At 43.5% G+C, this 71,056-nt stretch overlaps 3 protein-coding genes across 11 annotated transcripts; 2 read left to right on the top strand and 1 right to left on the bottom strand.

Moving 5' to 3' along the window:
* Nucleotides 1–265: 265 nt before the first annotated feature.
* On the top strand, nt 266–45,130 carry atp8a2 (ATPase phospholipid transporting 8A2). Of its 7 annotated transcripts, none has more exons than XM_084565944.1 (36): nt 273–801; nt 7,584–7,761; nt 10,612–10,711; nt 11,174–11,272; nt 11,389–11,434; nt 11,652–11,692; nt 13,507–13,580; nt 14,121–14,190; nt 14,351–14,478; nt 14,720–14,831; nt 15,159–15,327; nt 15,438–15,565; nt 15,652–15,729; nt 15,818–15,906; nt 16,152–16,196; nt 16,349–16,424; nt 16,515–16,703; nt 16,773–16,822; nt 16,909–16,978; nt 17,068–17,152; nt 17,641–17,780; nt 19,072–19,210; nt 19,865–19,929; nt 26,902–27,074; nt 33,265–33,448; nt 33,901–34,011; nt 36,049–36,123; nt 36,521–36,643; nt 37,174–37,252; nt 37,332–37,393; nt 37,851–37,907; nt 39,244–39,351; nt 41,027–41,115; nt 41,301–41,405; nt 43,511–43,602; nt 43,996–45,130. In XM_084565944.1, exons 1-36 carry the CDS (start codon nt 759–761, stop codon nt 44,088–44,090), a joined length of 3,567 nt encoding a protein of 1,188 aa, XP_084422070.1. In that variant the 5' UTR covers nt 273–758; the 3' UTR covers nt 44,091–45,130. The 7 variants fall into 7 exon arrangements, with proteins under 7 accessions (XP_084422073.1, XP_084422070.1, XP_084422071.1 ...); XM_084565945.1 differs by having other exon boundaries at nt 274–801; nt 7,617–7,761; XM_084565950.1 differs by lacking the exon at nt 273–801 and adding an exon at nt 6,415–7,380 and having other exon boundaries at nt 7,617–7,761.
* A 2,506-nt stretch (nt 45,131–47,636) lies between these two features.
* shisa2b (shisa family member 2b) lies at nt 47,637–53,524 on the bottom strand (the record flags this gene model as incomplete). Its single annotated transcript, XM_084566701.1, has 2 exons — nt 52,466–53,524; nt 47,637–48,214 (listed from the first exon to the last, which is right to left on the bottom strand). The coding sequence occupies exons 1-2, from the start codon at nt 52,824–52,826 to the stop codon at nt 47,637–47,639; spliced, it is 939 nt and encodes a 312-aa protein (XP_084422827.1). The 5' UTR covers nt 52,827–53,524.
* Nucleotides 53,525–56,128: 2,604 nt separating this feature from the next.
* spice1 (spindle and centriole associated protein 1) lies at nt 56,129–62,244 on the top strand. Of its 3 annotated transcripts, XM_084565886.1 has the most exons (18): nt 56,129–56,230; nt 56,442–56,537; nt 57,486–57,533; nt 57,659–57,799; nt 57,889–57,991; nt 58,106–58,224; nt 58,313–58,401; nt 58,484–58,626; nt 58,744–58,869; nt 58,928–59,229; nt 59,560–59,691; nt 59,796–59,922; nt 60,023–60,136; nt 60,230–60,675; nt 60,898–61,084; nt 61,167–61,245; nt 61,335–61,398; nt 61,478–62,244. In XM_084565886.1, the coding sequence occupies exons 2-18, from the start codon at nt 56,442–56,444 to the stop codon at nt 61,532–61,534; spliced, it is 2,373 nt and encodes a 790-aa protein (XP_084422012.1). In that variant the 5' UTR covers nt 56,129–56,230; the 3' UTR covers nt 61,535–62,244. The 3 variants fall into 3 exon arrangements, with proteins under 3 accessions (XP_084422012.1, XP_084422010.1, XP_084422011.1); XM_084565884.1 differs by lacking the exon at nt 56,129–56,230 and having other exon boundaries at nt 56,271–56,537; XM_084565885.1 differs by lacking the exon at nt 56,129–56,230 and having other exon boundaries at nt 56,272–56,537; nt 58,955–59,229.
* Nucleotides 62,245–71,056: the final 8,812 nt, after the last annotated feature.

Raw genomic sequence — 71,056 nt, forward strand, 5'->3', positions numbered from 1 at the left:
GCTAAAATCTTGTTTCATTTCTTACCATGACCAATTTATACAGGTAATCCACAACCCCTCAAAAGTAATTTGTAATAAAGTAAATCCAATAAACTTGGCAATAAAGACGTCCATACAATTATCCTCATGGCTGCTGATTATTTTTATGTTATCTGACTTGATTAAGTTCTCTGTGATTAAGAACAAAACAAATTTGTCTCACATCAGAAGACTATACAGGTATTGAACAATGTGACTGAATTATAATAAGAATACATAGGCCTAATAGATGTATGGTCTGGTTATTTTATTTATTTGACTTATTATAAACACAAAACATATGCTGTACATCGATCAGTGTTTTAGAAATATTAATATTGGCTATTCTACCAAACAAGCCAAAATATGTTCATTTAATGAATTCTCATATTATGCTAGAAAATATTACATTTTGCTGTAATTTAAATCTACATATGACTAGACTGTGTAAATGAGGATCAGAACAGATCCCATCTGTTAATTAGGATGTGCTTTATTTTGAAAGCAGTGACCGGAAGTGCCACCGTCTTCGCCCTGTCTGATCTGACGACGACAGACGCTGCCCTCTACACCATTACATCCGCGGTCCCATCGAGAAATAATGATCCCCAAACAGCAGCAACGCCGGCGGCCGCGGCCCGTGTCCAGAGCAGCGTCCTGCTCTGTCGGTGAGCCATGAGCATGCCACCGCTCCGGCCTCCTCCTCCCAGCCACACTGACACTCGTTCACCACCAGCAAGATGTATTTCAACCGGAGAGCCAAGAAGATACACAGCGAGGGAGGTGAGCTTAAAAACCCCACCTAAATGAAGATTTTCTCGACGGGGGTCCAGGCGGCCCATACAATTGTGTCCTGTCAATGTAAATGCTAATCTCATTAACAGGCCTAGTGTCACTGCTGTGCATATAGCGGCCTGTAACATAACCGTGCGTATTTGTTATGTGCTTGGCATATTAACGGGGGGGCCGTGTTGTTCGGGACTGCGGCATGCATATGAAGTGACTTGACGTACCGGTATGTATCCTCCAGCCTCACTCATTTTTTTGGCACCGACTGGGGATGCAAGGGCAAGCAGACTGCAGGTGTCTACTTCAGGTAACACTGTTTGCCTTTTAAACAGCAAAGTGAACGGATCCGTCCCTGCGCCTGAACCAAAACGATGGCAGCATATGTATTCTTAATAGGGTGAATGTCGTGTGTGTGACCTTATCTCTATTTATGGGATGTTTTGAACGTCCTACTGCATCCTTATGATATTACATAATTTTGTTGCAGCACTGCGTGGCTGTTGACCTCTTGAATGGCATCATTTTGGATCTTTTCGCAAATATGACAATTTATTGACATGCTTTTATGGACGTTCGTGGCAAAATATTAAAAGTAAGTTTAAAAAAAAAAAAAAAAGAAAAGCTATTTTGCACTCCAAGCGCCCGAGGACAACCCAAGAACAGCCAATTACCTCTCCGACTTAACAACCACGTGACCGTTTAAAGCGTGCTCCTTATTCTGAGCCCTCCGGAAATGCATCTCATCTCATCTTAGGGCCGTCCACATTACTTAGTTAACCGCGCTTGTGTTGGGAAAAGGATGTTGCGCACACACACAGGGCCTGCATCTGTTGGATGTTACACGAATAAAGCGTAGGCTACTGTCATCAGATGGAGCTGTTCAAATCAGAGGCCACAGCAGATGATTTCACTCATGACAGGCAGACATTTGATTGGATTGTCCTGGAAGAGAGGAGCATGTGTTAGTCTCATCCAGTGGCTTTTAATAGTGACTGGCACATATTGTCAGGCTGCTTTTGCTGTTGTGTGTGTCTGTGTGGGTATGAATGTGGCTCTGACAGCTTCCAGAAATAGAAAGCAGGGCAAATTGTGAGCGGAGATGAACGCCAACTGGGCCATGCTGCCTTCAAGCCAAAGGTTCCCAGATATTTATTTGTTGTTTAAAAAAAAAAAAAAGAATGCAGCACATTTTTTGCCGAGAGCAATGTCAAGTGTTAAAAGCATCAGTTTCAGAAGGCAGCACCATATGTTTTTGACGGGAGGGCATAACTCGTGCAATTTAACCGTATTGGATTTTTTTTTGTGCGTCTAAATAGAAATGCGACAGCCAGACAATGTGATAAAATGGGCCAGTTAATGTTAGACTTTCTGTTTCATTCATTAGCAGAGGCTTTTTTTTTTTGGCTTCATGGGGTCTAAAAGTTGCATAGGATTTTTTTGTTTCTTTCACCACATCTATATTTGAAGCTCAAGAAGAAAACAGAATGGCACTCCGGTGTCAGTATTTGCATGTGTTCCCTCCTGAGTTCTTCATGTTGCCTTTACTGTAATCTCTTGGAGCCTGACCTCTTGATTCTTTGCTCCAATTAGTGAGCTGCCACATCCCTGGTGATTACGTCAGCGGCTAACAATCTGTCACAGTTATTCACGGACATTCACAAAGGCTTATAATTACATTTATAAAAAAACAAAACCACCATGTAGAACATTTGTAGTATTTTAGCATTATGTCACAATATAAGGCTAAACATGAAAGTCCACAGGATTTCTATTTAAATGTATGGGCACATTATGTAGCACTGCTGGCGTGCCTTGGTTATGTGAGTCATGCAGCTCAGCCAACTGTCAACAATGCATCTGTTTTGGGAAGATAATGACTGGTCGTCATGGCTGCCAAGCAGCTGAAGATGCCTTTTGGGAGATAGAGAAAGGCCTAATGAATTGAAACAAGGTATTTGCACGGGCTAACCACAGGGGGGCAATCTTAGACAAGCGGTTAAGTTCTGGTTTAGTCCATTTCTGTGGTCTGCTCTTGAAGCCCACATCTTTCATGCAGGCATGATCTCATCTCATTGGCACATGCAGACACATTTGCAGTTATTGACAGATGGATGTGTTGTGTGTGCAGTACAGTATGTGTATATTGACTCGCTGTCTTGTGTGTGTTGTTTCCTCCTGCCACGGCCTCTTTTGGCGCCCGCAGAGCAGTTAGTGTTGACCACCATTAGGCAAGAGGCTTCTGAACAGCAGGACCCAGGCCAGGGCGCCAGCGCCATGCGTGCCTGCCTCACAGACAGGTTTGACAAAAGTGAGTTTGCTCAAATTAGACTGGATGATGCCGCATTTGTGTCCGGAGTCAAAAAGGTGCATGTGCCATGTTCAGGGGCTGGGAGCAGGTGACTCCCAACCCCTGGCCCTCAAGAGCTACAATGTGGAGTCTCTCAGGTCTTTGGCTGAAAAGGTTAAGACATGTCACATCACTGCTGTGGACCCTATTATCTGTAGCTCCTTGGGGCCTGGAGTGACGAATGCTGACCAGGATTCACTCTCACTGCATGTGCTCATAGACAGTGGTGGCCACCTATACCGCGCCGTGCTGGTGAAGACAGATCAATATGCACTTTGGTCCTTGAGCAAAACGTTCAATATGAATACATTTGCATGCTATAGAACGCAACACATGCATGTATAGACATGGCATACCTTAGTAGAGCATGTACACTGCTTCATGCATGTGTGTCTGGGAGCTGGATTTAGAGAGTTAAAGGGAAGTAGCTGCATGTTGAGGCCTTTCATGCATTCTGGCATTAAATGATGTATATTCCGCTGTGTGTGTGTGTCCACAATGCAGTGTCAAAGTGTGTGTATATGTGCATATGCATACATTTGTGTTACACGTCTGTGTCGCAGACGCCCCTGCAGGATTATCATGTTATGGATTAGCAGCAGGTGAAGTTGCAGAGCAGACACAGAACGGATTATCATGCTCGCTCACTTGGCCTGTAAGAAGCTTTCTTGCCTTACTCGATACTCCGTTATGGTGGCAAATGGACCCGCTGGGAATGATAGCAACCAGGTCAACCAGGACCTGCAAATAGAGCCTGCAGGTCACCTCAGACACCAGGACAGCCATGGGGCGTAAGGGTCGCAAAGGAAGACGACGCTCTGTTGGTAATGTGTTCACAGCGTTATTGTGGGCTGGATGTAGGCGTGTGGAGGAAGATGGTTTACATTTTTTAAAATAAATATAATTAAGTTGTTGGTTGTCGTTTAGTGTTTATATCATGAAAACTTTGACGGAGCTTGTGGCTGTTTGAGGTTTCAAATTTTAAGATTTGCTGTTAACAGACAGTGAATTCAACAACTTTGCTGCCATGTTGCCAAGACAGAAGACACCGGATACGCTGGGATAAAATATGCATGCTCTGATTTGCCAAGTACATTCAGCTGCCACAGTTCAATTACGTCTAAATTGCTTTGACAGTTTTTCCAGATTATTAAAAACACAGAAATCGGCCAGAGTATCTGTCCCAAGTGTGGCTTGTGGGAGCGCCTCAAATAGAGCTTGCTATTCTACTACAGATGTATTGTTATGACTAGATACATTTGCCTTTTGGGCTCATTTAATCTCTGGGCTGGATGTTGGATAAAAGTGCTTCTTTATTAACTAGGCATGATTAGATTAAATGTTTTTAAATGTAGTTTAACAGATGCTTAAAGTAAAACTGCCAGTTGCAGAAGCGTCCGCTGAAGGGGGAGACCCCATTAATAGTGGCTGACTTGAGTGAAGGCTCGGCTGCAGCACCACGGCACCGTCTTGTGAAATATGCTCTGCCATAGTGGAAAATGTAGATGAATTATGCAGCCTGTCTCTATCCATTATTCAGTACCATAGCATTCTTTTTAACAGTGAAGTTTTGGTGCCAGGCCAGGTCAGCATGGGTTCAACGCAAAAGTTTACACATTGACATTCTGAGGACTGGGACAAGAAGACATTTTCACATGTATAGTGTCTGCATTTGTAGATTGTGTTGCTCTTGCTCGGCTTCCCGAAACAGGAAATTGTATCCGCCGACTGTGTTAAATGTGTTTATCAGGCTTCTATCGACTCAGATCTTCACAGTAGATATGTAGTAAACAGGCTGTTCTTCATCTCTCTATAACTGATGAAAATTAGGTTATCGTTGTTTTCAAGAAAAGGGGACGCTTTTTGTTTAAGGCTCTGCAACCAAATGGGTAGCTGTCTTGCAAGCAGGGCATGAGATCAGAGTGTTCGCTGAGTCAGTATCAGTCTAGTCTTACCTGTTCTGGCTGCAGGTTATCAGGCCTCCGGTACCTGTCTGGCCATCCTCACGTGTAATTGACCTGGCTGTGCTCTGCTCTGCTGGGGTTTGCTGCTGACTCATCAGTGGTGCATCAGTAAAGAGTTACGGAGGTGACTGCGCTTCTACTCCATCAGAGATGAGTAACCGAGGCATTGATCTCCTCTGAAATGAATTAGGGCTGAAGTGGGCTGCTGAGAAAGACGTTATTGATCTTCTGCAGGCCGAGTCTACGGGGGGGTTGTTAAAAAGTAGAAGTATGGACTGTAAACATTTCTGCAAGCACAGAAATGAAGGTATAGAATAAAGTAACACACAATGAAGAGAGGACGGTAGTTGCTTGAAGACGTTATAGTTCACATGCGTTGCCCTTCACTATCTTTAACCTTACATCTTCCTTCATCATTTCTGTGCAATCATTAGCTATCTCTTTTGACCCGAGTGCCATGTGCAGTGCTAAGCAGAGATTGTGACTTATAGCTCTGTATGGTTAAGAGGTAATAGCCTTGTCAGAGCTACAAGGATGAGAGATAGGCTGTTTATTATCACTTTGCTTTGAAAGACTTTGACCCTTGCTCTGTGCCTGGTGCAGACACTTTGTGGGTGGGTGTGGAACAGCACGTCACCAGTGTTAAAGCTCTTGTTTTGGAGGGGTAAAAAGTGGAGAGAGTATACTGGCTGATATGTACCTTGAATCAGTGCAAACAGAATACTTCAGACGACTCCCAGTGACGGTCGACAAAATGTAATAACTGTAGCTGTTTGCTGTAAACACACACGTCTGATGTGGCAGCCTGACTGGCCCACTTCGGTGTAATTTTCCAGTTTCTCGTCTACACCAGAACGGCGAGCTTGAGTGGAACATAAACCATGTTAACTGAATTTTGGTTATTGATGAGGGGAGAGAATGACCCGTCCATTGTGGGATCGTAGTGCTGCAGAAATAGAGTTTCAGGGCTGTGGAAATTCAATCTGCAGAACCCTGCCAGTGCTTATTCTTTTTTAAATTATTTATGCAATTAGCCTGTTGTTGTTGTTGTTTGCACTTACAGACTTACCCGCAGACGGAGGCACAATGCACAGATCCCAAGGAATGATACCGTTATCCCATGACATGATTACATAACAAATCTAAGGAGAAGTGCTTTGCTCTGTCATCTCCCTGCATGCATATTTACAACTGCAGACACACTCTAAGGTCTTGTGGGGAAGATTTGAGGGGTACCTACATGTGGCATACCAGATAAAAACATTCAAGATAACATATGCGTTTAGCGATACTACAAATGCAGCATGACAAATGGACTTTTATGCAAACCAGTGACAAAATGTGAAGAGGAGAAACCTGTAGGAAGCTGCTGCTCCGGAGGCTTCACAGTGGAAGGGAAGCGACATTAAGTGATCTCCTGACGGATGGCTCCTCCAATACGTATGTCATTTGACCCATCTGTGCCAGACCACAAGACCTTAAGGCGATATCAGGCTTCTGGCCCTTTAAAAGCGGAGCCCCGGCTTTGCCCCTCCGCAGCATTGAAGGAGCTCCATATGGCTTCCCCTCGTTGCCTGAGCCTGTGAGAGAGAGCGTCTCGATTGCTCATTGGAGGGAGGGGATTGTCTAAAACTCGCCGGAGAAAGGCTTCCCGTGGCGGCAGGTGGCTCGATGAAACGGCGGCGGAAACTTGGGGCCCAGAATCTTTCACCGGGATCGGGAGTTTCCTCTACAGCAGAGCCGAAGGAGTATTGAGGAGCCACGGGCGCGCTGCTGCATCTGTCCTCGGCAAGGTTCGCAATTGTTGTACCAGCTGAGTAAACCGTGGCGTCCAAACCTGTTTGCATTTCACTCACCCCTTCACTGTCCTTTCACGCTTGCTCTGCGTAACTGGACGCACTTGAGCATGAAAATCGCCCAGATCCTGGAGCTCATGCGGGGGTGAAACGAGCGGAGATCACGACGCTTTAAAATGGTTGGAGATGACAAAGCCAGGCGGGCGGAGAGGCAGGGAGTCTGCAGTAGGAGACGCGCGGTGCATCCTCTTCTGTCACTTTTCAGGATAATTTGTCTCTGTATTTCAGTTAACGTGCGCGGGTCTTCTCTGTGTTGCATATGAGCAAGTTGACGTGCGGATAAAACAGAGCAACCCGGTGTGTTTGTTCGCCATTGTGCATCCCTCAGCACATCCATTATACGCGGGGGGTCCCGTGGGCGTCGCGAATCGCGCGTGTGTGCACTGCCGGTACCTGAAAGACAAGGGTGGGTGTTCATAACGGGAAACGTCATTGAATCGACCCCCACCTGCTTCAGCAGACATCAGCATACAGTCGCATCCAGTACTAATTGGTCGCCTTCGCTTTTTGAACCGTAAACCACGTCTCCCTTCCATGTCTCCGTCTCTCTTCCCCCCTGCCTCCCTACTTCTATTTATCCCTGTCTCTCACTCGCACTCACTCACTCAGCCTCGCCTCTCTCCCATCAATCCAACGGTGCAGGACCTGCTTGCTCGTCCGCCGGTTACCGCAAGGCAGACGATGAGATGTCCGGGACCACTTCCCAGGCGGATCCCATAGACGCCACTGCGCGGACGGTGCTGCTCAACCGGCCACAGAATACCAAGTTCTGCGACAACCATGTCAGGTAGGTGATTTCTGACTTTTGTGTGCTGTGTGGTCTTGTGCACAGATTTTTGAGTTGAATATAGTCTTATTGGAGCTTCACGGAAGAGCTGAGAGAGTTTAATGCTGATCAAAACTAATTTAACTGTACATTTTCTTGAGATGTAAAGGGAACACATCACAACAACATACACAGGCTGCCTGCTGCTTTTTGATCATTATGAGTTTATACAAAGGTTCATGACACATCTCGACTAGGCCTACTTTAAAACAAATTTGTTTTTCCGCCTGGAGCCGCTTCCATTCATAGTTCAAAGTCAGTTTGTAGATGTCTTACTAAAGGACACTCCACTAATGTGGATGTTGACTCACTGTGGCTCTAAACACACATAACCGGGTTGAAGGACGGCCTCTTACAGACTGTATGTTTTCTGTTTCCCGGTATTCACTCTGAGACTTTGGACTTTTGAGAGTTTCTTTCTTTCTTTTGACCTTTCCTCTTCTTTTATTTTTTTACAACATTTAAATGGAAATGTTGCTTTATTTCTAAAACTACTCCCAACTTTACGCAAGAAATCTGTTGATAAGGGCAGTTTAATAACTCACCAATTACATGATTGTTTGCAGCTTTGCAGCCGTCCCAATGAGTGAAGCAAACGCATGTCTCTGCCTGAAAGCAAGTTGAGAATCTCTTTTTGAAAAGGGCTTGGCTTAACAACTTTACGTGACCGTGTTGCTTAATCAATACTTCCTCATGAATACTGAAGGTGAAAGCAACTACACGTACATGTCTGCATTACGTTTCTGTGTAAATTGCATAAGCTAACATTGCTGTGTACGTTTGTGTTCTGAGTTTAAGAAATAGGGAGGAACCATTGTGGCACGATAGTCCCAGGACTTCACTGAGAATAAAACTGTCTGGGCTTAGACCTACAAGGCTGTGGTTGAAATTCTCTTAGACATTACCCTCTAGATCTGAAAGCGGACTACAAATCTGAGACCATGCTTTATTATTTCACATATTGTGACGGTGTCTAGCTGCCCGTCTGGTTCAGCAGTCAACATTAGAGTGAATTTGCTGGTAGTATGTGATTATCTGTCATGGGCAGAACCAGACAACATGTTGTGGAGGGGAGAATCTCTTTTATCAATAAGTGCCCAGCTGTCACCAGAATATTTTATGGGCTTGGCTGTGGTAATAAATAGCAAGTCATGCAAACAGCATTAGAGTTTGATTCAGACAGACGCCAATGTAATTTGTCTCCTGTCTTTACCTGTTATTATTCCTCTTTGTATGTACTAACTGTGCTTGGCGCCACATGGAGAGCTGGACTGTCATTTGACATTCAGCGGTTTTACCATTACTGTCAGGAGATTCGATTTCTCTTTTAAAAGAGCCATTTTCAGCTCACAAATAAGATTAAGCTGGGTGCTCCGCGGCTCATCTGATTGGATCATGTGTGGTGTTCTGCCTCCGCTGCACGCTGATTGGAGAGGCACGAGCACTCTGCCACTAGAGGCGTGCCCTTTGACATCCCTGTGTTCCGGTAACTCTTTACCTTGTGTTTTAAAGGTTCAATAGCCTCATCGATTTTTTTTTCTTCCGAGATTAAAGCCTTGTAGTTTTTTTTTGATCTGTAGACCCAACCCATCTCCTTTCCATTTCCCACATCACCCACTTACCTGTGTTAATGTAGGCAGCTGTTTTTGTTGAACATGAACATTAAATTCAAACTATGTCCATCATTCCTAGAGGAAAACAAAAACAGATCTACCTTCATAGTTCATTCCACTTAGATGGGCAACTCGGTTTGTACTCAAGTGTGTTCACTTGGCTTTTAATGTATGAAGAACACTTTGTGTTTTTTAGACAAACACACAGCAGCAGGAGAGCGTCTCCCCTGCTGCTAACAGCTGTTAGCACCACATCTATACTATGAGAGATAACACAGCCGGATGCATTAGACGTTTTTTTTTTGTTTGATCCAGTGGAAATGCGTGTGTTGCTGCTTGTGGCGTCCGGTGTCACTTGTCTTTGATTAGATTAAAGCAACTTTATCTGCTGGATCATAGGTGTAGTATCACTAACTCTGAGGTATCCAGAGCATCAGGGTCAGGATACTGTGTGTCTGTGTGACAGACTAACACCTGTTTCTCCTCGGTTTTTTTGTGTAACAGCCTACTGTTTGTATTTTGTTTCTGTGTAAGTAAGGCAGATGGAAAGCAGGGTCATGGGTTCGTCTCCTAGGCGATCCTGAGCCGTGGAGGGAGTTGTTTTTTTTTTTTGTCGCATGTACTCTATGCACTCACTCGTTCATACACACACACACACACACACTGTCCATTAAACAAAATCCATTGCAGAGGCTCTTACTCTTCACTCAGACCACTCAAAGGGAAAAAAAACACAGGGCAGGCCTTGACTTTAAGGTTGACTATTTATTTTTAGCTTCTCTAAAAGCTCTTTCTGTAGTCTAATCAATACAGGTGTCTGATCAATACAGCTGACTGACGGACAGGTCAAGGTTTGCCAATGTTTCTTGCACCTATTTTCTGGAACTCTGGGCCTAAATTTAGGAGGCTGGACTAAAATACTATTTATAGGTGTGATGTGTGTGCAGCCCGTAATGTCTCAGCTTGCCCTCTCTCAACACAAATTAGTGTTTGTAATAGATTTCCGAATGTTGCAGCATTAAAACTCAAATGGGTTTCTTTGTTATTCAGCCATTAAAGTGATATAAGGTGCTACTCAAGCATGCCAGGTTAATGACCACACAATTTATACATGGATATAGCTCATGCATTACCTTGCTCTTCCTCCACCTGACTGAACATAATGGTTTATGTCTTATCTCTCTGTGTTCTTTTGCAGTACCACCAAGTATGGGATTCTCACCTTTCTGCCCCGGTTCCTGTATGAGCAGATCAGGAGGGCTGCCAATGCCTTCTTTCTGTTCATTGCACTTATGCAGGTAAACCCCACGCACAACAACAGCTGGCTCAGTGTGCTGTTTGTTTGGTTTCGTTTTGATTCTGCCCTACCCAGACTGGAATGATAGGTCCTATTTAAAAACAGACTTCCTGAAAAGTCTGTTATTGCAGGCCCTATGGTTGTTAACAGTTGTTCCAGAGGTCACAAGAGATTTTGTTATTTTTTTGAGGAAGGATAAAAAAATGAGTAAACATTATTATTAGGCATGAATATTGTAATTGTATTCCTGTGATTGTCATTGAAAGTTGTACCACATTCAGTCATGTCCAAACTTGTTTGGATGGCTTCCGAGGATTTACCACACACGTGTTATTTCCCACTTCTTTGTGCAGTTTAAAATAAAGGGACTGTGAGAACAATGGTGGTCTCAGTAACTCTGTCATTATTATGAGCATCCAAGCTGAACAAGTTTCTGAGCGCTGCCTGTCTTGACTCTCGTTAGCAAATCCCTGATGTCTCACCGACCGGTCGCTACACCACGCTGGTCCCACTCATCTTCATCCTCACTGTGGCCGGGATCAAAGAGATCATAGAGGACTACGTGAGTACCACAGCAGCCCTTGCAACACAGCCAGATCTTAACTCCCACCGTGGGAGAAAGGATCATCATATGGGTATCAAGCCGATGATATCTCTACTTCATATCTCTCTTTTCAGAAAAGGCACAAAGCAGACAACACGGTCAACAAGAAGAAGACAACAGGTATCGTTAAATTTCATCAACTGTCCGGTTTTCCATGAGTGTGTTTGCGTCTGGTTGCGTGGGTTTTGTTTTCCTTTCATGGCTTGATGAATGGCTGTTGTCTGTCAGTCATTATAGCGCGGGCCACGTTGCCCCAGACAAAAGTTTAGCCGTCATGAATACTGTATGAGAGCTGCTCTATAGGCTGACTGACGGCTGTGTTGTGCTTGTCTCTCAGTGCTGCGGAATGGAGCTTGGCAGACGGTCATCTGGAAACAGGTATCACTGTCATCACATATTTCAACTCTGCTGCTCTCTCACTTATCATCCCCATTCTTTACCTGTCACTCTTCCTCTCTCAGCTTTAAAACTCACTTTGTCATATTTTATAGACATGAATGACTTAAGAAGAAGTAGTTGGTTAAAGATTCATTTCCCATTCAGATTCATTTCAAATAAATGGACTGTGGTCACTGCTGCCACTACTGTATATTTTTTTACACAACATTATATATTCATATTATCATATAACTTAAATACCTTTTAAATTTGTTTCTGTGCGATTAAGCTACTCGACACCGAGTTTCCCATGGGACAAATAAAGTATCTAATCTATCTGATCTAATCTAAATGATGAGTTCTTAATATTTTATTAAGACATGATTGAATTTCCGAGGAACTCTATTTCTGTCCCCATTTCATCTGTCACTGCACTGATCACATCTTTTGGTTTCGGTTTCCACAATGTCCCACTTAGTGTTTTATAGTCGTCACTAAAATAGATCCTTGACAGTAAAAAGACAATTGTCAGATGAGAAGTAGGCGTAATTGTTTTATGGCTTGCTTTCAAGCAGGTATGTCTTGTTTGTTGAATGGTTAGATATTTTCCTTTGTCCTCCAGTTCATCTGAATCCTTGGGTATCTGGCCTGCACACACAAAGCCTTTCTTTTCCAGTGTGATCACTGCTAATATAAAGTGACCTGAGCCAAATGAATGCCAGGGTTTTTGTGCCGCTTTTGGGTGTACTCATTAACGGTATACATGCTGGGAACGGTCTTACTCCATCAGGTCAAATGAAATCCAGTTGGAATCCTTGTTATGTGAGCGTAAACCAGGGATTAAGCCCCAGTGGTTGCTCAGTAGCTTGAAGTATGTGAAGGATTTTGCTGTAGCTGCTAACTCATTAGTGTCTGGGCCGAAGAAAAGTCAAGATGTGTAGTTTCCCTAAAAACGGTCTGATTTCTTCGTTATATCATCATCCGATTTTAAAGCTTCATATTTTGACCTTTTCACGTCATAGACACTGTGATCGTGGAGAATTTGATAAGACCTTCTGTTAATGAGGGCTGACGCCTTTTTCAGATCTTTAAAACATACAAAAAGTCTTAGCTTAGTCGTAGCTTGAACATGATCATAAATTACATGACAGTCAGTGAAGGGTGAGCTGTGTTTAAGAATCGATAATGTTCCAGGGTTGTGGTGTTTGTCAAACTCGAGACTATTCATCACTCTTACTCAAAAAACATGTTTCTACCTGCTGATCTGAGGGTAACAGACAACCTGAAGCACCTGTAGCATGGTTTTGACCTTGAATGATGTACGGTTATGTTCCAACTTGTCTGTTTTTTATCGAAGCCACTTGTTTATCCAGACCAGTTTTCTAATTCTGCCAAATTGTGTCACGCATTTAAATCTTAATTGCAATTGCTTAATCCTGAAAATGTTTGTTTTTTGTCAGGCATACTTTTGTTCATTTCTTGTTTTGTTATTATATTTCAGAAAGCTTCTATTTTGTAGCAGTGTACCATATCTCTCTGAACGGAGTAGCACAATGAACATCTCATAAGGAATTTAGTTTCTTTTTCCCTTCTCTTTCTCATCTACATGTCTGTAATCTTAATTCTGGTCTGTCAGTCTGTGTTGCAGTATAATCAGAACAGATTAAGCAATGAACCGCTGTGCTCACTGTCACATTATAACAGGTCTTTCTCTCTGTTAATCTCCCATTGCTTCCTCTTTTCCTCTACCCCCCTCTTGTTCTTTCACCGTTTCTCTCCCTCATGTTGTGACACTGCTGCATCCTGGTCACTAGGTGGCAGTAGGAGACATGGTCAAGGTGACCAATGGGCAGCACCTTCCAGCTGACATGGTTATATTGTCCTCCAGGTTAGACTCTGTTGTATGTGACTGTGTGTGTGTGTGTGAGAACATGTGCTCACTTGCCAAAACATTAGGGAACACAAGTGCATTGTAATCCTGCATTAAATCTGAGGTTCATGAAGCTTATGGTATTTAGCTTTTAGTTAAAATAACCGAGAAAGCTATTGACTTAACTGTGTTTTCCTAATGAACTGCAAGTGAGAGTATGTTCATCATTCATGTATTTAAATAATTTGTCATACAAATTTTAAAAAGCTGTATTTTAATTTACCTGTTTGATTCATTGTTGTTTATAAGAAATGTAAAAAAATATATAAATTTCTATTTTAATTATGTATGTTTTAATGTTTCAAAGTGAATCAATAGTTAAAAAGTAATATGCAATGATTATTTAACAATGGTTATATAATAATAGTTAATAGTTAATAAAAGTTAGTTTAAATGAATTTCTTAAATAAACATCAGATATTCAAAATTGTCACTGTTTGGTTTTCTGTCAGTTGATTAATTAAGTGATTGGATTTAACGCTTCCTTCCTCTCCACAGCGAGCCACAGGCCATGTGTTACACTGAGACCTCAAACCTGGACGGAGAGACCAACCTGAAGATCCGACAGGTATGATATCTGTTTATCAGTGCATGGATTCCTCACCTCCAATGAGGAACCTCGACTCTGAAAGTGTTTTCTAGCTCTGTTTTTTATTATTGTCTTAGTTAAAGTGTTGCTTCAGTAACCCTTCCTTGACCTCACTCTTATCATGGTTATGTCGTTCCAGGGTCTCTCACTCACAGCCAGTTTTCAGACCCTGGAGGATTTGATGGGGCTGTCCGGTGTTTTGGAGTGTGAAGGCCCAAACAGACATCTCTATGATTTCACTGGCACACTGCGGCTGGAAAACCTAAAGTGAGAAGCCACACACAGTTTTTTTTTGTCCTTCTTTTTTGTTTACAGTTATCATATCCACCACAAAAGAGTCAATTGACCAGACTTTCTTCATTAATTAAAATTAAAAATGATTTATAAAATGGAAAATATGACATAAATGTGACGCTTGTGAATGACAACAAAATGCTCATAGTATAAACTTTATAACATCTACACTGATTTACCAGGTTTTGAGCTCATTCGCTCTTTTTCCCCTCAGTCCAGCTCCCCTGGGTCCAGACCAGGTGTTGCTGCGAGGCGCCCAGCTCAGAAACACACAGTGGGTTGTTGGAATTGTTGTTTACACTGGACATGACTCCAAACTAATGCAGGTAAATACGGTGTTGTGTCTGTAGTCTGTAAACTATATAAATAGCGTGACAAATCCTGGCTTCAAATGTGTAAAAAAAGCATTTGGAGTTGAATTCTATTTAATAATTGGAATCTTTTTCCTCTTTATGACCCTTATTGGACTAGTTTGGAGCTTTTAATTAACTGGCACATACATAACTGGGAGCACTTCCAAACTGAAGAGCACTTAATCTTTAGTACCTGTGATTAGATCGTTAGCACATTCTCCTTGTGTGTCATAATATTTCTTTAATAATTTTGCATTAGCAGTTCAAATGAATGTCTTCTATTCCTTGTCCACTTCCTAGAACTCCACCAAGGCACCGCTGAAGCGCTCTAATGTGGAGCGGGTGACCAACATGCAGATCTTGGTTCTGTTTGGCATCCTGTTAGTCATGGCACTGGTCAGCTCTGTGGGCGCTGCCATCTGGAACAAAGAACACACTGAAGATGCCTGCTGGTACCTGTCCCGGGCTGGTGAGAACATACACGAATATCAAACCTAAGTCACCTTATGGTAACAAAAACAAAATGGTAAATGCACAGTTGAGGGTGAGAAAATGAGAGAATTTTGTGTCCGACATCAGGTGACATCTCTACAAACTTTGCATATAACCTGCTGACGTTCATCATCCTGTACAATAACCTGATCCCCATCAGCCTGCTGGTCACTCTCGAGGTGGTTAAGTTCACACAGGCGCTCTTCATCAACTGGGTAAGAAACATCTGTATCTTGTAATACTCGTTTTACATATGTATGAACAATCAGTAGTCAAATATTAGTTTTGTTTTTTACCTCAGGATGTGGAGATGTACTACTCGGAGACAGACACACCAGCCATGGCTCGAACATCAAATCTTAATGAGGAACTGGGCCAGGTCAGATTCTCTCTTCCTGTAATCAGTGACTATAATATGGAAATGGGAGTACTCGATATACAACTCTGGACATCTCTGTCTTTTCCAGGTGAAGTATCTCTTTTCCGACAAAACCGGAACTCTGACCTGTAACATCATGCACTTCAAGAAGTGTACCATTGCAGGCATTACATATGGGTGAGTTATCTCGTCCGTAAATTAATTATTTCCTCTTTGCTGTACATATTAACAGAGCTTCCTGCTTAAACTAAATTAGCTCTTAATGCACCTTTGCACTTTCAATCTTTGATTGTTAAACTAATTTACATTTCAGACTAACTTCATTAAGGAATTATTCAGTTGTCTCTTGCATCCTTGATCAAATTCACTAATCAATTAACTGGTTCTTGCCTTCTGCAATTCAACCTCATTCATAACTGCAGCCACTTCCCTGATCTTGACTGTGATCGTTCAATGGAGGACTTTAGGTTAGTCTTATCCCTTTTCCCTTTCTAATATTCTTTTCTTCATTTTCAGATTTCCATGTTTTCTCAAATTAATTTAGCCTACTATGATAGTCATACGCCAAAAATATTTGTTTTCCTACACAGTAACTAAACTAAGTATTTTGTTGTCACAGCAATCTGCCGTCCAGCAGCCATAACTCTACAGAGTTTGACGACCCAGCTCTTATTCAAAACATTGAGAAGAACCATGTAGGTGTTTCAGAAGCTTTTGTGTTATTCCAAAAAATTATTAGTGGCTGTTAAAAACCTTGTCCACTCTGATCATATCTGTGTTTTTAGCCTACATCACCTCAGATTTGTGAGTTCCTGACAATGATGGCAGTGTGCCATACGGTGGTGCCAGAAAGGGAGGAAGACCAGATCATCTACCAGGCCTCCTCACCAGACGAGGGAGCCCTGGTTAAAGGGGCCAAAGGACTTGGATTTGTCTTCACTGCTAGGACACCACATTCAGTCATCATTGAAGCTGTAAGTGTGTATCTGTACATTTTTCTGGAATCACAGGGCAGGAGCTGACATTTTCTCTGTGTATTTCAGAGAGAAAAAGAGATGAGCTATGAACTACTAAATGTGCTGGAATTTTCCAGGTAGTGTTCCTATTAATATTTCTCTCAGACAGTAAATAACTCTTGATGTAAGACTGTAAAAACTAAACACAATTCTTTCTTAACAGTAACCGCAAACGCATGTCTGTGGTGGTAAGGACGCCTGATGGGAAGCTACGGCTGTACTGCAAAGGAGCAGTATGTTCATCTCATTATCAGTATCAGTCAGCACTCCAAATGTTGTTATATATTATTCACCTAATGCCGAATTCCATTGCTTTTTGCAGGATAATGTTATTTTTGAGCGTCTGACTGAAGCATCTCAGTATAAAGAATCAACCATAGCTCATCTGGAGCAGTTTGCTACTGAAGGTAAATGGAGAAGAAAGGCAGAAGAAGGGAATTAAAACCATTCATTGGATATTCATTCCTCTCTGTGTTGGCTTTCTTACCGATATTTCTTCAGCTAATTTATTAGCTCTTCTCTACCTCTGGTCCTGCTTGAATTTGAATGCTTTTAAATATATATTGTGTATATGAAGTGTAGATTTAAGTTACAAACTTCATAGCACTGGACTTGACTTGACTTAGTGTCGCACGATATGGCCTAGAATACAGGCAGAAGGTTACTTTAATATGTCCAGTAACACAACTAGTCATGCTAAAACATACAACCGGTAGTCAACAAATGAGATTTAAATTATATCACAGCCATCTTTCCTGGTTTTCTCTCCTCTTTCTGTTTCTCAGCTTTCCAATATACAAGCATGAGACTATTCATTTCCACTTGAAATGACATCAACTGTTTCCGCTCCTTAACCACACTGTTTGGTCATCTTATCCTCCTTCCATCCACTCAGGTCTGAGGACATTGTGTTTTGCATACGTGGACCTGGAGGAAGGTGCCTATCAGGAGTGGTTGAAGGAATACAATCGTATCAGCACCGTACTCAAAGACCGTGCTCAGAAACTAGAGGAGTGTTATGAACTACTGGAAAAGGTATTTATTCATCTGTAGTGGAAGTATTAGTGGCTTCCGTCCTTATGTGCAATGTCTGCAATCTCTTTTTATTTATGTTTAGTATATGTGTTTTATCCACATTAATTTGTCTAATTAAGTTAGCCTTTTTGTGTATTTTCAAGGAATTCTTTTTTTTGTGGACATAGTTTGGCTAGTTGTGGATCTTATATTTAATGATGTTAATATTTGAAAGTGTAAAATAAGTTGAGCCTCCCAAGCAAAGGTACATTTTCAAGTTTGGACATGTTTATTTTGAGACCAGTTTTGTTTTGTTTCAAACATTAACTTCAATAAAGGTAATCATGGACTGAAAATGAAATGGAAGTATGGACCTGATAGAAGTCCTCCTGGTCGACTCTCACTCACATGCAGAAACACACTCTTCATAGCTGCCAGCAGGTGGCAGAGTGGCCTCATTGATTCACACACTTTGAACCACCTATACTGTATGTTCCCACTGCATTACACACTGATTTCCATATACAGGCAGCTTTATTCTTTGAGTCTGTTCTATTTACCATAATTCAAAGGTATTCAACATTTAAGACCTTACAATTATGGTCTTGCTCAAAGGTAAAGTTTTGTGGAAGTCAAGTGGGACATAAATGCGCCATTGTCTGGGGGAAAAGTAAACAACAGAATATGGAGATTTTCAGTAGAGCTGAAATGATAAGTGTGGAAACCAAGGATTTAGGGGAGAGAGTTGAGGTGAGAAAAATAAGTGAAGAGGAAAAAAATAAAAAGAGGAAGCAGGAGGAGGGGGAGGGCGAGGAGGAGGGGGGTCTCTGACTGGGAGACCACAAGGGTAATTACCTGCACCAGCCTGCCAAAAGCCCCATAAAAACAGGAGTCACTGTAGTGTTAACTTGTGTGTCTGTGTGTCTGTTTGTGTGTGCGTCCAAGTGCGTCTAACGAGGGTACACATGCATCTAAATGCTGAACAAATTAATGCAAGGGGGGGAAAGGTAATGGGTTACTTCTTGGCACGAACGAGCAGAGTTGGTACAGAGGGTTACAAATGAGCTGCATTACCAGCTGAACTGAACCCACTGGCATCGCTCTCGTCCTCAAATTAGATGTGGATGAGGCTCTCTGAGAGAAACAGTCTTCACATACAAGCTGGTGATGCCTGAATTTAAGATCTAAATAGGATTTATTTTAACCTTATTAGCTGTTTGATGCCATGTTTTGTTCCTGCCCTCTTGTTGGGTATGACATCTGAAATTATTTTTGTCTTTTTCTCTGTCATGCTTTCCTCATCCACCAACAGAATTTAATGTTGTTGGGTGCCACAGCCATAGAGGACCGACTCCAGGCTGGCGTGCCAGAAACCATTGCCACTCTGATGAGGGCTGACATTAAGATCTGGGTCCTCACTGGAGACAAGCAAGAGACCGCCATCAACATAGGTGAGAGGGAAGAATTAAAAAAAAAAAAAAAAGAACATAACATTATAGATAAAAAAAAATAAATAAAAAATAGTAGTTTTAGTTGACAAAGTGGAAATAAATTTGTTGCTACAGCCTGATGTGCAGCAGTGTATGCATTGTGGAGGTAATTACATCATGGCTGGAAGAATAGTAGCCATTATGTGTGTTGTGAAATGCCGGACATTCCTCCTTTCTCTAAATGATATGTGCCAATTTGGGCAACGGCAATGACACGAGTGTGTTCGGTTTCTTGGCAGCCATGGAAGAAGTTGGCGGCGCACGTCCAAGAAAAAACAGGACTTGGAAAAACAAAAATCTGACCAGACACCTGTCGCTCTTAATTTCAAATCTGATATGTCCCCAGAGACTGCACTGTATTGATCTCCATTTTCCTTATCTTATCTGTGAAGTGATATGGTGAATAGCCAGCTTCGAGATCTATCACAGCTGCATTAGCTTTAAAATATGTGATACAGTTAAACGATAAATGGCAGAAAGTGAGGGATGTAATTTTGCAGATAGAAGAAAAGCTGAGTTAGGATTTAGTTTTTCACCTGTGTTTTGGGTTTGAGTAAATCTAATCTCTTTCCCACCCTTATTCTCCACCCTCCACTATCCGTTTCTGTTTTTCAGGTTACTCCTGTCGCTTAGTGACCCATGGCATGTCCCTCATCATTGTCAACGAGGACTCTCTGGATGTGAGTAGACCGTCCTCTTCCTCCTGCTGACATCCTTCTTTAAGATCTAAGTTGGCTTCGTACAGTATGGAGTTTTTGTGTGCGTACATGAGGGAGGAGGTGATGTCGTGGGGTCTTAAGCGGGTTACCGTGGGAACTAGGGTGTGGTCTGCAGCTAGATTGGTGGGTGTGGCTCTTTGTGTACTCACAGGTGCAGGTAATTAAAGTGTCTGGTATCCCCTCTAGGGAATGGGATCAAAAGAGACAACTAGTGAACTATCACTTCTTTCCCTCTCTTTCATAAAGTGCTTTCAGTGCTCTTAAAGTGCACTCTTCATCTCACCTGTTCGTAGCTAAATGTGTGCAGAATGTACGGATCAGATGTTTGCAGTCCATTTATATTCCTATCTAGACCGAGATCTGAGACACTCTCTATCTCATTCATGTGTTTCATGTGTTTGCCTAAATGGCTTAATGTCTGTCATGTGTCTCGGTGTCTCTGTCTGTCATGCGTCTCGGTGTCTGTGTCTGTCATGTGTCTTTAACACAGTGAAACAGACTCCCACGTACAGCATGAGATTTCACAACAACGATTGTGGTGTTCTCGCTTTTACTGAGTTTGTTTATACTCCCGCTAGCCAGTTCATTAGATACACAAGTGAAAACTAATGAATTCTAATATAACAGTCGTGCAATAAATCTTAGCTTCCTGAAGCTTACGGTATTCAACATTTGTTTAAAATAACTTGGAGAGCTGTTGATTCAACTGTTTTCATTTTGGAGGCTGTGGTTTGTAGTACTACTGAATTGTATTGTGTTTTACTGACACATGTTCCTGTTATTTTTACAACCCCATTTTAGTCAGTGGGCTAGAATAAATACCTTTTCCGTTTATCCCAATATAACAGCACCACAAACTACATCCTCTAAAATGATCATATAGTTGAAGTACCTCCTTTCTTACACTGTTTCAACATAAACTCAACATTATTATCTTCATGAAGATAAGATTCAATGCAGCACCGTTATGTCAGAATGCATGCATTTTCATTAGTGTACCTAACGATCTGGCGAATGAGTATATGTGAGATGTGGAAGATTATGCCTCATAAATTGTTATCATAAGCACTGTGTGTGTGCTTGCATGTATTTGTTCATGGATATGAGTTTGAGTGTTGGTTTGTGCGCCCAGCGTGTGTGTTAAACCTCGACAGAGAGACGTTTATGTTAACACGCATAATTTTATAGCTTAATGTAAGTCGCAGTTGGTGGGTGTCTTGGACTGCGAGCTGGAGAGTTGTTTTATTAGTCTACACACCATAATCAGTGTGATCCTTCAGTATGGAAATTGATTTCAATGTTGGTCATGGTCATAAATTTTACTGCACAACTTTACACTTATTGTGCCAAAATCTAGTTAAAGGACCGGTTGTGAAATTTTACTCTCTCACACTTTATCAAAGTGGTGTCTAGAAGCCCCCCACCCGAGTTTGGAAACTGCTGGTAAAAAGCCAGACAGCGTGCAAGGCCACTTAGACGGAGAGTAAATTGAGTTGGACATTTAATGTCAAGGCAATTAGGCTACTTCTGTTGCAGAGTTGTCTATACAATCAGCACACAAGGGGGTGGAAGCCAATAGAGAGCACTGTGTGAATTAAACTTAATACCATTTGGAAGTTTTTTTTTTTAGCAGTCGGCCTGTGTTTGTTTGCATATAGTTCAAGTCTGACTCCATCAGTGTAATCTGGTTTAGGGGATGAGATTTTTGGATCGAACCGATGCATAGTTGAAATTCTTGTCTATGCGCTGTAGTCGCAGCCAGCGGGAATGGTAAGCTCATCTTCCGTGGAAAATTGTGTAGACCTGTGCAGGTTCAATAACACATGGGAAGGTTTTTTATTTTTATAAGGTCTGAATATTTTTTGCACCCACATGCTGGGAAGGAAAACTTTCTAATCCTTTTCACTGGAATTATTTTCCTGCTGGAGAAAAATATCTCGCAATGAGTGATGTTTGCCACAGCTGAGAGGCGCTGCTTAAAGATGTGCCATCTTTTGGCAGTATCAACAAAAGAGATTCTGGTAAAAGTTGTGAAGTTGCTGAGCTGATCAAGTAAACTTTGACAACTTTGACTTTTTCCCTATGCCAAACAGATAACAAAGACAAAATATTACATTTCGCAACAACTTGATAGGGAGTCCGTCCTTCAGCTGGAGAGCCAGGCCTTCATTCAGTATTAAGTGACCATCCAGCCTGCTGCTGTTTCCTCCAGCAAATTTTCAAATGCACACCAGCTCCAAGGAGGTTGTTTTGTAGCTGGTCCTGACTTTCAAATACACTGAAGTACAGCTTATTTTGGAATGAAAAGATGTGGTTTTACTTATACGTTTGTATCAGCTACAAGTCATATAACTTACAAACAGAGGTTGGAAAGCACAGAGGGACAGCTGGTTGACATGAAACGTAAATGACAGGTCATGAGTGGAGGTTTTATGTGATGACTGTGTGATCTACAATCGGCTTTAGATGCAATGCCGCAAACATGAGACCTGATGACATCCTGTTTATGGCTCCCATCAGCGTCTTATAAATAACTTTGCGTGCGTATTATGTACTCCGTGTTTGAAAGAGAAGAAACATTCTTGTGTGTGCATTTAGCGTGCCCATGTGTGCACGTGGTGTCAGTCATGCTTGTCTATCAGGACAACTTCGCAGAGTTCTTGTTATGGCTGATGTAGATGAAAGCCACGCTTAAAATAACTCACACCGGCTCAAGTCCTTCATACGCATGTGGGCCTGTTTGAAGTGGAACCTGCAACATGAGTGAAAACAGAAGCTGCTTATCAAAAGGTTGACCTCCTGCTCCCATTTTTAAAAAATGCCCCGCATCTTTGGCATCCTTTCTGCTGTTATCGGTGTGAAGGTTAATCTGTGCAGTTGCCATTAAGGCGCAGATGTAAATCCCCCTTCTCTTCGCGAGCAAGCCTATTCCCCGTTCCCTGTCTTCTTTGCACAAGTACCTCCACATCTGTCAGCACGATCTATGCACAGGAAACGACCACACACCCTCTGTGACAGGAAAAAATCTGTGCGTGTCAGGAAGAGCACGACCAAGCAACAAAATATGTGTTTATCCCTGGAAACACAAGTGTTTATTGTACTTCCTGTATGAGACAGACAAGCTGGAATGAGAGAGGACGGGAGAGATGAGGAGGAGAAGAAGAGTGGGGGGGGGTGGATTTGGCTGAGCCATGTGAGGTTGATGAGTGAGTGGTAATGCGATCTCCTTTTGGTGCTCCTCCTCACCAAAACAAACCCGGGGAGCAGTGCCTCCTGGGTAAACGGTTTGCGACCACTGAAGCTGTGACGAGCGCCATCTGTCACCTTGAGATCACATGCCACACACAGGCTGACACAAATCTTTGCCTTGTCTTCTTCTGTTTAGTCAGTAGTGACACAAGAGCATACAGATGTAAAACCTTCTACCTTATTTGTGTTTGAATGTGGCTCTGACACACACACCCCTTGCACATTGTTTAGTCAAGGCACAGCGGCACAAGACCATCCTGATCAGCTTGATAGTTCGGAATATCCATTTCATCTGACTTTCCCACAATCCCCCCATTCCTCGTCACACCGCCCGCAGTACAACTCTTAAACAAACAATGTCTTTCCCCTGCTCATTAATCATTTTTATGCACAGAGACATTTTGTAATGCCTCGGTTTACATGCTTCATTGTTCTGGCATTTTTATTTTCTAACAGTTTTTGAACACCAGGTCTCTCTCGCTGTTAAACTCCATATGCGCACCGCTGGGTGTGTGTGTGTGTGTGTGTGTGTTTCTGGCCCAGGCAGCAGAGGATGTGGGTGTTTGCACAGATGCACAGAGTGATAATTAAATGGTATATTAAATCTCACTGGTGACAGAATCTCTGCGGCAAAAATGAGCATGTCTTTCTCCGCCTTCATTTCACTCAGCAGCTCTTTCAGCCTTTCCCCACGTCTGGTCCGCACTCCTTGCCTTCTGACTGCCTCCCCGTTTCTTTGTACCTTTTCCTATTCATCTTGCTTAGTGCTTTTCTGTATATTTTATACTCTGCCGATGTACATTTATCATGATGGCACAAGTGATTACGCTGTCATTGGAGTGGGTTGCCTGGAATGGATCAAGATTTTACTTCCCCCATCCTGACCGTGCTCACTTACCATATACATACAGTGTGTGTGTGTGTGTGTGTGTGTCTATATATATATATATATATATATAAATATATATATATATATATATATATATATATATATATATATATATAAATGTGTTTATTTGCATATTGTGCATTTCATGGTTAAGTACGGAATGAGAGAAGGTGACCTGTGATATCTCAAGCCGCCTCCGTGCCCTGCTCATTTTGTGATCCAAATATAAACCCGATAAAATTCCACGTCGGAGGGTCTGTGGACATGCTCTACAAAATGTGCGTACGTGTATGTCGATTTGTGTGTTACAGAGTTCAAGGCTAAATGCAAAAATAAATATTTAGCTTGGAACTTAAAAATGCTTGCTAATGAGATCTGTCACATTCCGAGTTGTGCAATCAAAGAATTAAACATGTTTTTCCTCTGTCTCCAAAAATAGCTGGTAATTTAGCGTGAGAAAGCGGGAAAGTACAGAGTAATGCATTTTTCTTTCTTGAGAAAGGGTTAACAGAGCTCAGTGGACCCTTATGAGACATTTCTTTCATGTCGAGACACTGTTCTTTTGTCAGGAGGATACAGTTTGGTCTGGACTTGCTGCTCAAGTGGCAGGCTTTTAGCTTTGAGAGCTAACTAGTGTTGGTACCTTAGTTACCGTTTTAATCTCCCATAGCTCTCTGCAGGCTTTGTCTGGTTATTATCCCGCTGCCGCCAAAGCTTTGACTGGACCTGCTGTGACAAGTCGCTGTGGTGTAGTAGTACCTCACTACATCTACGTGACCCTATTTCTGTGCATTTAACACCTGATATATACAGTGGTTCCACACACAGCTATGCTTGACATATGAATGTATTTGTTAACTAATTACCACTGTGGCTTTTCCACTCTGTGGTGAGGTAAGGACAAGCAGGGAAGAGCTTTTTACAAATCCCCTTCTCTTACACATGCATTACATGTATACACACACACAACCCATGTGCATTTCCTTGCAAACATGTACACTCATACATACACATATTTTACTCCTCTACACAAATGCATGCACTACACACACATGTAGTCTGAGTTCCAGACCTCTGACAACCTGTAATCTTTTTTAATCCTTTCATTATGTTTTTGTTTTCCTTTCCCCTGTTTGGGGAAAAAGGTGAATACAAACAGGAATTCCGGCGTACAAAGAAAAACACACAGCCTCAGGCTGAGAAAACAAGAGCAGGGAATTTTTGGGAAGAGGAGGGACACGAGTCTGTGGAGGGTACGCATGTGTGCATCGCTATTTGGCAAGAAGAAAAGGGGCTTCATTGTTCATATGATTGTGTTACATACATGTAGATGTGAGCGCGTGTGTGTGCGTGCGCTTGCTGTGTTGTCTCTTGCGCGTGCTGATCGGTGGCCAGAGGGGTCACTTCTCTGTGGGTCACTGGATTCTCTCGGGGTCAGACGGCCGCCAGTAACCCACTGGGAGAGACAGGAGAGATTTGCAGCGGCACCAGATTTTGAAATGTTTGTGCATTTTTGTGTCTAGAGTTGGTGTAGATGCTTGCAATGTGTTTAGCTGTTTCCTCAATCAGTTCCTGTTATAGGTCATTTCACGCCCTTCCTTATTTATTGCGTGAATAAGCTGAATTCCACACGTACAACTAACAAAAGTGTCGTTGGATAAAGTCAGGGAGCTGCTTTGCTACAGTGTTGAGAAAACAATGGACGGATCGAGGTAGATAAATAAGTCTCTATGGATCTTCAACTCAGTTGTTTCTTCCTACCTTCTCTCTAGAATCTAAAAGTACAGGAAACATTGAGATGCCATGGAAATCATAATATCAGTCAGTACAAATAAAGGATCCAGGTGTGTGTGTGTTTGTGTGTTTGTGTGTGCATTTGAAAAGGGGGTGGGTGGTAGACTTGTAGCGTGTCTGCTTCTCCACATGGCATTCATTACATCTCTGTGGGATGTTTATTTTCTCTATTAATCCCTGTTCCTCTATTATCAAGAGCTCCATCAAAACTGCCCCAAACTACTGCCCCACAGGCAAGCTGGCATTTACACAAACCTTCACGTGAATGATGCATTCTGCCCCCTCCACAGCATTATTTCGACTCATTCATCTTTCTTCTTCTGGTCATCCAGTCGTGTGTTTGCCATTCTCTCTCAGTTTTGCTTGTTTTCTCCCCTTGCGTTGTATTGCTGCTTTGCGACTTGGTTGCATTGTTGAACGTGGCTTCAGGACATCATATCAACAGCATCTTGTGATGATGTTGTTGTCTGGAACAACTGTGAACTTTATACTGGCATCCTTAATTGTTTAGTGTACACAGAAGCAAATTGTTTCTCCAGATGAAAGCAGACTGCAGCCAGGAGCATATGTCTTCCATTTGCTGCCAGTGGGCCAGTGGTTTTGACCTTTCAACGGATTGGTTTGTGTGTTTTGATGTGTGTGATTTGCATTTTCACCACTTTGCGAGGCCACAATATCCACACAAAAAGTTAAACCTAAAACTGTGCCCACTTGAAAGGTCAGCTGCCAAGGTGCATAAGAGGAGGATTCATCTTTCTGGTTTAAGATTTAGAGGTGATTGATTAGTGTGCTAAGTGTGATTTAGGATTGTTGTCAGTCTGTGGTGAGCTTCAGGTCAGATTTTTACTGTACACAAACAGAAAGACATTGATTAGTAGCTGACTTGAGATTACTGCGGAAGAAATATCTGTCAGTAAAGAGAAGTGAGTTTATTTGAGTGGCACATAGTCATCATTTTTTATAGATTTTTTTTTTAATAAAAACTCTGTGTCTTCTTTCAGGCTACTCGTGCCACGCTGACGACTCATTGTTCATCTCTGGGCGACTCTCTGAGGAAAGAGAACGAGCTGGCACTGATCATCGATGGCCAGACACTGAAGTACGCCCTGTCCTTCGAGCTCCGCCAGGCCTTCCTTGACTTGGCATTGTCCTGCAAAGCTGTCATCTGCTGCCGGTAAGGAAGACTCATTCATCATATGCTGTACACAGGCAAACTTTGGATTTATTACATGTCGTCTGCAAAGCCCTGAAAAGTCTGGAATGGTTTGCAACAGTGTGCTCCTTACTTACAAAATCCAACATATTAATCAAAATGAAGTTACGCCGTTAACGGAATAATTCAAAAATCAAACTTCAACTTCAGTTTGTCTGAGTTGTTTCTGATCTGTTACTGCTTATCCTGTAGAGAGTTACAGGGGACTGAAGCCTGTCTCACCTTTCATTGGGTGTGAAGCGACGTACACCCTTGATGCGCCGCCAGACTTTTACAGGGCTAACACAAGAAGACAAACAACCATTCACACCTACAGCCAATTTAGAATCACCAGTAAACCTAGCATGAATTTCTGTGGAATGTGGGAAGAAGCCAGAGCAGTCAAAGAAAACCCACACTAGGCACAGGGAGAACATCCAAAACACAGAAAGGCCCAGCCGGCCAGCAGGTTTGAACCAAGTACCTTCTCACTGTTAGGAACAGTACAAACCACTGCACCACTGCGTCGTGCCGTGATTAAATTCCATCCTGTGAAATTGCATGAACCCCATGAAAGGGGCATGAACGACAAAAATCTTTCAACGCACACAAATGGCAAGAAGTGACAGTGTGTCAGTATTGTCTTGTGACCTAAAACACTGAAACAAATTAGTTTGCCACAAAAGTCTAGACACAGTGTGGAATTTTAATCTGACAGGACCACTACCACGCTGTATAAGGGACATTTTCTTTGTGTTGTTGTGAGGAAACTCTGTACAAATGAAAATGCAACCTCAGATGGTTCTCCACAGGTAAAGGGTGCGTGCTATGAGACAGAAGTTCCCTTCAAATGGAAGTGCTTGTGGTTACAACAAGAAAAAGTGCTGCACACAAAAAAGCTTGGCGTTCAAATGGAAACATGGACTGTAAACCGTGAGAACAATGCTGCCAGGCAACTGTTGTTGTCGAGAAGCCACAGAGTTTAGCAAACTAATGAGAGGTTAACTTAATCGGGATATAAACCCTTTCCTCAGATATACAGTATTATAAAATTACAAAGAAAACTCTGTACAACTAAATTACACTATACACCAATCAGGCATTACATTATGACCACTGACAATCCAATGTTCTGCTGGGAAACTTTTGGACCTGGCATTCATGTGGACGTTACTTAGACATGTAGCGCCCACCTAGACCAGACCAGACACCCCCACCCCATAGCAATGACACTCATTGATGGAAGCAGTCGTCTCCAACAGGATGCAGCCTGACACAGACACACACACAAAAACGCTTTAGGAACAACTAAAAAAAAACATGAAAAACAGCACAAGGTGTTGACGTGGCCTCCAAATTTACTAGATCCCAAACTGATTAAGTTTCTGTGGGATGCACTGGGACGAGCCTGATCCACAGAGGCCTCTCCCCTCAACCCATAGGACCCAAAGGCCCCCACTAACAACATCCTGTTGCCAGACACCACAGGACACCCTCAGAAGGCTCTGACGAGTCACAACTATTCAAAAAAGGGAGAGCTACACACTATCAGGAAGGTTGTCATAATGCTTATCATATATTAACTTACCATTGACCTCCGTCATTGCAATTGTGAACTTATCAAAAAGTGCCACTTACAAGGTCATGAATACCACAAGAAGGGGCTGTTATTTTCTTTGTGAACACATTAAACATGACCCCACTGAAGGCAGCAACATTAACGTCAATTAAACGTTAAATTCATTGGAGGCTCCAATGAAAGAAAGAAATGCACACAAGCACTTAAGAAACAGATCCACTGCACAGATTTATTTTCATCCTGTCATGCATTTGACAAAGAAAGAAAGAGTCGGTGTGTGCGAGCGCGCACGCCGACTTGTAAAGGTTGTTGGTTGCCCACGGTCGACAAATGAATGAAGACGATAAAAGCCCGTCTGGTGTCACAGCGGGAGTAATGTAATACACTACGCTGCATGGAAAGGTCAAAGTCATGACTCACTTACTGCTGGTACCCCCAGAATGGGCACGAACACGCATATAGTCATTGTCGTTATGCATTTGCATTGATACAAAGTGCTCTCTCTTCAAAAACGTTTACCGCTTATTCCCTTTTTTGGTCATGTTCCACTCGGCACCAGCTGTGATGTTTAACAAACCAGTTTCCACTCATCTTTTGTTAATGTGTGTGCGTTTGTGTGCATGCATGTGTGTGTAGCCAGGAGGGAGGTAATTGACTCTTGCTTGCATATCCAAGCCATATCCGGACTCAGGTCTCATAGGCCTTGAAAACACCCTCCAGCTTACGCTGCTGTATCCTTCACTTTTTATATCCTTCCCTCTCTCTCCCTCCCTCTCTCTCTCTCTCTCCCTCTCTGTCCTTCAACTTCTCTATGCTTCAATTTCTTTTGCAAGTTTTAGTTCACATTTTACATGACCCGGTAATTTAATGTGAAATATGTTTATATTTCTCAATTCCGTTTGAACATCTTGATACAAAGCTGTGTCTCACTGCACATTAAATTTAGGTGTTTTGAATACCTCCACTGAACATTCGAGCAGCTCAGACTTTTTAATTTCAACAATTATTAGGTGCGTGATAAGTAAAAACTTGTCAGGATGTCCCAAGGATTTGAGAAAAGATCAAAAAATGTTGTAGCACTGCTCATTTTGCATTGTTCCCTTCCCCTGTAATCATCTCATGTTGCCTTGGTTGTATCTTATGACCCCTTGGGAGGTCTCAAACCGGGCAAGCAGTGGGTGACTCCTATAATGAGCGGGTATGTACATCCATTGCACTCTTAATAAGCTGCCTGTATACAAAGAGCCATAGCTTTGACTTGAAAGTGCCGAGCTGTCTGTGAGATTATTCCTCACCTACTGTATGTGTGTATGTTTCAAAGTGTGGGAATGTGCGCATGTTTGTGTGTCTCAGGGGCGACGGAGCTGAGTGCACTCGTACGCATGGGTTCCTGGCTTCACTGTGCGTTTGTTTATAGGAGGACTTAGCGGCTGCTTATTTTCTGCTCAGCTCCACCGTGAAGAGCACTGGGAGCCTTTCATCTCTCTAGCTACACTTTACACAATCCCAGACACTGTTAGCAGTGTTTAGAGGAAAGGTAGAGCGAGACATAGAGAGAGAGAGAGAGAGAGAGAGAGAGAGAGTCAAAGGCTGAGGGGCGCGAATGCAGACGCGCACACTTCAGATGCAGAAACAGAAAAAACAAAGAGCAAAGGTTGATCCCATCCTTCAGCAAAAACTAGAGAGGCCAAAACTCCCTCTGAGGTTTTACCCAGGCAAATATCCTTTGGGGCTGTAGAGGTGTGTGAGGTGTGTATGAGTGTGATTTTGCACATAACTACCGTACCTATGAATACTAAGTAGACCACCCAGCACTGTGATTTCAGCTTGACCCGCACATGTTCCGGCTTCCATAATCATAAAAGATAGACCATCTTTATGTCCTGTGGCCTCCAGTCGGATGTGTGTATGCGTGGGCAGGGAGAGTCATGCATCTGCTCATAATTTCATTTTGTCATATCGTTATAAAAGCGTCATCCGGTGTTCTGTTTGCATGTGACGGCTTGAGCAGCTGCACGTAATTTAATTTTGTAATATCGTTATAACGGCACTAACGAACACGGCGGGGACTCACTCTCCAGGACTTCGGCCTGTACTTCACATACAAACAAACAGTCATTGTGAAAGTGACTCCTCCTCTTTCTAGGCACTGTTTCAAGTAATGGCCACACTTTAAGTCCAGTGTTGACGCTCAAATTACCGTCACCCAATGCATCACTGAGACTCAGGTAATTACTATAATCAGTGGAAATGTAATATAAATATTTAATATCTGGATTTAGGTTAATCTTTTGAAACGAAGCCAACCGCTACTTTCTTCAGCCTGATAACTGTTAAAGCTGGAGAAGGTAATCTATTGAAATGTTTAGTTTTATACTGCACATGAGCTTAAACAGTTTCAAGCCCTGTACTGTGGGAAATATAACTTGCTTTGTTAAACACCTTTAGTGTAGTCCTAGTATCGGCTTTCTCCTACGTCTCCTCCTTTGGAGCCATATTTGTTTTCACTGTACAGTTTTCAGGTAGTGAGGACAGGACTCACTTAAGCTGTGTGCATGTGAATGACACGCAGCAGGAACGCCTCCTCATACAAAGCCTGTTTTGAAAACAGAGGTGAAGACTAATTCAGTTTTAGTGCCGAGTGCAGATTGCAGCTTCTGACAGTGTAAACACTGTGTGTAGGACTAGATTTTTCCCACACAACCTCCCCCTAAGAACACAAGCAATCAAGCGTGATGCCTTACCACTTGTTGAATGACACAAATAAAATGCTAGTATGCTTTTAAAAGGCAAAGGAGGGCATGACTGTCTTAGTGGTTTGGCAAGAAAATAAAACCACTTAGTGTATGTCACTCCAACTCAAAATGGAAAATACAAGTTTCTTGACAGCTTGTCAAACAACATTTGCGAGGATTCTGAATCTCAAAGGTACTGTCTCAAGATATTCACATTTAGATGGGCTAAAACAGTGACTACTACTAAAACTACTAAAAACATGTTTAAGCTTGAGCCAGAGATATGCTCGCATCTGCACCAATAGCGCACGCTGTAGCCTGACGAGCACCTCCTCAGAAGTGCTAACTGCATGTCGCAATGTTGCAGACTGCAACCGCTGTGGTTGGTCAAAAATTTCCTCATCCAGGTTGGTCAGTGATGAAACAAGCACAGACGTCTTGTCTCTTTTGTTTTTGTGCAGCAATTTAAGTGCAAAGTAACTGTTGTTCAACATTTGTTCACCTCACCTCCAACATGAACTGCTCAGTTCCACTCGCCGTTGTGCTCAAAGAAACCCAGCATGGCTATTGGCGAACCGACTATCACTGTAGCGACTGATTACAAAATGATGCCAACACGCCAGCACACAAGTATAAATGCTAACACCAGTATACGCTCGCGTAAGATCTGTCTCGGGAACATAAAGCAAGTTTTACATTCTATGAGATCAGAAAGACAGTTGGCGTTCACTACACTTTATTATTATGCCTCTGAGCCAGTGACAGCCGGGTTGTCTTTGCATACGTATACTGTGAACATGATATCTCAAGAACGTCTTCAGGGAATATTTTCAAGTCTGGCATAAATGTCCATTGGACTCAATGAACTGATTAGATTTTAGTGGTCCAAGGCCACAGCATGATATTTTGTTTCCATAATGTCAAAAGTCAGCTTCATGTTGTCATCATAATGTTATATATAAAAAAAAAAAACACTAGTACTGAATATCTCCTCTATGAATCTGGACCAACATGAATGTAAACTGTAACTCCACTAGTTGGCAGAGGCCTACAACCGCAAGGCTGTAATTGTAGTTCTTTGTTATTTCCAACTCTGGCCAATCTAAAGCTTCCATGGTTTCTTTCCATGGCAGGTGTTGGAAGAAACAAAGGATTATTAGGAAAAACACATAAAACCTTTTAAGTAACAGAACACCAGTACAATAGAGGGAATATTACCCATGGCATTGAGTGGAGCTTCACTCATTTGTCCAATGATAGATTTTATGGTATGTGGCCATAAATTAAAAAGAAATAGACCTAGTACCTCAGCAAATGCAGCATGTCACTATGTGGCCTTGAGGGAAGTGTGTGTGTAATCGAGCCTCCCAGGGTCCTCCATTGTCAGTGAAGAGACAGAACCGGTTATAGACGGGATCAGCGATACAGGTCAAGAGGGTGGAGTGCCACTGGAAGCTCCCTGAACACACTCCAGGGCACAAATTCATACGAGAATACACACGCGTATATAAACACATCAAAAGTAAGCTACACAGAACCTTGTTAGCAGAACAGTGAATCATTGTTTCCTAATACCCGGCAAAGCACAATAAACTGAGCGCTGCAGTGTGTGTTTTTCAGCCAACCTCCCATCTATCGCCTTCTTTTTTTGTTTCTTTCAACTGTTTCCCTCTGTTAGTTTCCCAGGCTTTTCCTCTTTCCCTAATGGCGAGCATATTTATTTTGTACTGTCATGCTTTGTCAAGATATTTTTGAATCTTTCCATCCTCGTACTTGTAATTTCCTCCTAGTATACACAGCAGTGTACATTTAATATCATCTAACTATCTTTATCTATTACTTCTTGTTGTTTCTGCAGAGTGTCTCCGCTGCAGAAGTCCGAAATTGTGGATATGGTGAAGAAACACGTTAAAGCTATCACGCTGGCGATAGGAGACGGTGCCAACGATGTGGGGATGATTCAGACGGCTCACGTCGGAGTGGGGATCAGCGGCAACGAGGGCATGCAGGCCACCAACTCTTCTGACTACTCTATAGCACAGGTGGGTGCAGATAAATTACGGAAATGTTAAAGCCTTTATGTGAATGTAGATGAGGCTTCAAGCGTCTTCAGGGAAATCTGCTCGCTGTTCAGTTCATCCTGATCTTTAACCCACCTTCAGGGTGTACAAATGAAGGGATAATTCAAGAGTCAGTGAAGTATCATATTATAAATCCAAACACATTTCATTGATATGAAATAAAATATTATCATATTCTTGCTTTGTTACTCTGGAGTCTTGTGTTTTCTGTCTGCCTCTCAGACAAATACTCTAATTTCAACAGTTTTTTTTAAACCTTGGCGTCTTGAACATCTTATCTTTATCTACTAGCCTCAGCGTTCTCTTCCCCAGTCACATGAACCCTTTCTTCCCTTCCTGTCTCTGATTTTTACAATTAGACTTTATTTTTCATCCAAGTAAAGATTCTCTTTGTCTCTCTCTCTCACTGCTAGTTCTCCTACCTCGAGAAGCTTCTGTTGGTCCACGGTGCATGGAGCTACAACCGTGTCACAAAGTGCATCCTCTACTGTTTCTATAAGAATGTGGTCCTCTACATAATAGAGGTGAGCTCTCCACTACTGCATCCTGCCTGTTGTACACGCACATATACACACACAGTTACATTAATGGAGACGTTTCGCAGCTGTTTGTCGACAGGACTGACAGTGATGGATGAGATGCCCTTCTGGTGTCTGCTTTCTGTCTGTGCAAACACACACGCACACAGTCACACATTGGCACTTACACCGAAAAAAAAAAGTGTGTTTAGATCAACAGTGACGAGACCTTTGGAGCCAGGGTCTCGTCACGGTTGGTCTAAAATGCATCCCTCCACTTTGGCAACAATTATCAGATTTTTAAACCTTTAGGGTCAGGAAAGTTCTAGTTAGATTAGGGCGCGTTTTCTGAAAATTAATGTAATTCAGTGTGTTGTCAGTCAGAAGTGATGGAAACACAACTGCTGTTAGCGTGTGTCAGTGAGTGAGTGTGTCTGATGAAGGGGAGCACTGCAGCCCTGGCCTGCCAGTTATTTGTCAGCTGTGTTCACTCCCCTCACCCCTCTGGTCTGACATTAAGGATGCCAGCAGGTGCAAGTGGCAGCCACCGCCTGTAGCCTACTGTCACCCCACCGTGCATATATATGTGTGTGTGTGTGTATATTTATATATATATGTATATATATGTGTGTGTGTATGTGCTGCCTTGATTATCTCACATAATTAGCTTCCAGCAGAGAGCTTGAGGCCAAAGGTTAGAGACTGTCTCTGTCCTCGTAGTGGAGCCAGAGTATGGGGGATGGGTGTGTGTGTGTGTGTGTGTGTGTGTGTGTGTTTTTGTGTATCTGACCTCACCCCCAGGCTGTATGCTCCACTGTATGCCCCAGGAATGTCACAACTCCCACCAGTGGCCCCAAACATTTTCTCTATCTGGTCTCAGATCAGCCCGTCTCTGCCCTCTCTCTCTCAGTGTTTGTGTATGTGTCTGCCTGTGTCTCTGTCTCTGTGTTTCTGTGTGTGTGTGTGTATGTATTAGGGCATTAATAGAAGGTTTACTCAGAGCCAGAGTCACATTTAGATAATGTGTTTCAGTAAATTAACTTCTCTAAAGTCCGAAGATTCCAGAGTCAGCCACGGCCTAATCTAGCTGCAAGAAGTGTAAATATTGTAAGAGGATTGTTTTATATACACTCACTTGCCAGTTCATTAGATACACTGGTAAAAAAACAAATACATTCTGATGTAACAGTCCTAAATCGAAACACTGTAAGAAAGGATCACCTGTATGATCATTTTGGAGGATGTAGTTTGTGGTGCTGTCAAACTGGGATAAACAGAAAAGGTATTTAGCCTAGCCCACTGACTTAAAAGATAATAGAAACATGTGTCGGTACAACAAAAAGAATTCAGTAGTACTACAAACCACAGCCTCCAAAATGAAAACAGTTCAATCAACAGCTCTCTCAGTCACTTTAAATAAATGCTGAATCCAATTACCTTCCTTTTATTGCATGACTGTTATATTGGAATGCGTTCGTTTTCGCTTGTGTACCCAATGAACTGACAAGCGGGATTATAAACAACGCAATCTCATGCTGTACATGGGAGTCTGTTTCACTGTGTGAAAGACACATGACAGACACAGACGCCGAGACGCATGACAGACATTAAGCCATTTAGGTAAACACATGAAACACACGAAATGGGGTTGTCAGAATAATAATAAACGTGTCAGTACAACACAATACAATTGAATAGTACTATAAACCACAACCTCTAAAATGAAAACACAGCTGAATCAGAAACAACTCTCTCTGCCTCATGAATGTTACAGCATGCAGCATTAGTTTATTTTGTGCAGGACTGGTATATTGGAATGCATTTGTTTTCACCAGTGTACCACATGAGTTGGCAAGAGTATTAATACACTGTCACATGACTCGTGTTTTATTATTCGTACAGCAAACTTAATTTTGTCATATCATTTTGTAAATAGAGGCACATATTAGTCCCTGTCTACCTGCTGTTTCAACTATCAGGACCTCACTACAGCAGTCTTACCCTCTGCTATTGTTCCTCTCATCCCCTCTCTTTGTGTCCCAGCTCTGGTTTGCTTTTGTGAACGGGTTCTCTGGCCAGATCCTCTTTGAGCGCTGGTGTATAGGCCTCTACAATGTGGTAAGTATAAACCCTCATTCTTTTCCATTTCTCTGCTCTATCCCTCACTCTCACACTTTCACGTAATTGGCATTGATTGATGTCTCTCGCACTTTATCTATGTCTCAATTAACCTCACCCGCTTTCTTTTCTTATCACTCTCTTTCTACATGCCGGAGATGTTTGCATGCATGCATGCATGTGTGTGTATGTTCTGGTGGCTGCGGTGTGTACGTTACGTCTCACTGCAGATTCCTTCAGGCTCCTCATTTAAAAAAGATTATGGAATTCCTACTAATGCTGACAGTCTGATGTGAACACTGATTGTCCAAACAGTATGTTTGTATGTGCATGCATGCACGCAGCCCGGTTGTTATGGTCTTTTAATGGCTGCATGTATGTCTTCTGTGTGCTGCAGATATTTACTGCACTGCCTCCGTTCACTCTGGGGATTTTTGACCGGCCGTGCAGTCAGCAGAACATGCTGCGATTTCCACAGCTCTACCGAATAACCCAGAACGCTGAGGGTTTCAACACCAAGGTACACGCATTCACATGTACAGCCCTCATGCACCTACGCAGGCGCACACATATATGAAACCTAAAAGCTAAACCTGCCATTTATGTACTCTGAATTCAACATGTGGCTCTTTTTGGATTTGATGAGTGATGCCAGCTGTTTGTTTGGGACTTTGGCAAGTAAACAAGGGTGGCATGGAGACTGGAGTGTTTCCATGGCAACCAATAATGAGATTCATACTGCTAGTATAAGGAAGTCTTTCATTTTAGAAGGTACACCAGCTACTCAAACTACTGTATGTATGTGTGCGCGTGTGTACGCGTGTGTGTGCGCGTGTGTGCGCGTGTGTGCGCGTGTGTGCGCGTGTGCGGTAGTGGAGGGCACTTCTGATGGCACAAACACAGTGAAAGTTGTGTTGTACTGCGAGGAATTGCTGTTTTTGTATGTTTTTATTTGTGTGGGGCATATATGTGCTTTGGCATTACCTTGCAATGACTTGTTTTCAACTATTTTCTCTCCTCTCCATGTCTCCCTCTGTGTCCATATTTCAGGTGTTCTGGGGAACCTGTATCAATGCACTGATTCATTCAATTATCCTCTTTTGGTTTCCACTCAAAATGTTAGAGCACGGTGAGTGTCTCGGTGGAGTAATTATCCAGTAATGCTGTTTGACACTTTGTCACGAGGCTTCTGTGTGTGTTCTCCACAGACTCTCCCTTCAATAACGGTCAGGGAAACGACTACCTGTTTGTAGGAAATATGGTCTACACAGTAAGCATTTTATTTGTAATTTCTATGCGTGTGTTGTGTTATTATATTGTGTTTTCATTTCTGTCTTTTGGCATGCAGGTTTGTGCATTTTTTTATACTGTTTGTGTACACATCAGCTCTGTGCCGCTTCCTCAGGGCTCTAAGGAGTCTCCAGCCAATCTAGTCTCGTCTAGCCAGTCTGTCTCCTCACCACATTCATCCATCCCTTCTCTCTATTCACTTCTGCACCCTCGCTATCATTTCACTCCCTACAGTCTCATGTGAATGTCAGTGGTATTTATTTGTTATGTGTGTGTGTGTAGACTACCAGTGGCATGTGGGGCTCTGGAGTATTTTAAGAGACATTGCTGAGTTTACTATATATTATTAATGTTTATTATCTCCACAGTCGCCAGTCAACTAATCTGGTTTCTCTGTGTTTTTATTTGCCCCCCCGCTCCTCTGTGTTTGTGTGCAGTATGTTGTAGTCACAGTGTGTCTGAAAGCTGGAATGGAGACCACCGCTTGGACCAGGGTAGGAACATTAACCCACTCTTAATACACCACACCACGTGTGCCATATTTTACTCAACCGTTGATAAATAAAGAGGAGGGGGGCCTGCACTGTGAGGGCTTCAGTGTACAGAGTTCGTATGACCTGCTCTAAATGCTTCATAGTCAGAAAAGGCAGGGGAAAAGATGTGGTGCACCTTGATCTTGTGGTGGAGGTTTGAGGTTTCTCAAACTGCAGTAGCTTGCACCTTTTCCTCGAGCCAGTTAACACGTAGTTGCATTTTTCTTTTTACTTTTTACTTCTCCTCTGCAACACTGCAAAAAAAGAATATTTGACAAAAAAGTGTGTGTTGACATATTCTAACCGTTCAAATCAGTCGTCAGGCATTTACTGTGAAACAGCTGCAGGAACTGTTAAATAAGCTTTAAGAGATTAAACTCACAAGCAACAAATGGAGATCATTTCTGCTCAGACAAAGCATAGCAAAGGAGAAAAACAGACCCGAAAACAGTGACATTACCATCTGTTAAATGAATAGAAAATACAGAAACATACGAGCGAAACCGATTTAATTTAACATAGGTACAGTAACTTAGAGCCCAGATGTCCTCATTCTTTCTGAGGAATTTTCTACTCAAGTGATTAGAAATATGTTGTTATACTTCTCCATGTGCTTTAGGTTAAACAATATCTATTACACTGCGTGGTAGAGCTGCAATGGTTAATCGTTTAGAAAATGAATCTTCATCAGTCATTATTCATGTTAAATGACCAAATATTTTATTTTTCCTGCTTCTCAAATCATATCTATAATGAAAATAACCAGTAGTCGATGATTCATTTATAATAATCTATAGTCCTCCCGCCCTGTTATTAAATAAACTGATGTACATTTCAGGTCATACTGCCGAGCATACATTTTACAGACAGTCATGTTCGCAGATAATCCAGCAAGTAGAGACCTCAATCTCCTGAAATACTCACAAACATATATGTATATAAAAAAAAGCAGGTGACAAAGTTATAGGAAAACTCTGAACAAAGAATAAGAGAGAGAGAGAGAAACTGTCAGACAGGATGGACCGAAAAGGCGCTGACACCTTTGTCCGTTCAGCTGTCCACACAACAGCCTGCCAGTAATGAAGCAAGGTCCCACTGGAATTCACACAGTGTCCCCTTACAGCAGATCACAGACAGTGGGACGAAGACAGGAGAAGGAGGGAGGGAAAGGTTGTCTATATTTGGATGAGCTGTATGTAAACTATTTGACCTCATGTCTTTTTTTTTTTTTTGTCTCTTAATCTCCTTTTTGTCAATCTTCCTCCTTCTTTCTTCTGTCTCTATCTGTGTGTTGTAGTTTTCCCACCTGGCAGTGTGGGGAAGCATGGCGCTCTGGATGGTCTTCTTTGCCGTGTACTCCGCCATCTGGCCCACCTTCCCCATTGCCCCCGACATGCTGGGCCAGGCAAGTTGCTCTCTGTAAACATGTGTCGTTCATTTCAATAACAGGGGGTGAATGGGGTTAAAATAGCCCCTTCTTCTACATCTCAACATTTCCTCAACATCACCTGCCCCTCCCTTCTTCTTAGTTGCCAATACTTGGCGCCTATGAGACTCACCTCCTGGGTGTTCCACGTCGGCACTGCTGCAGCCCCGGGGGAGATTTATGCCCCTGCTGCCCCTCTCACCATGCTTCCCGCACCTGCTGCGTGTCACCCGAGCCCCGGTCTTTTACTGCTCACTGCGGAGGTGTTGACTCAAGAGGGTGGGCTGCTGTTGGTGGTGATGAGGGTCCAGTGGGGGTCAGGAGAGCGCATGAGGGACCCGGTAATTGAGAGGCTAATTGTAAGAGTTCGGGGATAAAGACAGGGATGGGATGAGATGAGGTGCCCCTCTGAGTGGTGGGTAGGGGAAGGGAAAGGGGTCGTCTCAGCTCCCCTCAGCCCATTAATTCAATTTGTGTCAGAAATCAGGAATGCGGTCAAATATCTCTGCAGCTGCTGAGTCTAACTGGGGAATGGTCAGAGACACTCAGCCACCACCTCCCCCCAACCCGCCATCATCCCCCTAACTACCCTATTACCTCTCTTATTTCCCCTGCTCCTGCTATCTATATTTCCATCTGTCCTGGGGGTGGACACAGGATGTAAAAGAGCTGTATATTCCTGTCTCAGAATAACTCTGTGTGTGAAATTATGTGTCCAGACAGTTTTGTGTGGTGGAGACCAACCGTCTGTTTCTATGGCTATAACAAAACCGAGAAAATCCTTTATCATGCCTCCATCCTCACAGTGCATGAAGACGTGATATGCTTTGTGTCTGTAAAGACAATCTGTGAGTAGGTGTTTGTCACAGACGGAGACATTGATTATGTGTGAGTCCAGTTGCTCTGTGATTTCGATGTGTTTCCAGTCGCTGCCTGATTCATATTCTTTGTTACCTCTACCTCTGGGAAATGCAGGACACAGGAAATCACCATGTGGTTCATAGAGTGTTTGCAACTGCTGACTTAAATGTTCAGGCCTAGAGACAAAGCCTGAGGCACGTGAAACTCCACGAAAGTGACATGTTAAGTAATTAAGAATGTAAAATGGTGGGATTTACAGTAACAGGTGAGGACAAGCAGCAGAGGATACAGTCACTAATGATGAAAGAAGTTGTGAAAGAGTGAGATTGGAGGGAATCACAGGAGATTGAGATGTGTGGGCAGAGAGGCAAACAGATTGAGACGGTGGTTATATGCATGATTAATCCCGGGAGACAGACTGAGAATGGGGTCAGAGGTCAGTGAGCCTTGCTTGCAGCTGGACTGCATAGACATGTAGGGGGTGATCTGTGGTTACTCACTAGCATTTCTAACCTTAAGCATCACAGAAGCTTGATATTGCATCTGTGGGAATGGTGTGTTAAATCGAGTTTGTGGTGTAGATACTGGCTGTGAGAAAGCCGTAAAAAATGTCTGGCTAACATGAGGAGTGTTCAACTTTGGCTCACTCTCATTTTTGCTCTGTATGGCTTTCACTGTGCTTTCTCTCCTCCTTTGCCACATGTGTTTCTCTGTGCTGAGAAAAATGACTTAATCCTCTATTTGAATTAATATAAGGGTGAAAATAAATGGAGCCTGTGTGTTGTCATTGCAGGCTGGCAGGGTGATGCAGTGCTGGCACTTCTGGCTGGGCCTGGTCCTGGTGCCTACTGCGTGTTTACTCAAAGACTTTGCTTGGATAGTGTAAGTAGAACGCATTTAATATAAATACATGGGAAATCCATACAGAGACCAAAAGCGTTTACATAACGCATGTTGAGTCTATGTCAACACTTAAGCACACTTTACATTATGAATTACACGTGTCTGTGATGTAAAACGCTCAGACTTTCCTTTGTGGGTTTGATGGGCTTATTCCCACTTTGCAGCACGCGTCGCACTGTGAGGAAGTCTCTTCTGGAGGAGGTGCAGGAGCTGGAGGCACGGGCCGTTGACCCAGGCGCGGCTGTACTTAGGGATGCCAGTGGTCGCAGGTATACAAACACTCAAAGCATCATGGGATCACGCCAGCATTCATGTTCCTTTTTTCATTTTTCTCATCAATCCGGTTTTGTGTTATTACTATTCTTATTCTATTTGTACTGATCTTATTTTGCATTTTTTTTTTCTTTACATCAAACTGCCCAGGTATATTAAGTCACATATTACATTTTGCTATGTTTAAAAGTATTTCTGTCTCCCTGTGGCACCGTCCACAGGGCTGAAGCCAAGGCTGAGGTCCCGTAGAGCCACATCGGCTCACAGAGGTAGTTTTCTGGGTTTGCACTGTCCCACTGTGTGAACTATGACCTCAAACGACCTGTGTGCCCCGTTACACGCTGATTTGTCGTGACTCTTGCTTGTTTTTCATTAACTGAGTTTACGTTTCTGTGTGTTCATCCCATCTTAATTTTCACACGATTTTTCTCCTTATTTTCTTAAAATTTTACCACCTCTGTGGATTTCCTCGAAGGTGGATCAATTTGAACTGCTGCACAGACCTGGTGTGTTTACTGTTTGTCTGTGAGTCTTAGGGCAGTGACTTAGCCTTGTGCGTGGTGTTAGATTTGTGTTAGAACAAAATTCATTGATCATATGTACAGAATATATTTACTTAAGATTGTGGAGTCTTTTTAATTTACTAGCAGTGGCAGAAAAAGTTGTTTAGTACAGCTACTCAAGTACTGCTATTTTATATTACTTGTACAAAACATATCAGAAGAAAAAGAGTTGCTAAGAGAAACAGTCTGGTTCTTGAGAAGTGTAGAAGTCTGAGGTATGTTTTCAGGCTGGGGTGGGATGTGTGGGTAATTGCTCCACCTAAATCTTACGCAGAGCCCCGTCCTGGACTGACCCTGTTCTTAAACCCAGAGAAGCAGGACCAGCTCCTTGGGTCCTCTCCATTTACAGTATAATAAGAGAAATAAAGTAAGGGCGGGCAGAGTAGCGGTGGAGTTAAATGTAAAAGAGCACATCTGTGTTTGTAGTTCCCGGGAAGGTCTTCGGTTAGGCTTGGGAAAGGTTGGAAAGGTAGGACACAGGAATGTCTCGAGGGACGAGTTGAACGGAGCATTTTGAGTCCGAAGGTATCCGGAGAGAAGCATCACCGTAGGTTAAAGGACCGTTTGAGTTGTACTGATGCATGAACCTTTCATCTGTTTGCCTAGCCACCATTTATTCTTTTATATTTCACTCAGCGCTGTCATCATTCTAACAGACATAACAGGCAAGAGATTCCCTGAGCACACTTCAGAGCCCTTTTTTTCCTCCATTTTTTTCACAAACTCTCCAGTGAAGGTTCCCAACAGTCAGTGCAGTTATAAGACTTTCCTAACTGCCTCTTCCAAATGTTAGCCTTGGGAAGGCTGGCTCTAGGCCATAGCTACTCCACTGATCATCATCACTGCTGCGTACTGTAAGTGCCAGGGAAAAACCTTGTGTGTTAACTTAATGCTCCGCTGGCAGATGATCTCAAAAATATGTTCTTTCAAATAAAACTGGCCAGAGCTGACTTCCTGACGTCGCAGTCGGTGTCCGTACGGTTGCTGCCGTTTACTTTAATGGCTGCAATGATGGGGATGAGACAGAAGAAAATACACAAATGTAATAAGTGTGTGTCCGCGTATTTGTGTACATGAGTGCATTTGCGTGCAATATCTGGAAAGAGGTTAGTTATTTTTGGTCACAGGAGGAGAGCAGCCGTGACGGCGTGTGGTCTCAGAACAGAGGATCCACTATTCTTCTTGGAAAGGGGGGAGTTAAGAGTAGAGGAGTGAGGAGTGGCTGGGGCGGGGATGAGGAGTAGTTTACTAAGATGTCCTGTTGCCCTGCAGGCAGTTTTTGACTTAAGTTGGGTTAAATATAATCAATGTCAATGTCAAACCTAATCCACTTCAGATTTTGTTGACTGATTGATCCCTGAAGGATCATTTTAGAAAGAAAATGAATGAGGGGGGGATCTATACCCTGATTGAAAATAATGCACAGTAGCTTCTAGTAATGCTGCGTAGTTGTGCATAGTGGAGATTCTTTTTAGTCCAAGAGTTGAGTTGTGATCTAAAGCTGTGGAGTAACTCTTCTTCTTTGCCTTTCTCTGCAGTCTAAACGAACGAGCCCATCTGCTGACAAGAGTCTTTAGGAAAACACCTTCAAGCGTAGGACGCTCAAACTCAGTGCAGCAGACTGTGTCACGTGAGTGTCCTTTGAAAGGATGCAGATTTCTTGTGCTTTAGTGTAATATGTGTACCCTCCTGACCATGATGTTAGTTGTTAAAATATAGCTGATCATCATTATCAATAGCTTAAGGAAGCTCTGAGTGGAAAACCGATCAGTTCAGTCATTTCTTTTGTCTTCTTTTCAAATAAAGAGCTCAACAGTCAGTGTTTATTCCACCAACATTTGGATGTAGGATAACAGCATTTGCATTTCTGAAGTAAAAAAACTACTTTAAAGACACTTAATATAGGCAAGATTTTAAATATTAGTGATAATACTAATATGCTGTAAAGGTGTTTCAATTCTTCTGGCCAGTCACACCTCACCACGTCCTCATCTGAGACTTGTCCTGTTGTGTCTCTTTGCAGATGGCTATGCCTTCTCTCAGGAGGAGCACGGCGTGGTGTCCCAATCCCAGGTAGTGCGCTCCTACGACACCACCCGCCAGCGCCCCAGCCTCTAGTCCCGCCCCGATCAAGGCTTTAGCTCACCGTAGCAGCGGTTGTCATGGTGACAGCAGAGACAGACTTACGTGATACTCTCACGCCGGGCGACCGACCCCTGCTGTGGCCTTACTGGAACTGTGACCTGACCTCCTCGCGGGGGGTGGGGGTCACGGTCAGGCGTGGAGGCCGTTGCTGGCGCTTGGATGACTGACTTGGGAGAAGGGACCAGGCCGAATATATGGAATAAACCATCTAACAAAGGCTGCACAGGCATGAGCAATCATATTCACGCACAGGCATGACCAGTCAAACTCAGAGACTGCTACTCATACCTGTATAACCCCTCAGAATGGGTTTGCTTCATGTCGCTGTGTGTGTTCCGGTGCGTCTGTACCTGCCTGTGCATGTGTGTCTGCAAGCATCGGCGCTCGTGTTTGTGTGTATGTGTGTTAGCTTCCACGGTTACCTCTCATTTATGGGTCCAGCTCATCTGTCTTCACATGCCGACGCCGAAACGGACGTCAAAATAAACGCACACACACTCGCACACATACAGGCGCTGATGAATTTGTTAAAAAGAAAAGAGGAGGGAGCCATGGACTGAAGACCCCTCGGAGCTCTGCACCCCAGCTATGAGGCCGCAACCACCCTCTGTCCACCGCAGCACCAAAGCCTCACTGCCAAACACCACTGAGATGCCACTATGGCAGAACCCCAACACTGGACCACCACCCTGCTGCAACCCCTCCCCACCCCACTAGGACCTCCTCTTGCTTATCTCTCCCATCATTTTTCCCTCTTATCTCTCCATCTCATAGCCGCTCTGCAGCCTCCATGTCTCTCCTCCTCTGCGGCACACCTCAGGTTTTAAAAATCTTTGCTTTTTCCCGTTTTTAATTCTGACCGCTCCTGTGATTCCTGATGCCGCCTGTTTGGCACTGTCAGCTGACGCAGCATGCCTGGCATTAGCGCTTCCTCCTTCAGTTCTGTTGGATCCCCACTCTTTCCTGGACTGTTTTCTTTCAGTTTTTTTATCATTAAAGTGGACATTAACGTGTATGTGTTTATATTTTTTTCTCTTTTCATTAACGCCTGTTTTTGTACTCATACGCGGGGATGTGTCTTACAGGGAACATTTTACTTGAACTAGTCCTAATAGGAATCCAAACGGAAGAATTTTGATTGAGACTCTCGCGTGGGTCATGTGTTTTTTCTGGCTCTGGGTTTTGTCTGAATGTAGAGTCCATTGTCTGTGCTCTGTGTTGAGGACACTCTGGTTCAGGAATGCAAGACTGAAGGGTTGGGGGAGGGAGGGGGATGAGGGGTGTCCATCCAAGTCCTAATCATTAAATCTAATCAATCCATGGCCTGACCAAATGTCTTTGTGTTTTGACTGTAAGTGCATACTCATGCAATCAAGTCAAGGGGTTTTAAAGTCCAACTGTAGCTGCAGGGAACCAGAAGGAGTTTACATTTCAGGCTGAAAATAGAAGTTACATATGATTTTATAAATTAACAGAATCCGTCCTCTCTCACGCTCCCTCTTTAAGCTCAGGAGAGTCAGCATAGATGGACCATTAGCAGATTGATTCACCCCCTCCGCACACACAACTGGAGATCCCTTTCCTACCCACCTTCCTGGATGAGGCCCAACCCAAACCAACCACAGCTGCTCCAATATGGAGAATCCATCGGGCCATTTATGCTTTTCATCTCCTCCCCCGTGACTCTCCCCACTGCTCGCTCCGCTTTTCGCGTTACTGTAGCCGGGTTCCTGAAGAGGCCTGCCAAAACTACACCTCCATGTCGTCATAGTTTTAAACCGTCCATTGTTGTGGTTTATTGTTTCTCCTCTCCCTGTGTCGGGTGATGTGACAGGTATTCGCTCTGTCCTCCGTGGGTGGTAGCCCTGTCTGTGAATGCACATATTGTTTCTAATAGCTTAAGTATGTGTGCCTTTGTGTGAGTTTTAAGGAGATTAAGACGATGCATTCACCACCATTTTGTTTACCAAGCCTCATCTCCAAGTGTTTAAGTATCACCATTAACCTTGGTTTTTAAAGCATGCCGTTTTCTGTCAGTACAAGATAAAACGCAAACCCTCGAGACATTTTTTTCTCTTTTATAACAACGTGTTTATTTTTTCAAATTCATTAGAAAAAGTCTCCCCTGCATCGCATCGCTGAATTTCACCTTAAGCAAACACATTGAACCTAAAATGAATCCGTCATTTCGCAGACATTTGTGCTTGTAAGTACAGATGAGGTGCGCACACACATGCCGGTTTCAGTACTCGGAGATATCTCGGCCTCCACGCTCAGTGAAGCAGCACGTTCCTCAAGTTGCATGTTCCTCTGTGATTGAGCTGCACACAAAACAGCTAAAAAAAATAAAAATAATTCAGATTAACAACCGAAAACTGCCACTTCCGTGCCTTTCTTAAATGGAAAATAATGACTCATAGCTGCCCTGGAGCTGCCTGTACTAACGCAGTGAACTGTGGCAGCGTTGAATACACACACACCTCTCACAGGAGAGAAGTAAAGGGGGCAGCTGGGAGAGATTTTGCTGTATAATTAACTTGGTAATCCTCAGAGAACTGCCTCTTACTCCTCTGTCACACACTTCACAAGGAACATTAACTGCCAGCCTTGTGTGAATATTGTCATCTTTGGGCTCTGTGAGAGTGTTTCCGCTTAGGGCAGTTGGGGTTTTTGTGTTTTTTTTTTTTTTTTTTTTTCTTTCAGGGTGGCAGGAGGGGGGTTGTGTAGTAGGGTGTAGTGTCACAGTTGGTGTCCTGTGTTCACTTCATTACAGTTTAAATGGCCTACAGGGAGATTGCGACTCCCTTTCACATCACACCACCTGCATTTCCCATTACACACTCACGGTTACTCACTAGACCACATCCCTCCACACTCTCTCCTAAACTCACACACGTACACTTCAGACATCTATCCACATGCTTTCTTTCCTCATACTTTCAACACAAACAAAAATATACTGTATTGTATAAACCGCTCACATTCATTCAAAGCACAGATGTGCACATGGCATTAACACAGCATGTGGTCATATTCTTTCTTTTTTCTCTTTTTTTTTTTTGCTTGAAAGTCCATTTTTCATAAATCATCCGGTCGTCACTCATTCCTGCACATATAAGCCAACAAATCTCGTCCTCAATCACCGCGCAGTCTTTATTTGAGCTGCAGTGAACTGTGCATTATTACCCATCTGGGCTGTGTAACCCTCCTAGATGCAGTTTAGACTTTGCATCTAGCCAGAGAAATGTTTATACATCCCTCTCACCCCATCACAGACAGAGCTTAGCTCATTCCGACTTGACATATGAAGCACTAAACAGACACACACCACACAGAAAAGCAGGGCAGGCCCAGCTACCAGCAACAGCTTTATGAGTCCTTCATGTGAGTCTGACTCCCTATTTGTTTTCTCCACTCTGGCAGCGTGCCCAAAGGTCTCTGCCGCAGCCCTCACAGGTTAAACTTCACATGTTAGTCTTTGCAACAAAGTGGTCGAGTGGTCTGCAGGTTGGTCCCTCATCACACTGTCACTGGAGGGAATTTCTGGTCACTGGTGACACTGGACCCACCGGTGGGAGGAGGGCAGGGTGACTGGAGGGGCCTGTATCCTCCGTGAGAGGGGTCCAAGAAGGTTGCGGTGTGGGACACGGGGTGGGCGTAGCCGATGTACTGTGGGTGCAGGAACTGTCCCTGGTGAGGCATGATCTGCGTGGCCTGCTGGCAGTTGAGCACGGAGAAGTTGGTGGGCATGTTGACGAAGACGCTGGCGTCGGGGGGCAGGCAGCAGGAGGCTTGAGCCCTCATGATCGGCGGTTGGGCCGGGCGGGGGGCGGCGGGCGGGGCGGAGGAGCTGGACGAGGTGGCCGTGCTGGACTGGCGGGACGAGGACCCTCTGGAGGTGCTCGCCATCATGGGGATGGTTTCCAAGAGGCGCCCGCCACCTCCACCTCCACCGCCCCCTCCTCCCGTCGCACCCGGTGAAGACAGTTCCTGCTTGGGTCGGAGGCAGCGGCAGCAGCACACGGCGACCACAGAACCGACCAGGATGAAAGCTACAAACACAGAGCCCACGATCAGGAACGGCACGTAGATGGGCACTGCAGAGAGAAGAAGAAGACAATTAAAAGACATGTTTGACCTCTCAGTTGAACATTAAGCTTCAAAGAAAAGTTACCTTGCATGCTCACAGGTTTAGCCTCTCTGCATAGGCACTCCTACAAGTGATTGGACAAGACAGTGAAACAAAAGCCTGAGCCGTAGGAGTGTTTGGACTGGAGCAGAAGAATGGAAGGTACACCGAGACTGGGTCCCCAGGGAGTCCCAGGTTCTCATTAGCAGTTATTAACTTTGTTTTGATCTGTTTTAATCCTCCACACCCTGCTGTGTCCCCAGCCTCCTCGACCCTGCAGACCCGTGTGTGTGTGTTTGCACGGGTGACATTCTTGAGCCCGGCTGCCAGCAGATATTTGTGACCCTTCTCTTTCTTCGGCTATTTATGACTAAGCCTTTGAAAATAAGTTACTCAAGTTGAACTAGAGTGCTTGGCATATGCTTAAAGAAAGGTTCTAATGTTGAGTGATTTAATGTAGCCAAATCCTTCTCACTGACCTTTTCTTTCCTTTTGTTTAAAGCAGCAAATCATACTCCCAACAATGGACTTGGATAACCCTCACAGCTCCACCAATCAGGGTAACATTTGCCAGGTCAAACAGGAGAGGAGTTACTGATCAGGTGAAAGCAGTGACATGTGTACACGCGGAGATCTCAGATTCAGTCTGTGAATTTGTTAAGTGAGAAGGAACCGCTCCAACAGGAACCCTGAAACATGATCAGCAATCATTTTTCCGTTCCAGCAGAAAAGGCTTTGCCAAAACGGGGTGACATTCAAGATGAGATCACCGACGAGGTGTTTTCCCCTCAATCGTTCAGTCCCACAAGCACCTTACAAACACAATAACCGCCATGTTACATTACAAGTGATTAGTTGTGTTTTATTGTTCCCACTGGGTGTAGTTATTTTCCACGTTCAATGTGCCCATGTGTTACGAGCTGTAACTGTATGCCAGAGAGAGAGGTGGCAACTGGCTCCAGTTTCCCTTTGTCTCTTGGCTCTTTGAAATGCATCCATAGGACTTTGAGAAACTTTTCAAAATGCTCATCAAAAGTAGCAGGGTATTAAAGGGATTACTGCATGAAACCTGTTAAGAGCTGGAGGTCATTCATTGCAAGAGGCGGTAATTCCTGGTAACTAAAGTCACCGGCCAGCGGCGGTAGAGGCCGAGGCTCTGGGACATGAAACAAACCAGGACCTTGACCCATTTCCTTTCCACAAGAAGAAGTGGTGTCGACTTCAGAGACTAACGCACCTCGCAGCTACACACCTCCCAGTAAACAGGCTTCAGCAGGAGCTTTGTATGGCAACACATATAAGTTACAAGAGCAGAAATGTCCCAGGGAGCCTTTCACTGCCCTCTGTTCCTGCACTTATATGGCCTCGACCTCAACATCTCTGCCTCCACTCCCCTTTTTTTTTCCTGCATGAGTGACGAGGATTAGTAGGTGCAAAAACTTTCGTCTTGTGTTACTTCATGGCTACTTTCACTGCAGAGCTACTTTCCATAACGCTGTACAGTAAATCACTGATGGAGGGGAAGAGTGCTGCTTAAAGAGCAGCATGCTCGGAGTGGAAGAAGTGCCAACAAGCTAAAAATAATGTACATTTCGTTACTAAATCATTACTAATACAGAGCTAGTCTGGCCTACATTTAGTCCCGTGGTCCCATCCCAAAGTTCATTGCCCCTCTAAAGGGTCGCAAGATAAATCTGGAGGGTCGAGATGATTAATGGGCTAGAAATGAAGGAACAAGGCTAGGAGCAAACGTCCATGCTTGCAGCTCTGTCAAACTGTGCTCAGACTCAGCTGTGCTTTGGGCTAAATGCTAATGCAGGCATGCTAACACGACCACATGCTGACGCTCAGCAGGTATAAAGTTGGCCACGTTAACCTTGTCTTAGTTTTGCAAGTTAGCCGGCTAACATTTGCTAATTAGCACGGGACACAAAGCCGAGCCTGAATGTCAATGCGTCTGCAGGAATTGAAAATGATGTGTTGTATTGTAAAGTGGTCAAATCCACCCAGTTTCCACAGAGGCCCGTTAGTAGCACGTCATAAAAGGAGACACATATTTAATCTCTGCCGTAATCTCTATTTAGTTTTTTTTAAACATCATGCTGATTTTACTTCTTGATTTAAAAATTTGAACGATTCGCAAACTTTGGTGGAACAGCTAATGGCTCACAGACACGCTGACACATCTTGTTTCTGAAAGGAGTCACTGGACAAAAATGCTGCGACCGGCTGTTTTTATCGTTAGTTAGGCCTTGTATTTTATGTACTTCTGTAGACATGCTTAGTTAAAAACTCAACTCGTGTTTCCCTTTGAAATGTTGGACAGAGAGCATAGATAATTAAGTGAAAATACTTCAAAGCAGTTCAGTGTAAATAGTTCTGATTACTTTCCTTCCCTTTCCAATATGAATCAAATCTGAGAAGCAACATTCAGCCACCATGTTTCAAGAGACGGACTTCATTTCTTCACATTTTGCTTTGAGTGATTTTTAAGCACAGAAATCCCCTTTTCGTGCACGTGGCAGCTGAAATCTTCCTATTGTTCCCTGTCACTCTTCCACACCTGTTGCTGCAGTTGAGCTGTGGCAGCCATGCTGCAGAAACAGCAGCCCCCCCCACCCCTCCCCTAAGCTCTTGTTTTGGGCAGAGCCTTTGTGGCTGGCTGACTGGCTGGACTCTCTCTGTCTCCTTGGGCTATCCCACGGGCATTCTCCTGTTCCTAAATACCATATGTTCCTTCACGTTGAGCACATTAATAATTTCCTGCCCGTTATTCCCTGACATTTCAGTGTGTATCTTTCCAAGATGATGAATAGGCTGCAAGTGGAAAAAAAAAAAGTATAAAATGCACCAAAGTGAAGCTGGGAAGAAAAAAAAATCACTTCCTTTTTTTCTAGTGAGAGCTGCTTTTCTTTAAGTTATGTTGGCTGGAGGCCACTGAACGAAATGTATATACCTCTTCCTGCAGTGATAAGGCATGATAGTATTAGCAAATGACAGATTATAGCTGGACGACCAGAGAGGGCATAATATCCTCCAGGGAAACATGAAATAAGACTGAGTTGCACTTTTCTCTCATGTCCAGTATTTGATTCATTCTTCTGGAAGTCCATTATCTATTCTGTGACCTTTTGTTCAAGATATAATGCAGCTTCAAGAGACTTTATGGTAGAATAATTTATGGGAATGTAAGCAATGATGAAGGAGGAGCCGGAGTGGAGATAGAAGTTTGTATTGTCTCCAAATCCCATATTCACTGAAGGGATTTTTGAAATGATGCATCTAACTGTGTGTGAGTGTGTGTTGTTTGAGCCAGACCTCAGTGTGAATCCCTTGAAAGCCCACAGACACTAGAGACACCGCAATGGAAACCGGACTCCACGAGCCTGGTAGTAAATTATACATAAAGCGATTCGTGATTTTTTTTTTTTTTTTTTTTAAATGCACAGAGCTGTCAGCACCCTTGGTGAGCCACTGTCCAAGATCCGGTCAAGTCCAAACTTGATCCCCGTGGGGACGGCGTGATCTGAGCCCGGCCCCTCTTCTTGTGCTCGTTACAGAACAAATACGTCTATTTATAAAGTGCAGCAGCTCGGCACAGTTTGCCATTTGTGAGAGCAGTTAACTGGTTTTTGGAGGATCTGCTGTCTCCTGTGCAGCTGTCGTTGCCAGCCGGGACAGGCGGCAGATGAACCCCCCCCCCTGACAGGGGAGACACTGTGAGTCTGCCGGGTTTATGAGAGGAAACCAAGCCTTTTAATGGGTCCGCATTTATAATATCGCGTTTAAGACATCCTGCGCATTTGGCACTCAGTGTGTAAATATATGAGGTTGGCTCACACAATTCTTTTTAGATTTATACAAAATGTTTTACTAGATTTTGAAAAGCCTGCACTCTCTCTGCTGAAGCAACAGATCAGTTTTAGTGCATTGTCCTTTACACAGCTTATTTTAGGGGTTTCTAAACTTTTACAGGGTCATTTTAAAAGCTCTCCCACCACTGAGGCTAATAAATTCGCTGAATCACTTCTTAATTCTTATTTTCATGCATATTCTTTCCTCATATTTTTCCAGCGTCCTTTGCCCTTTTCCCCAGTGTCTTTAGGCTTTTTATTTGTTTTAACTCTTGGGCTTGCAACATTGTTATGGGTTGGCATATGGCTCATAATAGTTGTGGCAGCAGTAGCAGAGGGAAACTGTGCAAGTTATGGTCTTATACCTGCACCGGAGTCCTTGTTCTCTTTGCTGTCCGTCCCGGGCTCCTGCGCCTGTCGGTCGTTATCGCAGCTCCCCTGATCCAGCCGCGCGTCCGTGCTGGAGCAGCAGTAGCGCAGCTCGCATTTCCCGCAACAGATGATCGAGTCCTCTCCGTCGATCTTCTCCGGGCACTGGAAGCCTTCTTTCCAGACTCCCTGGGAGTCGTGCCACCCGTGGCAATACTCCCCACTGGCTTTAACGTCAATAATGACCAGGAGCAGAGTCACAATCACGGTGACGGACATCGGGAAACCTCCTCCCCGCATTCTCAGCCAGGTGGCCCGCGGCCGCACGCTGGCGCACGGAGAGACACCCAGGGACATTTACTCTCCGGGTCTGACCTGGTGGGGGAGGTGATACGCTGGCTCGCTGTGATAAAGGGAACTACGGAGATGAAGTAGGGAGGTAGTAAAGAACGCAAAGGCTGTCATTTGTTAGAGGAATCCCGTGCGTAAATCAGATCCAACGTCTCCAAAAGTGTCTCCGTAGTGGATTATCCAGGAGTTGCACAAAACACCAAGCAGATACTGTTGGAAAATAAAATTGTCACAGATGTTATATGCACCTAGCTTATATTCCAGTTGTAAACTTTCAGAGCTCTGGTAAATCCTGTATGGAAACACTAGCGGATTTCCTTTGGCACTTCAGCGAGGTTGTTCGCGCCTCCTCCTATAGCTCTTCAAATGACTTTCCGCTGGGATGCAGATAAACCAACACATGTGGCCTGATCCATGGGCGCACAGCTGCTGTCACCCCCGAGTCCTCTCCCCGCCAACCCCGTGCGTAAAGATACCGTTTCAAACTTTTGTGGCGTGGTCCGCATTGTTGGGTCAGTCAAGTCAGTCAGCCCCACGAGTCTCAGTCTTGAACTACAGCGCGCAGAGTCTATCTTTGTGTCAGAGTGAAAGGGGCGTGTTAAAAGTCAGATGCAAATACACACCTCACAGTAATAGAATGGTGATAAACTGTCGGAATGAGCGGGCACAAGATACCACAGCTACAACTTTCTGTGGAGACTTCAAAATAAATCCCACTACTTGAAATACAATCCTGCAGTTTTTGATAGTTTTCTTTGGAAAATAGTAAAATAATAAGATATTTCAGCACTAATATATGGAAAAACTAAAACAATCATTTCCCCTCACACCAACTTTTTTCACAACACTCAGGTAGGATCCAAACATTCAACTCGTGATCGAAGACATTTTTAATCTCTTTCTGAACTTGCTAATTGGCTTCAGAGTCATGTTTGAATTTTCCACTCTACTTATCAGGTTTGGCAACGTTGATGCGAACCGCTACTGAAATGATTTGATTTTGAAGGTAAGGTCCGTTGTTTCCGGGCAGAGATAGCTGCTGACTTGGTGAAGCTGCTCCCATCATTTCACATCAGGGTTTTGCTCGGAGCATTTGCAACAAAGTTGGGTTGAATTTAGTGCAGCCTGAGCTTTTTACCTCCCTGTCACTGATGGTGAAGAACATCTTAGACTTCTGATAGTTGGCTGCAGTGACCCCTGCACCCACAACAACAAGGATTGAAGTGGGGACATTGCCATCTAGTGGCGTTCCCATCGCATCTAACGTCACCACTAAATACATTGCACAAGATCACAAATAAGTGTGCTAAAAGCTTGGGGTATTTGAAAAGTCAAGACTTCAGTATTTGTAGTTATAATATGGCCAGACATTCAAAATGCAGGCTGCTATGTATTTGTTTAAGAGTTTACACATAAAGCCTGCCATTATAAACATATTCTGGGCAGTGGTGTAAACTGTGTAAGATATCTACATTTACCTCTCTCTGTTCATGAAGAGGATTTCAAGGGATTGCTATGTATATTTGTCATTATCCATTAAAGAATGAGAACTATGTGTGTAAAACGCTGCTGAATGAGGCCCAATTTGGTCCATAGTGAGAATGCAGGACCATTTCCCTCTAAGGTACTGCTACTTCAAGGTAGAGGTATAGATACAACAAGGTTGTGAATTACACTAGAAGCGTCAGAAAACATGAAACAAAATCAGCTGTAACTGGCTCCCGTCACAGCCTCAACTTTATAATACATGCATAACAAGGATTAAAGTCTACAATGTTGACTGAAACACCCAAGGAGGTCATTTATCTATGTAACGACTACAAAAAAATAAACCCCTCATGACGTGTTCCTGCAGCAGATTCAAGCGGACGAACCTCTGACAAATGATATCTGAAGGACAAGAGGACAACGAGAGTGAAAATACCAATCTTACAACAAACAGACACACCTTTGCAAAACAGTATCACAGATACTAAAGATTTTAATTTGTGCCATATTTACAACAAAATTAAATGTGAAATGGAGACAGAAGTTTAGATACATTCTGTAAATTCATGTATTCATATTCACATTTCATACCACTCTACAGTGGGTCTTTACTCTCAGGAAGTTGCGGCCACTTAAATAATTAATCAGTCAATATAGTGGTTCTTTACCAATGTGTCAGATATTTTCCTGAATGAGATGCATGTGGTGTTGTCTGTTTGAATGCTGATATCACTGGGCAGCATGACAAGATAAAGAGCCTGTTTCCATCTAATGGAAGTGTGTGCAACTGGATGAGGAGATGTTGGCTGACTCACTGTACATGGCCTTGCTAGGGTTGACCTGCTGTCCAATGAGGAACAGTTGCAGCCTCCAGATGTCCACCCTGTCCTTTTGCCATGGCCTGTGGGTCCCTGCCCTGAGACAGGTCAGTGTCATGAGAGGAATCATAGAACAGATAGAAACATGCAGAGAGGAGGAGAAAGATTTTTTTTTTTCCTGGAGCTCCAGTATATTTAGACTGCTGATCAGATAATACATTATACAGATAATAATAATACATTTAATGATAATGATAATTTAAAACAGTACCTGCAGGAGGTACAGAGTCTTGATTTGGGGTCGTATATGTTTCCAACTGCTGAATCTAAGATCAGTATTCACTGTCTGATTCATCATCGGCATTAGTCTGTTCGGCTGCCCAGTGCTCCACTATCAGCTCTAACTTTTTCTATCCGCTCTTTGGTGGTTTCAGCTGCCTGTCTATGATGCTCAGTGAGGCAGCTGCAGACGAGTGTCTCACTAACAGAGCCACTTTTCACATTGTCACTTTGTTTCTCTGAATCATTCAAAAATCTTTATATAAAGGAACACAGCCAGCCTTCTCATGCTATGGATGTCTTTTATCACTAGAGGGCGACATTGTGTAGCTCAAGATTCAAAGGAGTTGATTGTTTAAATGACTCCTGGTCCTGATCTACCCAATCTACATGAGGAGTTGGGTTTTAATGTAAAGCAGCACAAGCTTTTGCAAAGAGTAAATGTGTAAATGTGACAGAGCATGCGCAGTCAGGGCTCCCTGACTCTGGAAGGACTTCTAAACAAAACCCCACTTTTCATAATTGAGCGTATTATTTATGTTTTGTGACATTTTAACTGGGTCAAAGCGGAAACAGTGTGGAAACAAAAAAGCATTTAACACTTATTTGCGCCATCCTTGCTCAGCAGTACTTCATTTCCCATCATGCGCCACTGCGAAGCGGTATCCGAGGCAACAGCACAGGAAGTGGCGCGCGACGCTTGAAATAACCGTCACGCACAACAAACGGAACAGGAGGTTTTCAAACTGTTCAACGTTGTCAGTGGCATTTATAAACAGTTTGAAAGGCACTGGCGTTGCTCGCTGTGGCTAAGCATCTTAAAAAGTAAGTTTTATTTCAACGTTTGAATTTTGACGTTAAGCAAAGCAGCGCATTTGAGTTTAGCTAGCTGCAGAGATTCAAACTTAAGCTGAGAGTTAGACTCGATAGCTAGCTTAGTTTGTAATGGACATATCTGGATAATGGTAATAATAATAATAATAATAACACCGAAACACAAAGCATGGACTTATCTTTTCATACTGTCTGTGAGCAGATGTCGTTTGTGAGAGTGGGGCGTCCACACCAGCACACCAAAGTTAAAAGGCCTGTTCGCCCCAAGAAAGCAGCAGCTGCCAAAAGAGAGTGGGTGGTGAGTACTCTCTGACTGACCTCCTAATATACTGTCCATGATACTGACAGCTGGTCCATAAGTACACAACTGTTAAGTTTATTGTGTATTTCTTTTCTACTCCTTGTTGAAATTGTGGTAGTAGGGCTCCACAAGTTGGAGTCTGTTTATGTTTGCTGAGAATCTTCTCAAGGTAACCTGAAAGACAAAACTCATTTATGAAGAAAAGATGATTCATCACTTTAGTGGTGAATTATGCAGCAGTTCTACCCGTTTAGGGATTCTGCTTCTTTCTTGGTAAACTAAACAAATATTTGTAATAGAATAATCCAGTTTTATTTTATTTATAAGGCACCAACAATAATCCATATAGTCTCAAGATGCTTTACAGAAGCCAGAGCCTGAAATCCCCAAGATGGATAGTGAGCGAGAAGACGGTAGAGGAGAGGTGATCAGTTCATCAGTAGACTTGTAGCAGTGTAAGGAAGGAATGGTTCAGGATTGCATGAGCCAGCCTTGACCATAAGCTTTATCAAAAAGGCATGTTTTAAGCTTAACCTCAAAAATTCAGAGTGTCTCCTTCCTGAACCCAAACTGGGAGCTGGTTCTACAGGAGAGGAGCTGAAAGTTCAGCTTCCCATTCTACTTTTTGAAACTCTAGGCACCACAAGTAAGCTTGCATAAAGAAACATGTTCTACTGGGGTATGAAGACACTATTAGGTCTTATAAAGAGGAAAAAAAAGGGATTGTATGTAAGAAAAATGACTTAAAATTCTGGTGTGGATTTCACAGAATCCAGTGAAGAGAAGCTAAAATTGGAGAAATTGGATCTGTCTATCTGTCTGCAAACAAGTTGCTAAGGGCCAAATATAATGACTTCAGTTTTGTCTGAAATCAACCTCAAAGTTAATTTATGATTTTTATATCATGTTTTTGTTCAACTCTAACCACTGTTCATTTGATTTCAGAGCACTGTCAATGACCTGTCTGTGCACAAGCTGACGGCTGCCGAGCTGGTAAGACAATCAGTTTTCACCCGGTGTGGTTTGCACTGAAATTGCTTGATATATTTATAATGAAAGTGAACGTTAGTTCCAGTCCACATACAGTATCCTTGTCTGATTGTTCCGTACTGCTTCAGAGTCATCGACATGAGATTCATGAGTCCCACAACAAGGCGGCAGCTCAGTGGGAGTTGAAAGAAAAAGCCTTGAAACGTCGTCTCAAACATGCAGGTAGCCCTGTACCCCTGGACAAGACTAGCCTCAGCATCATGAGGGAGGTGTGTGTGCTGAGACAGCAGTATTTTTTAGAGACGTCTATGATGACTTGATGTTGGTGTGAGTTAAGCATGGCTCTGTGTTTCTGTAGGTTTTCTCTGATCAGCTGCTGCTGCAGGATGTGCTGGCCCGTTCTGACAGAGCCATGGCTGTGGTCAAGGACCTGTTTGGAGATGCTCCACGCAGACAGACTGGTAGCAGCACTTGTTTGAAAAAGATACTACTGAAGATTAAGCATCCATCCTATTATTTCCTTTTTCAGAGCCGTAAACGTTCTCTTGTGGTTGGATAATTCTGTGTTTCCACAGGTCATCCGAGTGTGACTGTAGCACCAAACTGTGACTCTGACTCAGAACTACCTGTTCTCCAGAGACCAGATCCTCCAACTCATCTGTCTCTCCTCAGCCAGTCTATGATGGATCAGGAGGTGAGTGTGTTGGCGACACAGTCATTGCCAGATCTTATACATTATGACTGTGGTTGGCATTAATGTGTTTGTAAATTGTTCATTTTAGGCTCTTAATGAACTAGAAGCTTCAGGGGACGACCACAGACACAAAGATGTTGATCCTCCTGGCAGTTTAGAGTATCATGTAATACGAAGGTATTAATGCCTGCACCCGCTACCACAATCAAAGAGATGTAGCTGTCACTACTGCATAGCTCATAACGTTTTTCTTTCGTAGGGGCAATGTACGAAAAATGAAGGCGCAGACTCGTGGTAGAGTGATGCAGAAAGAGAATGTCCATCCTGCCAGCTATCATCAGGGAGACCAGGACAATGTTCCTGTGACCCCCTGCACATCAAACAGAGCACCAGACCAAGCAGGTCTGTATTTGAAAGAGTTTTATTTTATTTATTTCATGTATTGAAGAATCCACATCAAACAGTGTGTGATATACAGTATCTGATCTCTATATATAAATTCATTCTGCCTTGTTTCAGCTCTCAATGCCACAATGGCTGTGCAGCGTGTTCGGTCCAAACTGAGGCAGTCAGAGGAAGAGAAAGACGAAACTTCAGTTCTGGTTTCTCAAGTCCTGAATCCTGAACTGCCTCTCAGCCAGTCAGGTAGTACCTAAAGTGGACAGCGTTTATCCAGAATGAAATACTCAGTGATAAATATCAGATTTATCTTCTTCTGTGTGTTTCTCAGGAAGGATCAGTAGTCGCACAAACAGGACCAGGAAGTGTGTTTCTCAGAGTACAGGGCTGGATGGCTCCTCTTTTGCCTCGCTCAGTGGAGACCAGTCCAGTCTGGGCCTGCTACAGACCATGCTGGGTCAGGTGGAGGCAGATCTGGATACTCTGTGTCCTGACACGGTACCAGAATCAGCAGAGAGTTCAAAACAGCACAGAAAACAAGGCCTCACTGGATTCTCTGTTGCCTTGGTCTCTACTCTTGGACGTTTAGTACACCTGCTTAGACAGGTATTGTACAAGTAAAAAGTTTGTGTGTTGTAGCTCAATTATGACAAATCAAGTATGGTATACATTAATTAATGCAATCGTATTAATACATTAATATGTTTTTACAAAGCGTGACATAGTTATGTTTACTATTTCTGAATGATTTCCTCTTTACAGGCAGCCTATAACTTACACTGATTTTATTTCCACTGACTTCATTTTGTCAGACGTTTTGAAAAATTGTGACATTTGGAAATTCTGTCGTGCTTTTTTAGCTAAGTATTCTTTTACTATTTGACACTGTTTAATCCAGTCCTTCTCTTTAAGTCAACTGTGTCTGCATTGTCCTAGAACGAAGAGGAAGCTCAGAAGGGGGCTGCAGAGAGGAGAAGACTAGAGGAGGAGTTGAGAGAGCAGCGGGGGCTTATTGATGCTCTGACTGCTGAAACAATGACCCTGAGAGAGGAGGCCAGTACCCTGCAGGTGAGACGGAGCTTAGTGTATTGTCCAGATTCATGCACTGATAAATTATGTTCCAAAGAGTTAGTTAAGTCTCTGTGTTTTACTGTGTTGTTGTTACTTCTCAGACAGGGTTGCAGAAACGGACAGAGGAGCTGGAGCAGAAGTTGGACACAGTGGTGCTGGTGATGGGAGGACATGGACTACTGGAGGACCACATTCACCCACCAGCAGACTCTGATGTCAACTCTGCAGGTTCATACACACTGTGTGTTTCAGTCCATACATGGATATTTTGGATTTGTGATGACTGGTAAACAGTTGGTTTACTTTTTGGTGAATTATTGATGTGCAGGTTGGCAGTCTGCACCTGTTGCTGAGCAACTTCCAGAGCAAACACAAGTTTCTGTTTCCCCTGCTGTCCTGCTCTCCCCGCCTCGACAGACAGACACCTGGCAACAAAGTCCTGGTAACGGTCTCTTTCTATTCAATTATTAGCCTATGTACATTATTTCCTATGGTGTGTCCTTGTTTTGTAAGGTTGTTGTGTTTCCTTCCACAGTGCCTCATCCTGTGCCACTACACCCCCAGCTCCCTCCAGTAGATGTCCTACACTCCTATGATTACGTCCCTGCTCATGGCTCATCCTCTAGTCTCAACAGTCTGCCACTCACCATGCTGCCCTCCTCCTCCTCACTATCACTGACCCCTGACCCTCTCCGCTCACAATTTTCTCCAGATGCAATGCTGGCTGAGATTGCTCAGCTGAGCAGACAGAACGAGCTGATCAGAGCTCAGCTCAGCCAGGTTAAGAGCCTCGGGTCAGGGGTTGGAGGATCGCTCGATAGCAGCAGCAGCAGCAGCAACGAGCGGAGAAGGTTGAGTTCCAGCAGCACAGGGAGAGTCACACCTCAGAGTGCTGGAGAAAGACAGATGTCTGTGTCAAGCAGCACAGACAGACGAAGCCAGCAAATGCAGCCTCCTGAAAAAGAGCAGCCGACTCAGCAGGTGAGGGATAACTTGGTTTTCAGGTAGTTTTGAAAACCTCTGATTCAGCATTCACGCGTTGGAATAAGAGAATAGCAAGGCGTTATTAGCTTTCTGAATAGTGTCGGGCACTTTACATGTGTGCAGCTAAACTCAAAACAATAAATGTTCTCTGGTAACATTATCTTAAAATGTGCTCTGCATCTCCTATAAAGACATATTCAAGTCTGTTTTCCTGCACAGGTACCATCGTCTAACACCCCCAGTCCAAACAGTGTGGAGCAGCGCCTCCTGGAGCTGAACAGGCAGAGCGCAGCAGCCAGGGGTCGACTGCTGGAGCTTATTGAACAACAGAAGCAAAGTATTTCAGTCAAAGTCTCTCCCTCTGTCTCCCCCATCCCTCCGTCTGCCTTCAGCCCAAACATAGCAGGTACAGTTGGGAAAACCCAGCCTGTCATTGGAGTTATGATCACGCGTGATGGTTAAAAATAATTGAATGGTGTTATTTACAGCTGGAGGAGGAAGCTTAGAAGAGTCACTGCTGCTACCTGAACAGGAGCGCCGGTCACGTAGTGGTAGTGGTGAGAGACGGTGAGTAACACAGTGCTGCTACACAGAACAGTTTTTGTAAATGTCACAATTTGCAGATTATATTTTACTGTTAAATGTCTGTGTTGTAGATATGCAGGTTCAGAGGTTTCTTCTAACAGTTTTGGAGGAGGAACAAGGGATAGTAGAACACAGGTACGCACGCTACCTGTAAAGTATTTACTCGACTATGACCACGCTGTAATGATCTAAACTGGTATTTTGTTATTAATAGATGGACAAGCAGAAAGAGCGAGACGGATGGTTTTCCTTATCTGCTCACGTCAGATGACAGCAGGAAGGAGAACCGAACAAACCTGAAGACTTTTAATTAAAAGCTTTGTTTTTAGTATTTCACCTGTACATTTTTAAATGACTGAATTAAAATGTTTTTTCAAACCCTTGAACCTTCTCAAGCTTTGTGTCGCACTCTTTCCCTCATGCCATCTTAAGGCGTCATTGGTTGTGAGCCAGCCAAGGTCTTTGACACAAGCTTAGTGGCATTTTTGACATTATATCAACAAACAAAACAAACCCACTCACTTGGCTGCATCTTTAATCAACACGGTAGAACAGGCAATGGGTGAAACCACATAGTATGTAGAGCAGATACATTTTAATATTCAGAGTCTCTGTTTTTGTTCATCTTAATGCGTCATGACATCTTAATTGAGATTTATTCATTTTCCCCACAGCACAGTCTCACTGTTTGTGGTGGAGGAGCAGTTTGCAGACTCAGAGAACCAGCCGCTTCTAATGCATGCTGGACTGCTCACTTTTAGCCTAATCAAGGCCCACATTAATGTCCCAATCAAGTGTGGTCAGACCGTCTGTCTTTTTGTTTCTGAGGCTTTGGTTTGGCTTAGTTATTCCGCGTCTTTGAAGCATGTTTGATATAATGTCGTTTCAGTTTGATTGGGTTTGATTTGTATTTTTTAGAAGTAGACGGAATTTGCGTGCGGAGCAGCCATGAAGAAAAGGAAGAGTGAAAGAGGAGAAGGGAAAAGATCTCCCCTCTGTGGCTCCAAGTATGCGTGTATGCACCAACATTTCATTTTTCTTTATTTTTATCTGCTTTGTAATATCTCACGTCTCACGTCTTTGTTAATCTTTGGTCTCTCTTTTAGACGAACATGTGCCAGAGCAGTGTGGTTTCTAATTCGGTGCCACTACTCTCTCCATAGCTGGTGCTGCCAAAAGTATTCTTATCGGCCAACTGGAGCTCAGTATAAACCAGATAAAGGCATTAACATTATTTGTTTTGGATGTCAGTCCATATTAGAGGACTGCCATCACTCAGATGGTTGCGTTTATCTGATGTAATCTCGGTTCCTCTCAGGTAACCACGCAGTAGGCCTGCAGAAGCATCCACAACGAACAAAGAGAAAGCACCGTAGCCCGGTTTTTCATACATTGTTGTATTACATCTTTGTCTGATCCATTTGTCTGCTCTTTCTAGTTGTGCGCACAGGGTTTTGTGTGAAAAAGGTGCACTTTCAGTCAAAGGTCAGAAGATGGCAACCTGGAGTCATGTCAGAAAGGAGGCAGTAGAAATAGTCAATGTATATTCTATATAGTGACTTGTAACCACCACTTTACTATAGGAAGTAAGCAGGTTGATGAAGACTTGACTCTTATTTCATCTTTATTTACACCAGTCCACTATAACATTAAAGCCACCAACCAGTGAAGTGAATAACATTAATGATCTCATTACAATGTATTCTTCTAGAACACCTGGGTCCTGGCATTTGTGTGAATGTTACTTTGATATGTACCAACACTACCTGCACGTTGCATGTTGCAGACCGGTGGCAATGGGAAGGGGTTGTTCCTTGCATGCTGGTGCATTTGGCCCTGCCGCTGCTTTACCGCTTTCCCTTCCTAGGACCCCTTTTGATTGGCACTCACCCCTGCAGACCAGCAACACCCCACAAGACCTGCAGTTATGGAGATGCATTCACCCAGTCGTTCAGCAATTAAAATCTGGCCCTTATCAATGTCGTTTAAAATCTCTAAACTTGCCAATTTTTCCTTTTTCTAACCAAATGTTCACTTATTGTCTTATATCCAGCTGATAATGAGATAATCAGCGTTATTCCCGTAACCAGTGATTGTGATTATGACCAGTCAGTCATAAAGTTCTGGCGGAGTATATTTTTAACTAAGCGGTCTATTAAAGGTTGCCAGATTTAGTCAAATTTCTCCTCTTTTATTTTATTTTATTTTTTTTTTTAGGAGAGAATTTAAAATTCTCCAATTCCAGGAAATCCATCACATCATTCATTAGGTCTGAGTGCGCTGGTGCAGTTTTCGGTTTCCAGCTGAGTAGGATCCATCTTTGTGCCAGCAGACTGATAAATGAAACCATATTCTGTTCGGCATTGTTTCGTACTATGTGCCAGATCAGAAATAAATCGATGGAAATATAAATTTAAAACAGGATTTTTCCTGTAATCGGAAATCCTCCGACGGCTACCCAACACATGACCTTAAACTTTCACAGGATGTTTTTGTAAGACCAGTGCAGACGATGTACAACCTTGTATTTTGAAAGTCTGTGTCTCCTACAGACAGCAGAGCTATGGATCAAGACTCTGCCAGCGCTCTTCTGGAATCTCTCTTTACTTATATCATGGCATTTATTTATTCAGCTTTTATTTGAAGCATGTAAAAAAAGACATATATTGTAGTAGTTTCCAGTTTTCTATATATATCTGGATATTTTTGCTGAATCCTTTTTTCCAGTTGATCCTCGTGTCATGTGTTATTCCGGCTTTATTTGTTAGTTAATCGTGAGCAGGACCTCTTGGACTTCCTCCATTCAGCTGCTGCTGCTCTGAATGGATTCTGCCCCTTGCTGCTTAAATCAAAAAGTCACGAACAAGTGGCTGTAAGCTACTCTTCAGGTAGTATTTGCTTTTGGTTTTAAGGTTTTGAGGGTGACGCTGGAGGAGGAAGGAGAGCACTTGAGTCAGGAGAGCTGTGTGGGTGACGGCAATGGCCAGCAGGGGAATCAAAAGGAGTAAATATGGCAGATAATAACAGGATGGAGGCATAAAGACGCCAAGGACAGCGGCCGTAAACGTGGGGTCAGGGGTCACGGTGGAGACCCAGGGGGAGGCGGGCAGGGTTTATTGTGCCCAGCCTGGGTAAGTGAAGGATGGGGTGAATGGGGATTAACCCCATCCCAGCGCTCCTCAATACCCCTTCCTCCACATCCAGGCCTTCGGAACGTTCCCATGTGACCACCACCTATGCACGGCCCTCTCAAACACACTTCCTTTACTCCTCACACACTTATATTCGCACATGCATCCTGCAGGTTGTAGTGAAGAGAGCTCAACTGATGTTAATTAGAGGACTTTTTTCGGTTTTAGAACCACGCAATAAGGCCAGAGCATGCCGAGATCACAACACACAAACAGAGTCGAGGGGGTGTATCGGGGAAGTGAAGAGGGGGTCGTTTTCTTTACTCATTTAAATCTGCCCCCACTTCACCTCAGTGAAGGAGGCTGAAGTCACTCAGAAAAACACACACACTAAAGCTTGTGCACACACTCGTACTGTTGCCTTTGATAGTGTCCGAAAGTACTGAGTAAAAATTTTATTCGTATAAAATGTTTTCAGCATTTTAAACCTGTATTTTCCCTGATCTGTAACGATGCAGATTTATTATTAAATTGTTAAGACATTCTTTTATTACTTGAGTAAGTTGAGTTTTTAAAACTGAATGAATACACAATAAATTCAAATAGCCCGTCATAATATAAGGCAGTTTTTTTGCTATTTGTAAAAGTTAAAAGAAATAGTTTTTGTTCTTTTCTTATTCATTTAATGTTGCAGTGTGGCTATCCTGCCACCAGAGGGCAATATTAGTGTGCTGCTAAACCTCAAAGTTAGGTCTTGAAGAGCACATGATGACAATTTCCCCCAAATCTTAAAATAATAATAATAAAAACCACCAGAACCACACATCCTATAGCAGTAACAGTGAATATTTTTAAAATAAAGGGAATTATACTAGTACAGTGGGACAGCCGCAAGTTATGATGCAAGACTGAATAAGATGGATTCAAATAGATTCATTATTAGATGAATTAGTTTTGATGCTTTTGCAGCTACGTCCCATGTGTGGGAGCTATTTCCTGAATTAATTCCACTCACCTTGAGTTTTAGCATCTGCACGGTGTAACGTGTGGGAGTGTGGGTGCCCGTGTGCGTGGGAGTGCGGCCCACAGCTGTGCGAGTTTCTGATCTGAAGCAGGCTATTGCTTGCTGTGAAAATATTATTGCAAGTGTTTATTATTGCTTCAGCGTGAAACAGTGGGAGTGTTGTGTGTGCTGCACGGCCTGGTGGAGTGTGGAGTGTTTGCGTGTGTGGATGGATAGCGGTAGAGGGAGGTGGGGGTCGAGGTGGTGGGCCCCGAGGTGGGATCTCCTCCTCTCTGTTTCCCACCGGCCAGCCCCCGGCCCGTGGCCCATTGCACCCTGGGTAATGGGGAGGCCTATTGGAGTTGATTAGTTCCGGCTGGATCCCAGATAGAGTTCTGACAGGCAGGAGAAACGAGCTCTCAGCGTGACCCCCCGCTTCCCCCACACACCCCTGTCTCAGGCACAATGGGCAAGGCAGGGGAAGGGCTTTTTAAACAACTGCAGCTTCACTCTACTCCACTACTCCCCCCTGATCCAAAACTGGCCCATTATTACTACAAAAACCACACTACACTGCTGCACAAATACAACCTTGTCTGCTTCTACTCGTGTCCGTGCATATCCACCCTTTTTTTATTTATTTTTTTTTTTGGTACAAATCCTTTACAAATTTTATGAATAGATAATAGATGATGATGTAGATGATTGCCTAAGGACCTGATGGCTGCATACATCAGCCTCAGCCTCAGTGCATTGTATTCCCCCTGACAAACCATCACACCCACCATGCTGGACACCTGTGGCATAAACTGACGTCCATTAGACACATTCCTCAGCAGAGCAGCATCATTCACACACTTTCCCCCCCTCTGCCGCTTCATCCTCTCTATCCCCTTTATTTCCCACTCTACCCCCCTCCCAGATCTTCTCTTTCTTCTTCCCCCCCTTTCTCCCTCTCTCCCTCTTTCTCCACACATAATTGATTAAGGGCCGTTTTCATAAATCAATTTGAGACGCACATCAGTCAGCCATGAATGGATGAACCCCCCCCTCTGCGCGGCGGTATTAATCTACCTCAGCATGCCCTGCCACTCTCACTTACATACACACACACACACACACACACACACACACACACAAATCTGCAGTTTGTTTTCTTTAGTTAAGGCTTTTGGATGGTGCAGGTTGCCAAACATGAAATATGCAAATGATTTCTGCAGGCACTGCGACCTGAAATGGGCAGTCTGACGGATAAATACACACAGTTTCCACAGAGTCCGAGCAACGCTTGCTGTTATGAAGAAGCTGAAAGGGAAATGTTGGTGTTCGGAGCGATTGATGGGTTACAAAGAACGACAGAGTCAGAGGCAAGCAGAATAAGAAAGTAGACTTATTGCGGGCGTGAAAGAAGTCCAATTCTTTCCATATGTCTTTGCTGTACATCTCTAAACAAACAAATATGTTGTTTGCTCACTTAGCAGTCTGTCTCTAGGACAAATGAGTCTTCCTGCTGTTTATAATTACGGCCATTTAATTGTCATTATTATCAAGTGACTTCATCTCCCTTTCTTTCTCTCACTGCGCCTTTTTCTCCCGTTCGAAGCAGTTGTTTTGGATGTTTTGATATGAATGTAACCATGACGCCGCCCTTTCTTATTAGAAAAGCCATGCCAAGTTGCAATGGATTCTGGGAACATGAGCCTGCAACAGCTGCAAGTGATATGCCTGATTTTCCCCTCTCCCCTCAGTCTGGATTTTCTTACACTCTGCCCTTTTTCTCTCTTAACTTTTTCCTTCACCTTGATGTTTTGTTCTCCTTTTTTAAATGTCTCCAGCTCCTCTTTGTTTCTCGTTCTTTTACCTTTCCTCCCCCCTCGTCCCTTCACCCCTCTCTCCGTGCTCCGGGGTGTTGGCTTTAGTGGCAGTGAAAGCTGCTTTGCCTTTAAAAACAGTTTGTCTTAATGAGAGGCGGGGGGGTGCGGGCGGAGGAGGGGGGGGGTTGGAGGGTCACAGCTGAAGCCAATTGCGTCCCTTTCCTGTCTGAGGCGCTGCAGGCCGGGGTCAAGCTCAGGGTCGCGCTGGCCCGTCGCTCCGGCTGGGTCCTGGTGCCGGTTCTGAATTGCCGCCAGCATGTGTGTACAGGACGGCGTGTGTGTTTTTGTGCGAGTTAAGAGAAGAGGGGCAGGAGGCACATCTGTTTCTGATCCCCCAGAAAGCTTTGCTCTCCGGACCTGGAGGTGCTGGCGTGCCTGCGGAGGCCTGAGAGGGAGGCGGAGGGGAGGAGAGGGCGAGTGAGCGGTCACACGCACACAGTACGTGTCGGGTACAATGTGGTGCGATGTGGCGTGTTTTCCTGCCACCTCCTCCTTCACTTTCTTCTCCTGCCACCTTCGCTTTTATACTTTCAGCATGTCTGCAGGACCCGTACTTATCTTCAAACATATAACATATTAGCTCTTACGCTCTGTGTTGGAACTCTTAAAAGGTTTGACACATCTGAAGCGTAGTTGCTCACTTCTCTGTTGAGAGTTAGACGAGAAGATCAACACCACTTTCATGTTGGAGTGTTAAATATAATGCTATCGACTGTTAGCTTAGCATCAAAAGCTAGCTTGGCTCTGTGCACCATCATTAAAGCTCACTTACTAACATATTAAATATATCTTGTTTCTCATACTCGTACAAAAGCAAAAGACAAGTTGTGGTTTTGCAATTGCTAATATGTGCGACTTATTTTTCGGCCGTGGAGGAACTTCCTGATTGTCTGCCATCATCAAAGCGACAAAAAGACTTAACTGATTTGTGTGGATTAAGCTAATAACATGCTTATTAGAGCGGTTTAGAGGTGCTTGTATGCAGATTTAGTTATTTTCAGACTGAGCCGAGCTTCTTGTTTCGCTAGGCTAACTGGATGAGGGGGTAACTTCCAATTCACGTACATGAAAAAGGTATCAGCCTTCTCGAATTCTCTGCAAATGTCAAACTAGCTCTTTAAAATGTGTTTTATTGCTGTCTTTAAGATTTGTCATCCTTACATAGAAAATATATACAGACACCACCAGGAACTAAGATGTTTTGTTGTGGATAGGCTTTTATTCTGGGTAATATACGCACATCTTTATAAAATTAACCCGAGTTTCGCTTGATATTTCTGGTTTTGTTAGGAAATATAGAATAAAGTTTCTGGTATGTTTGGCTGCACAATATGAGACTGAAACATTCCTGCTGGCTGCTGCTGCTAGTCATGAGAGCTGAGGTCAACAGCTGCTTTCTGTTATTTTTAAATAATAAGAAGTCTTTTATCCAACCTTGCATTTTCTTCTCCTTCTCTCTGTTCCTCTTCTCCCCTCCTTCTATGACATCTTACCTCGTTTCTTAGTCTCTTTTCTTTTGTTTGCTTCTTTGAAACGTGCCTCACCTCAGTAAAAAGTCTCCTCTTTTCTCACTCCTCGCTGCCTTCCCTCCTCCTCCTCCTCCTCCTCCTTGTCCCCCTCCTCCTCTGTCCTTGTCTGCGTGGAGAAGGTAAGGTTGAGATGAAACACCATGTCAGTCTTTGAACAGAGCCCATAAAGCAGGCGCATATTAACGAGCATGACTAACAAGCTGCAGGAATTGCAGAGCCTGATCAGACTACGCGCACACACACACACACACCTACATATGTCTCCTGCATGATGTAGTTTTCTTTCTCTCCATTTTCCACACACATTTCATGCTTGATATAAACCAGAGCTGTTTTTTCATATACTTTTTTTTTCTCCCCCCAAAGTTGTGTCAGAGGGGTAATTCCAGTTTATTTCAACCTGGTTTTGATTTGAGCAGTTGTGGCCGTAGTTTGTATTGGTTATGATAAGGTTTTTGGTGAGTCGCCGAGGTAATTGCTGAGATCTGGGAGCGCATGGTCCGCAACCGTAAAGTCAATATGAAACATGATTTCTAAGATGATCTGACAGGTTCAACAAATCAGTCTTCAGGCCGTTCTACTCTTTCAGCGCTCTCTAACAAAGAAAAGCTCACCAATCGTCATCTTTGTTTGTTAGCATAGCACCTTGGTCACATTAGTAACTTTTTTCCTTCGCCATAGGCTCCACCATACTCCTAGCTGCTGTAGGCTAGTTTGTCTCTATTGTTGATCCCCCCCATGGCTCTGGGGAACAATCATTTCTGGATGACGCAAAAAGAAACTGCATATGACCGGCCCCCTCATGTGGTACTCACAACCTGGTACGAGTTCGACCTCCAATGTTGTAATCACAAGCTCACGAGTCCCATCTGAAGAAAGCATATGTCTTTATGACTCTTCTCTACTTTGCTACTGTTGCCCCATGTTTTTGCATTTACTCATATCCCATAATTGTCACTTGTGGCCACATAGTTTGCTGTTCAGCTAAAGTTATGTAGCCTAGATTTAAGTCCTCACTGCCATGACTTAAAGCAATACTAATTTGCTGTCTTCCTCGGCGATAGATGGTAAAGATGTATAACCTCTCATGTTACAGTAGTATGGTAATTATAGGGCAATAACCAGTTAGCTTTCCTTAGCTTAGCTTAGAAAGAAGCTAATGGAGGGAAACAGCTGCCTCATCTCTGTCCAAAGGTAATAAAAAAGAATAGTCCAGCATATAAAGTCTAACACTAAAGTGCACTATGGTTTTTGTACATCAGTGATAATGTGTAATTAGGGATCTCTCCATATGCTTATAGGGGATTTGTGACCTTTAGACAGACCTGTGCTAGCACTTTCCGTCTGATGCAGTCTTTACGCTAAACTAAGTGAACGGGCAGCTGGCTGAAGCTGCATATTTAATTAGTTTTATGCAGTTACTTCAGTTTTACAGTCTATTTCTCTTGGTTCGCCTCCATTTTCTTTACACACTCACAGCTCACGGCTACGACATCCGCTATCCATCCCCAGTCACAACTTCACCGTTCCAGACTATCCGCTCCTCACACCTGAGCCAATAATGTGTAACGTCTTTGCCAGGAAAACCTATTTCACTCTTTCTCTGCTTTCTCCCCCCTTCCTCCCTTTTCAAGCCCCTTCCATCTAAGTCCCAGAGGCCCTAAAACTGCCCCATACTTAACTTCTCCCAAACCCCTGAACACCACCATATCCACCACTGCCCCCCCTTCTCCGGCCCTTCTCCTGTTCCCTAACTCCTCTCCTGGCTTCATCCCCGAGGGCCTTAAGCCGCCGAGCATTTAACTCCTCCTGCTCCCCCCTCTCCTCCCCCCCTACTCTCTCTCTCCCCCTCCAGGCTACTCCAGAGGTTCTTTACAGCCCTGTCATCCCAGCCAAAGCAGTAAAAAAACACATCTGGAATCACACTCTACGTTTCTACGCTCTCACCCCGTGTTTAAGAAGCTCCCCCTCACCCTTCCCTCTCCCTCTCTCCTCGCACACAGTCACGGCGAGGGCCACGCCGCAGGAAAAACACTCCCATAACGAGCTACAAACACTGAAATAACACTGTTACCCTAAGTGAAATGTTTCTAATGAGCACTGGAGAGGAGCGTGACAGAGAGGCACACATTTAGGCAGGGGTGGAGCGGCGTTGGGATGGGAGGGCACGTCGTGAAACAAGACGCAGGCATGTTGGATTTGACGGCATTCATCCTCCCACACAGGCTGAGGCCATTTTGGATCATGGTCAAGCTT

The sequence above is a fragment of the Chelon labrosus genome, assembly GCF_963514085.1.
Source record: "Chelon labrosus genome assembly, chromosome: 18".
Taxonomy (NCBI): domain Eukaryota; kingdom Metazoa; phylum Chordata; class Actinopteri; order Mugiliformes; family Mugilidae; genus Chelon; species Chelon labrosus.

Excerpts from the sequence above, each read along its gene's own strand:
- spice1 (XM_084565884.1), top strand. The coding sequence starts at position 56,409 with ATGGACTTATCTTTTCATACTGTCTGTGAGCAGATGTCGTTTGTGAGA. Across the intron at positions 57,992-58,105 it reads TGCTCCACGCAGACAGACTG|GTCATCCGAGTGTGACTGTA; the intron begins GTAGCAGCACTT and ends GTGTTTCCACAG. Across the intron at positions 59,923-60,022 it reads CTCTGATGTCAACTCTGCAG|GTTGGCAGTCTGCACCTGTT; the intron begins GTTCATACACAC and ends ATTGATGTGCAG.
- atp8a2 (XM_084565944.1), top strand. The coding sequence starts at position 759 with ATGTATTTCAACCGGAGAGCCAAGAAGATACACAGCGAGGGAG. Across the intron at positions 11,273-11,388 it reads AAGAGATCATAGAGGACTAC|AAAAGGCACAAAGCAGACAA; the intron begins GTGAGTACCACA and ends CTCTCTTTTCAG. Across the intron at positions 16,823-16,908 it reads AATGTGCTGGAATTTTCCAG|TAACCGCAAACGCATGTCTG; the intron begins GTAGTGTTCCTA and ends CTTTCTTAACAG.